The sequence below is a fragment of the Pseudophryne corroboree genome, chromosome 1 (assembly GCF_028390025.1).
Source record: "Pseudophryne corroboree isolate aPseCor3 chromosome 1, aPseCor3.hap2, whole genome shotgun sequence".
Lineage (NCBI taxonomy): Eukaryota > Metazoa > Chordata > Amphibia > Anura > Myobatrachidae > Pseudophryne > Pseudophryne corroboree.
In genome coordinates this window covers 934949585-935021673 of record NC_086444.1, presented here as the reverse complement: position 1 = coordinate 935021673, position 72089 = coordinate 934949585, and positions in this window count along the sequence as shown.

The following is a 72089-nucleotide window of genomic DNA, read 5'->3' as shown; positions in this document are numbered from 1 at the left end:
TAATGAGATGAAATCAATATATATATATATATAATATCACTAGTACTGCAGCCGGACAGGTATATATATTTATTATGTAATGACTGATGACGGACCTGCTGGACACTGTCAGCTCAGCAGCACCGCAGACTGCTACAGTAAGCTACTATAGTAGTATGTATAAAGAAGAAAGAAAAAAAAAAAACCACGGGTAGGTGGTATACAATTATGGATGGACGAGCGACTGTCGACACAGAGGTAGCTACAGCCGTGGACTACCGTACTGTGTCTGCTGCTAATATAGACTGGATGATAATGAGATGAAATCAATATATATATATATATATATATATATATAATATCACACTAGTACTGCAGCCGGACAGGTAGATATATTTATTATGTAATGACTGATGACGGACCTGCTGGACACTGTCAGCTCAGCAGCACCGCAGACTGCTACAGTAAGCTACTATAGTAGTATGTATAAAGAAGAAAGAAAAAAAAAAACCCCACGGGTAGGTGGTATACAATTATGGATGGACGAGCGACTGCCGACACAGAGGTAGCTACAGCCGTGGACTACCGTACTGTGTCTGCTGCTAATATAGACTGGATGATAATGAGATGAAATCAATATATATATATATATATAAAATATCACACTAGTACTGCAGCCGGACAGGTAGATATATTTATTATGTAATGACTGATGACGGACCTGCTGGACACTGTCAGCTCAGCAGCACCGCAGACTGCTACAGTAAGCTACTATAGTAGTATGTATAAAGAAGAAAGAAAAAAAAAAACCACGGGTAGGTGGTATACAATTATGGATGGACGAGCGACTGCCGACACAGAGGTAGCTACAGCCGTGGACTACCGTACTGTGTCTGCTGCTAATATAGACTGGATGATAATGAGATGAAATCAATATATATATATATATAATATCACACTAGTACTGCAGCCGGACAGGTAGATATATTTATTATGTAATGACTGATGACGGACCTGCTGGACACTGTCAGCTCAGCAGCACCGCAGACTGCTACAGTAAGCTACTATAGTAGTATGTATAAAGAAGAAGAAAAAAAAAAAAAAAAACACGGGTAGGTGGTATACAATTATGGATGGACGAGCGACTGCCGACACAGAGGTAGCTACAGCCGTGGACTACCGTACTGTGTCTGCTGCTAATATAGACTGGATGATAATGAGATGAAATCAATATATATATAATATCACTAGTACTGCAGCCGGACAGGTATATATATTTATTATGTAATGACTGATGACGGACCTGCTGGACACTGTCAGCTCAGCAGCACCGCAGACTGCTACAGTAAGCTACTATAGTAGTATGTATAAAGAAGAAGAAAGAAAAGAAAAAAAACGGGTAGGTGGTATACAATATTATATATATATATTATATACAATTATACATATATATATATATATATATATATATATTAAACTGGTGGTGATTATTAAACTGGTGGTCAGGTCACTGGTCACACTATCAGCAACTTGCAAGTAGTACTCCTAAGCAGACAATCACAATATATATTATACTGGTGGTCAGTGTGGTCACAATGGCAGTGTGGCACTCTGGCAGCAAAAGTGTGCACTGTACGTTATATGTACTCCTGAGTCCTGCTCTCAGACTCTAACTGCTCCCCACTGTCAGTGTCTCCCCCACAAGTCAGATATACATTATACAGTCACACTATCTATCACTTCAGCAAGTAGTAGTACTCCTCCTAATGCTCCCCAAAATTACTACTGTGTCTCTCTCTACTCTAGTCTCACTCTCTTCTCTATAAACGGAGAGGACGCCAGCCACGTCCTCTCCCTATGAATCTCAATGCACGTGTAAAAATGGCGGCGACGCGCGGCTCCTTATATAGAATCCGAGTCTCGCGATAGAATCCGAGCCTCGCGAGAATCCGACAGCGGGATGATGACGTTCGGGCGCGCTCGGGTTAACCGAGCAAGGCGGGAAGATCCGAGTCGCTCGGCCCCGTGTAAAAAAAAATGAAGTTCGGGCGGGTTCGGATTCCGAGGAACCGTACCCGCTCATCTCTAGTACACACTAGACAATATGCTCTATGAGCGATGTCGCCTAGTGTTTCCCCTCCCAGGCCGGGTCGGTCGGCGGCAGTGCGTACACACTGAGCAATATGCAAACAATATCGCTCAGTGACTTCACGCCGTGGCTGGGCCATACATGTAATCTTTGGATGACAGTCCAAATTGAGCTGCATGCATGGCCAGCAGCGAGGGTAATAAAGGACACGTGGGGCCGTGCATCATTCGTCGGTGACATACACACTTAGCGATAAAGTAAACTCTGTCGCTTAGGAAAGGTTAAAATTAGCGACGTTGTTTAATTTATCGTTTAATTAAAAGTGTGTACCCACCTTAAGATGGGACACTGCATTATCAACAAGAGAGATTTCTCTATTCCTGTTTACTTTTTTATACTTACTGACAGTTCATGATATTATTAAATACTCTTTGGTTCCCTTTTTTACATTTAGCCTATGTTTAAAAATAGCATCAGTCCCCCTATTATAGATCAGGTTGTAGCAGGGGCATCACAGGGGTCAGTAATACCTGGTGTGCTGACAAGCTCTCCCGCCTGCCCCCGCTGCCAAAAATGGACATGGTCTTATGAGATGGAGGCCTGGCCGACAGCCAAACCCATTTTAAGCACTCTGGGGGCATGCCCACCATTCCCGGAAATGCTGGGCTGCTCCCAGAGATTTCCCTGGCTGCAGTGTCAGCTCCTACACTGGTGCCAGAGCCGAGTGCTGCATGTAAGGTCATAATGCAGCACCCGGCTCCTGTCACTGCATTTTAGTGTCACCCCTCAGGGGGTGACACTCGGGTGTGGCCCACCTTCCCTATTGATACAAGATTTATGGTTCTATTTATTAATATGCGTTGATAACGCTGTATTTTTTATTGCTATCCAAAAATCACCTCTAGGGATAAAAAGCTTGTGAGATGCAGCAACTACAGTAAAAAAAAAGACAGAAAATAATCAAATATAGAAAATTCAGGACATTAGCAAATATACAGTACAGTAGTTCTACTATTGGGTGTAGTACGGTATGCCGGCGCTCGGGCTCCCGGCGACCAGCATACGACTGCCGGCATACCGACAGTGTGGCTACGCGCCACACTATTTTATTCTCCCTCTAGGGGGGTCGTAAACCCCCACGAGGGAGAATAGCTGTCGGTATGCCGGGTGTCGGGATTCCGGCGCCGGTATAATGTGCGCCGGGATCCCGACATTCGGCATACTGAAGACCACCCCTACTATCAGTGCTAGTAAAATAAGGTAAAAAAAAACATTACCTCCTGGAAAGATATTTTAACCAATAATTATTTATTTAACGCATTCATTAAATAATAGAATCCTTATACTCATCAAATAGTCCATTTCTACAACTTAAAATGAAAATATACTTCATGTGGCAGAAGCAAGCCCTCTCACAATTATCCACTGAAGATTGGTTTCTGTATATGCGTCACTATGGGAAAATACATTAGCATGCAGCTGACCTATACCTTGTCCACAAAATCCATACGATCTTTCTATTGAAATTTCTTTAAAAAGTGTTCAATCTTCTAAATATGTCAAAATTAAATTATTAACCATCAACACAATTTCTACACAACCCTCCACTATTCTCTGTGAATGACATAAAGATTTTTTAAGAAGGAGATTTCTGGTTGAGTGAAGTTCTATTCCGCTCTCCGTAAATTGCCATGTGAAATATAGTGCTGTGCGGCTATTACTGAAGGAATGTGAACCATGGAAATTCATATGAGAAAAAGTGTGATCAATGGGTGTTTTTCTCTGAGGATTCCCCTGTTTAAACCTCTCCATGCTAGGGGCTCTTGCAGCATAAGAAAGGCTGATTTCCACACATATTCGCAAGCAGTCTTGTAATTGAAATTTACAGCAGATGCACAGTGTTTAAGGTAGAAATGTAACATGTCACTTGTCACTATTGTTTGGTAGTAACTCTCCCAGACTTTATTGTCAAATTATTTAATACTGAATTCCAGGCATACAGTACATCATGTTTAAATGCTTATTTTTATTTTATAATCTAACATACAGCATTATGCCATTTTCTGTCCTCACATTTGCGCTGCTGAACAGTGGTTGAATTGAGTCAATACAATAATATTAAATACGTGATTAGTCATTTCTCATCGTGTAGAGAACTCTGAGCAGGGCCGAGACTAGGGGGGGGGGGGGGGGGGGGCTAAGGGGGAAAGCGCCCCGGGGGCAGGAATTGAGGGTGTGCCAAGGAGTTACAGAGGAACAGGGTTTTTTTTTTTTTACCAGCAGTGCTGTGCTGCTCCAGTGAGAAAGCAGACTGCTCCCGGGCAATGTCTCTGACCCACCTGTCTGCCCGCAGTTGGCTCCGACGCTGTGCGGATGAGCTCCAGTTCCTGGGATCTCTCCTATGCCGGCTATGGTCTTAAACTCTCTTCTTTGCCATGCAGTGCTGTGACTAGCGTGCACTGAACTGTGCAAGCTATAGAGGTGAGCTGTTGGTGCTGTGTTTTTAAGTAGGCTATGATCCCTGCTGCCTGACCAACACCAACCGATAAAAAGCTGCAGGCTACACACCATTGGGAAGACACGCTGTAGTGTAGTGATGTAGTTCAGCATGTAGGGGATGTTGTACGAGTGATGTAATGCAGTGGATATGGGAATGTTGTGCAGTGACATAGGGGGTAATTCCAAGTTGATCGCAGCAGGAATTTTGTTAGCAGTTGGGCAAAACCATGTGCACTGCAGGGGAGGCAGATATAACATGTGCAGAAAGAGTTAGATTTGGGTGAGTTATTTTATTTCTGTGCAGGGTAAATACTGGCTGCTTTATTTTTACACTGCAAATTAGATTGCAGATTGAACACACCACACGCAAATCTAACTCTCTCTGCACATGTTAAATCTGCCCCCCCCTGCAGTGCACATGGTTTTGCCCAACTGATAACAAAATTCCAGCTGCGATCAACTTGGAATTACCCCCCTAGTGCAATGTATGGGGACACACAGGGGGGCATGTAGTGGAACACGCTGGGGGGGGGGGGGGGGGCATGTGACACTTAGGGCATTTAGGCAACATATGGGAATATTGTCCGATAGTATCCCCTTTTTTTCAATTTTTTTGATAATATGATTATTTTAGTCTGACAGTGTTTGTTTGCATGTGTTTTTTTGTGTTTTTTTTGGGGGGGAGCGGCAAATTACCGCCTTGCCCCGGGTGACGAAAATCCTAGTTTCGGCCCTGCTCTGAGTAGTAGTATTGTGGCTCACTATGCACAGTATATTATTCTAGCATAACCAATGAACACACATTCTCCCTTATAATATATGTACTTGCTCTTAACACAAGAAAGTAGCCCACACAAATATCTCCAAGAAGAGTTTTCTTAAGTGTTCACTATTTTCTTCAAGTATAAATGGAAAAAAACAAAAACCATAGTTCTTTTGCTTGAATATATTTGTATTTACAATTTAACACTGCAGTGTGCTAGCGTTCTGAAGCAGCCCCCCTCACATGACAGGGTTAAGGAATGAGGCGGTAGTTTGAAACAGAGTGGAGTGATCTGAGGCAGTGAAGGGGCTCGTGGGAGACTGGCCTACTCTTATGGAAGTCTGGGAGAGCTACCCGAGATTTGGGAGTCTCCCAGACATTCTGGGAGAGTAGGTATCCCCTAAATTCCTCTTGGTGGCCCTCATGGAAGATAACATTTTGTATTAGAAAGTTAGTAGGTATGAGTATGCGGCCACAGTGGAACCTGTCATTAGCTATCTAAGTGTAGAAATACATAATCAATGTATTGTGATCTCAAAGAGTGTATTTGTTCATATGCTACTGTACGAGCATCATGCAATAATACAATGCAATGGGCATTTTATTATTATTAGTGCAAATGACAAAGCAGCCTATAAAGCCACAAGAAATGGCACTAAGACTTTTTAAATAACAATATATATGGGGAAAATAGTGGATTTACATTTGGCACTGTCAAGATTTTTGCCCACATCTGAAAGCAAATAAGTCCTTGTGCATCACAAAGAAACACTCAATTCATACAACAAGAAAAGCCAGTGTCAGACAACAAAAATGTGTCAGTAGAGGCACAGAGAGCGAATGATGTCCATCATAGAATACCCTAGATCTGCCAAGCCCACATGACATTGTATACCTGCTGTTCACTCTTGGGAGCAGCATCTGCAATGTACCTTGATGTGTGGAAAGGCAGTAACATCTGAAGAAATGCACTGAGAAACAGTTCAACTTTCTACTCATTTAGCACTATCTCTTTCATTACAAATTTAAATTTTTTTTCTCTCCTAAAATACAGCTGAGTTCAGCCTCATTTATGTTTTGTATTAATTACAGATGAGTTCATTAATTTGGCCAATTCAAAGCTTTCAGTTCCTTGAATGCTTGCTGCCTACTTTATTTGTTTTTCTTGATCTCATGAAGTGTACATAGATAGACACCAACCCTACGGAAAATTCCCACACAAGCTGGCAGCATTTGAAACCATTTGTGATTGGCTGCATGATGAGGGCAAGTCATGTCTATAATATTTTAGAACTAGCATGCAGTGGGTGTGTCTTTGCTTATTGGGATTATCTTTCTGTTTTGATTATTTGGACTATATCGGTTTAAAAAAGGATACTTTTTGTACTATAAATGTTATAAAGTTGTGAGTGAGGTTTCGGGGGATTTGCAATCTCTTACTTAGTTTAAATCTATTTATAAATTGTTTCTCATTTGTTTTTTTAACTTGTCATTGGTATAATGGAGAGGGGTTTGGGTAGCCCTGTATAATATGCTGGTGAAGAATTGATTATAACTTGAAGCCAAGTTCTTTGCAAATTATGTAAGAGATTTATTCAGACAGACAGCAACCATTCTGGCAGATGGGATGATTGGTACAGTAAATGGGTGTTGACAATTCATACAATATATACAGTTACAATCCCATCTATATATATTGACCATACCTTCAAGGGACATGTAAGTGATATATTCTATTTGCTTAACTAGACAAATTTAAAATAAATCAATGGCAACTTTGGAACTCTTATGACATAAAGTTGACTATTTTGGAGTTGTCACAAGACTTATGTCTCTGCTAGATAGTAGAAGACAGTTGCAGAAATCAACAACTCTTTAAATGTCACCTTGATCTTGGAGCAAATAATAATGAAAGTCAATTTTATCAATGGGACTATGGGATGGTATACATTTACAATGTCGACATCAGAAAGTCAACACAGTCTGAATGTTGATATTCAGAATGTTGACATTGACAGAATGTTGACTGACTTTTTTTAAAACAATTTTAGAGTTAAGGTTAGGCTGCAATTAGCGTTAGGCTGCAGTTAGTGATAGAGTTAGATTTAGGGTTACGGTTAGGCTGCAGTTGGCGTTAGAGTTAGATTTAGGTAAGGGTTAGGCTGCAGTTAGGGTTAGGCTGCAGTTAGTGTTTGAGTTAGATTTAGGGTTACGATTAGGCTGCAGTTGGTGTTAGAATTAGATTTAGGTAAGGGTTAGGCTGCAGTTAGGGTTAGGCTGCAGTTAGTGTTAGAGTTAGATTTAGGGTTACGGTTAGGCTGCAGTTGGTGTTAGTTAGATTTAGGGTAAGGATTAGGCTGCAGTTAGGGTTAGGCTGCAGTTAGAGTTAGGGTTAGGTTTAAACTGCAGTTAACATTAGGCTGCAGTTAGTGTTAGAGTTAGATTTAGGGTTAGGCTGCAGTTAGTGTTAGGCTGCAGCTAGTGTTAGAGTTAGATTTAGGGTTAGGGTTAGGCTGCAGTTAGCGTTAGGCTGCAGTTAGAGTTAGGGTTAGGTTTAAGCTGCAGTTAGCATTAGGCTGCAGTTAGTGTTAGAGTTAGATTTAGGATTAGGCTGCAGTTAGTGTTAGGCTGCAGTTAGCGTTAGATTTAGGGTTAGGGCTAGAATGCAGTAAGCATTAGGCTGCAGCTAGTGTTAGAGTTAGATTTAGGGTTAGGCTGCAGTTAGCATTAGGCTGCAGTTAGAGTTAGGGTTAGGTTTAAGCTGCAGTTAGTGTTAGAGTTAGATTTAGGGTTAGTCTGCAGCTAGTGTTAGGCTGCAGTTAGCGTTAGAGTTAGATTTAGGGTTAGGGCTAGGCTGCAGTTAGTGTTAGATTTAGGGTTAACCGTAGTAACCTCACCAATCGACCCCACATGGTCGATATGTCAGCTGTAAATGTTTACAATATTTACATTCTGGCAATGTCAACATTATGACATTGTGAATGTTGACACTTGATATGTCGACTTCCCATCCATGTTGACATCCAGAACATGTTGACATTCTAGTGTTGACATTCTGATTCTTGACATCACTAATGTTGACATTTATACCATACCCAGTGGAATGGCAATGTGCCCATCCATGGGTGCCAGTTTTGTTTTTTTATCTTGACTATGGCAGCCAAAGGTAGTCGGCACAAGACCCAGGCTTTTCTGGCTCTGTTTCAGGATTTGGAGATGGGTGCATGCTGCCCATTTTAATATTATTTTAATTTTATATTAAACAGTGCTATATGGATACAAAGGTCTTCATTAAAAAGGGACAATTCTGTATGAGTGATTTATTACATTGTATGTATTGGGCCTGGAAAGGCACTGTTCCACTAAAGTACATGAGTAACATTTTTCCCAATAAACTTAGGATGAATCCAAATGTCCAGCAACTGTGAGCAGGTGTAAAATACTTTTGTAAAGTGGAAATGGCCAGGAACTTTTCTGAATCGCATGGAACAGCCCTGAAAATGCTCCTCCTCCCCCCTGACAGGTATGATGTTGCCGACTGGTTCAGTGGACAGCAGTCTATGCTAGGACACCACAGGGACATTATATACAATGTGTAAGTGACATTATTGTAACACCTGCTTACCATTCTTTTGTAGTATTCTTCTGGGTATCAGCTGGGTTAAATAAAAAAGCCCTGTCGCTATCTGACCTTGGCGATACTTGCACCAGAGTCGGCAAAGCTTACTTGATGAGAGTGGACTAGGGGTTGGCTCAGGAAGCCCCTGACAACAGTGAATGAATGTAGAGATATGGCTACTAAGGTCTCAGACATTAACACCAAACATTGGGGGTAATTCAGAGTTGATCGCAGCAGCAAATTTGTTAGCAGTTGGGCAAAACCATGTGCACTGCAGGGGGGGCAGATATAACATGTGCAGAGAGAGTTAGATTTGGTGGGTTATTTTGTTTCTGTGCAGGGTAAATACCGGCTGCTTTATTTTTACACTGCAATTAAGATTTCAGTTTGAACACACCACACCCAAATCTAACTCTCTCTGCACATGTTATATCTACCACCCCTGCAGTGCTCATGGTTTCGCCCAACTGCTAACAAATTTGTTGCTGCGATCAACTCTGAATTAGGCCCCTTGTGTCTCTTAAATGAAAGAATCTTAAATTTATTACACATGAACACTTTGATACTTCACTACTAAAAGGAAATGTTACTGGTAGGATGTCCTGCATGAAACTCATATCACATAAAAATAATTGTCTCATGAGAAAACAGACACATAAAGACATATATGTATACCTTTAAGTTACTAACGCCCACACTGGATAGTAACATTAAAACTAAAATAGGCTTAACCTCTCAAAATGTTTTAAACTTCTACTCAGTAATCATGACCTAGTCTATTCTTAACAAACATCTATCTATCTATCTATCTATCTATCTATCTATCTATCTATCTATCTATCTATCTATCTATCTATCTATCTATCTATCTGAAACAGTTGATATTTAAGGGGTTGGGGCTTAAATGCCGGTGGTCGCAGGGACGTGCGGTGAGTTAAATGGCTCAGGAGGCACTGGCTAACCCCAGAGTCAGATTTACATGCAATATAAGAGCCAAAGGGTACATCTGGGCATTATGCACATTTACAGCAGTATAAACTCCTGGAAATCTGGTGAGTTGTGATTAGAGATGTGTGGAAAGGATACACAGGTGAGGCACTGCCTCACCTGCCATAGACTTTTTACTCCAGAGTTTGGGCTATAAAAATTATTAGAATAATGCAAAGAAGATATTTCAAAAAATTATCAGTATTTTTCATATACTTTATACAGTCAAAACTCTGGTTTAAACGTAAGTATGACAGGAAAGGCTCTGCCTCACCCCACCATGTGTCACTGGGTGGTCGAAATGTTGGTGGTCACAGCATCCCAATGTTTAGAATTGGGTAAGTATGCTCCCCTATTTGAGTTTTAGACGGCGCTGCAACTGCCACTGGAAAAGAGATACAGTATGCATCTCTTTTTTATATTTTTTGAGATAACTATGTTTATTAAATATCTAATTGTCTTATATGTAACTTATGGCTCAGGATACTGCCCAGGTCATCCTCAGATATCCTTCTGACTATTGTGTAATTTTACAGTAGTCTAAATTATAGTACGAGAGGACAAGTGAGGCTTAATATAATTCCATAAATAACCTGTCTGTAGGATGAAGCTATAATAGCTAAAATTTGCTGTATTACTTTTAGGCTGCTTGAAAGGTGTGGAGCAACGCTGTTTCTAGACAATTTGGCTCCCAGTGCGAGATTTAAAAATGCGCGGCCCCCCCCCCCATTGGCATAAAAAAGTGCCCCCCTCATAGATATAAAAAAACACAAAATTGCGCACGCACTCCCGACGAGGGGGGGGGGGGGGGTTGCCTCACTAAAATGGGCGTGGGTTACTAAGATCGGTGCATCCTCGCAGGAAAAGACTACCTTACAACCCAGTTTTTGATCCTCCACCAACAGACCTCGGCCACCACAGGAAAAAAAGAATTCCACCATATTAAGCCCCACAGTAATGCCCCCTGCATCATATTATGCCACACACCACAATGCCGTTGATACATTATGCCCTACATTAAAGCATCTAATTACTTTTAAATCACCTGCTGGTTGCCAAGGGTTTCACACGCTGGGTGTCATGCTCATTGCCAAGGGTTTCATAAACTGGGTGTCTTGCTCATTGCCAGGGGTTTCATGCTGTCGGATCCATGCTCGTTGCCAGGGGTTTTTATGCTCTGGGATGGGTGTGATGCTCGTTGCCAGGGGTAATACTTGTTGCCAGGGGTGTGTAATGCTAGTTGCCAGGATTAATGCTAGTTGCCAGGGGTGTGTAATGCTAGTTGCCAGGATTAATGCTAGTTGCCAGGGGTGTGTAATGCTACTTGCCAGGGATAATGCTCATTGTCAGGGGTGTGTAATGCTCGTTGCCAAGGATAATGCTAGTTGCCAGGTGTGTGTAATGCTAGTTGCCTGGGGTAATGCTAGTTGTCATCCTTGACTCTGAACTGTCCTTTGTTCCACACATTCAATCTGTCTCTAAATCATGTTACATGCACCTTAAAAACATATCCAAAATACGCCCTTATCTTACACAAGACATTGCAAAAACTCTAATCCATGCACTCATCATCTCCCGCATTGATTATTGTAATAGTCTCCTTACTGGTCTTCCCAAACATAGGCTATCACCACTTCAATCCATTTTAAATGCAGCTGCAAGGCTAATCTTCCTCGCCAGATGTTCTTCATCTGCTGATCCGCTCTGTCAGTCCCTCCATTGGTTACCGCTTTTCTACCGTGTCAAATATAAAATACTTTTACTTACATACAAGGCTATTAACCAAACTGAACCATCATACATCTCCTCACTCATCTCAAAATATCTCCCTACCAGACCTCTCCGCTCTGCACAAGATCTGCGTCTCTCATCCACATGTATTACCTGTTCCCACTCAAAATTACAGGACTTTACCCGGGCTTCACCCACTCTGTGGAATGCACTCCCATGCACAATAAGACTCTCCTTTAGTCTCCAAACCTTTAAACGTTCTCTGAAAACTCATCTCTTCAGACAAGCCTACCAAATTTCAGACCCACACACATAACCTTAACAGCTTCCCTATCAAGTTACATCCCCTCTGTACAGTCCACATAAACTCACATTTTGTCTTCCAACATTGCTGGGTGATCATATCATATACAACCCATTAAGAACCTAGCAACCAGGGGAACCATTATGTAACAGGTAGCATCTATCCTTGTGTATCAATGCCTATTTCCCTATAGATTGTAAGCTTGCGAGCAGGGCCTTCCTACCTCTGTCTGTCTGTCTGTCTGTCTTTGCCCAGTTTTGTTCTATAATTGTTGTTCTAATTCTAAAGCGCAACGGAATATGCTGCACTATATAAGAAACTGCTAATAAATAATAAATAAATAAATGCTACTTGCCAGGGGTGTTGTAATGCTAGTTGCCAGGGGTAATGCTAGTTGCCAGGTGTGTGTAATGCTAGTTGCCAGGGGTGTTGTAATGCTAGTTGTCATAGGTAATGCTACTTGCCAGGGGTGTTGTACTGCTAGTTACCAGGGGTAATGCTAGTTGCCAGGGGTGTTGTAATGCTATTTGTATGGGGTAATGCCTGTCTAGTCCCGTCAGCTTCAAATTCCCTCCTACCTGCCAGCATCCTCTGCTCCCCCTCTCCCCCTGACATACTCTGCTCTGGGGGCAGTTTCACGGAATGACACGTTTGCATCGGGACGTCAAAAAGCAACGCATTATTTCACAAAACTCCGCCTCCGGTGCGGAGTATATCAGGGAGGAGGGGGAGCAGACTGCAGGTCAGGAAAAAGTGCCGCGGCGGGCGCCTCGTGCAGTTGCATGGCGCTTCCACCTCTAGAAACGGCACTGGTGCGGAGATGCTGCATTTAATATGGGAATGAGTACAGACTTCTCCAGACTTCCCACTATGTGTCCCTCAGTTAAGGGACAGCTCCAGCCGTTCCCCCTATTTCTATCACTGATTGCAATTGTACACAGTTTTCCCTTCTCCTCCTCACAGTTCCAGTCTGCCTCTGCTCCAAGAGTTACCAGTGCTCTCTGCTCTTCTCCCTTCAGGTAAGATCTCTCTCCCTCTGCTTAAAGGGGGCAGAATTCTGCTCTGCTCCCCCTTATTTGCTGCTGCTCATCTCTCTTTTCCATCCAGCTCTGGATGCCTCCCATGAAATGGCTCCCTGCTGTCAGCTACTGGACTCCTCATGCGAGAGAGCACGACTTCATCTCTCTTAAGGGACAGATGTACTAAGCAGTGGTGGCTCTTACTTGCTTTATGTAGGGGGGCTGCCGCTACCTCCATGCCCACTGAGAGGAGACAGGGAGCCCAGGTCTCGGCACCTGCACTATGGATCTGGCAGGTGCTGGGCCCATCACATGCGTAGACAGTGTGGAGCCACTGCGCATGCACAACCTCCTGGCTTCTATGGACTGCATCAACTGTAGCCCATATAAGCCGGATCGGATTGGGCTGCACCAAAGGTAGGGAGTAGCCAGCTCTCTACTTTTCACAGCCTGTCTGGCAGTCCCAGAGGGAGGAAACACCTCGCAATGGGACTGCCTAATGTGTCTGTGACTGACAGGTAAGACTTCCAATAGAAAGTCACTGCCAGTCACAGTGAAGCCAGTGCAGTCACGAACTGCATCTGGCTTCACTGACACTGATCGGGGTGGCAGATCTTACTTGGGGGGGTTGCAGTCCTGCAGCCCATAGGTAAAATACACCACTGGTACTAAGTGATCTATTCATGAAGCACGGAAAAGAGTGGAGACGTGAGCCAGTGGAGAAGTTGCCCATAGTAACCAATCAGTGTTGAAGAAACATTTATAATTTGCAAACTATAAAATTATACAGAGCAGCTGATTGGTTGCCATGGACAACTTCTCTACTGTCTCACTTCTCCTTTCGTTTCACTGCTTCATGAAAAGACCCCTAAGCTTTAAAAAGTGATAGAGTGGAGAGTGATAAAGTGCCAGCCAAACAGTTCCTAACTGCCATGTCACAGAAAAATGGCAGTTAGGAGCTGGTTGGTTGCTAGTTCATGACTCTCCCCTTTATCACTTTTCGAGGCTTAGTACATCTGGCCTATTTTATCAGGGACCGGACTCCAACTCGAGTCCCTACTTTTCAGCCATTACCTCAATGTCACCCTGCTTGCCTCACAGCTATACATAGTGCCTTCTCAGTTGCCATAGCAACCTCCCTTCAGATCAACCGATGGCACTTACACAAACCCCCTCACGTGTTCAGTCTATAGGTACATCTAACCTCTGGCACTCTTGTCAGTCCCTTACATTCGCCTAATAGTAGCGCTGGCCATGTATGTATTGTCTCGGGCTCTTGCTGCATAATACACCTGGTCACTGGAGAAAATGTAGGTAAGTAAAGGTGGCCCTGTCTCAGATTTTCCCTCTGGTGTCAGAGGTCTCTAGCTGTGCTATTTCATTCCTCACATTTATCCTCTTTGGTTTAAGATTTGCTTGATACACCTGAATGGATGGATTCTGCACAGATCATTGCAATGTGAAAATGCACTGAACAAACAGGCGCAGAAAAATGTGTGCAGGGTGAACTAGATCATTATGCGAGGTACAGTAAGTGATATTACACTTCTGTCAAATATATGGTATATGGATGTTACTGTTTTAATCAGTTCATTAAAAAATGGACAGCAACTGTAATACAAATATTAATCTTTAATATAAGAGTGTTAAGCGGAAAGGGCTGAAATAATTACTTGCCGTAATATTTATGAGACTATGGTATTAAGGTATTATTGGAAAGAATTGCAATTTGGTAAATTATGTTACTGAGCTGACAATGATTGGAACTTAGAAGTAAGACTTGGATGAAATGAGACTCCGGGAAAAGAGCAGGAATTAATTCTTAGCTGAATGTAAAAGGATGATAATACTTATAAAGATCTGCAGCTGTTTGACCATAGTGCCTATTGCATTAGCTCACCCTTATTTTAGTCTATGAGCTAATGCAACCAGTAGATAATAAATGACAGCCTTTCTGGCAGTAGGAAGGAGGGGGCACACACAGATTACATCTGGGTCACCCAGGTACCAGCACTCACAACATTTGTAAGAACAGTGGGGGTAATTCCAAGTTGATCGCAGCAGGACATTTTTTAGCAATTGGGCAAAACCATGTGCACTGCAGGGGGGGCAGATATAACATTTGCAGAGAGAGTTAGATTTGGGTGGGTTATTTTGTTTCTGTGCACGGTAAATACTGGCTTTATTTTTACACTGCAATATAGATTTCAGATTGAACTCACCCCACCCAAATCTAACTCTCTCTGCACGTTATATCTGCTACCCCCTGCAGTGCACATGGGCCCTCATTCCGAGTTGTTCGCTCGGTATTTTTCATCGCATCGCAGTGAAAATCCGCTTAGTACGCATGCGCAATGTTCGCACTGCGACTGCGCCAAGTAACTTTACTATGAAGAAAGTAATTTTACTCACGGCTTTTTCTTCGCTCCGGCGATCGTAATGTGATTGACAGGAAATGGGTGTTACTGGGCGGAAACACGGCATTTCAGGGGCGTGTGGCTGAAAACGCTACCGTTTCCGGAAAAAACGCAGGAGTGGCCGGGGAAACGGTGGGAGTGCCTGGGCGAACGCTGGGTGTGTTTGTGACGTCAACCAGGAACGACAAGCACTGAAATGATCGCACAGGCAGAGTAAGTCTGGAGCTACTCTGAAACTGCTAAGTAGTTAGTAATCGCAATATTGCGAATACATCGGTCGCAATTTTAAGAAGCTAAGATTCACTCCCAGTAGGCGGCGGCTTAGCGTGTGTAACTCTGCTAAATTCGCCTTGCGACCGATCAACTCGGAATGAGGGCCATGGTTTTGCCCAATTGCTAACAAAGTTCCTGCTGCGATCAACTCAGAATTACCCCCAGTGAGATGTTCAGAAGGGTCTGTTTCTTCTCCATGATTCTCCTTATACTTAATGTAATTGTATCCTGACCAGCTGTATAGGAAATGCAAAGAGAGAACAAGCAGAGCTGCCATGTATACTTTTGCTTGCTAAATGCATCATAATTTGGTTGTAAATGTAGTTGTCCTTATTTTCACTCTGTGCACATTGGGACAATAGAATATATGATAGTATGCAGAAAGACAAAGCACAGCTCATTTGTACATACTTTGGGCCTTATTCAGAATTGTATGTAAATGCAATTTTTTGCACATATGTTTACTGATCGGCGCATGTGCTATGTCTGCGATCTCTCTCTCAGTGCCCCAAACCTGCAGCACGACTGACACACTGCAGGCATTTCAGGGGGTGGAGTTGGGTCAGTGACAAAGACATGCCGAGGTCAGGGACTGCATCTTCCGACGCAGATTTCCTGGCCCCGGCAGAGGAGGAGTTTTGTCAACCATTGTGAGTAAGCTTAGACCAGTGGTTCTCAACGTCGGTCCTCAAGTACCCCCAACAGCTCATGTTTTCCAGGTCACCTAGCTGGTGCACAGGTGTATTCATTACTCACTGACACATTTTAAAAGACCCAAAGGTGGAGCAAATTATTTCACTTGCAATCCTGTGAGGAGACCTGGAAAACATGAACTTTTGGGGGTACAGTACTTGAGGGCCGCAGTTGAGAACCACTGGCTTAGACTTACTGAGATCAGTGATGAATGCATGTATCTTAGGGTATCCGGTTGATAGATAGTGTCTAGTTAGACAGTCAACAGATAGACACCATATGTTAGCCAGACATTAGGTCGACAGGGTCAAAAGGTCGACAGTACAAAAGGTCGACATAAAAAAGATAGACAAGTGTTTTTTTTAAAATTTAACATGTTTTTGGACTATTTCATACGTTCTCTATCCATGTCGGCATAGAGGTGGTTATAAATCTTGTGGCGAGCCACCGAGCCCGAAGCGTGGCGAGTCCCGTGAGGGTATGCCTTTCTACAATTGGGGGTCCCAGGTGACAAAACTATCCACACAAACCACAAAAATGCAAAAAACATGGTGTCTACCGTTTTTATGTCGACCTTTTGACCCTGTCGACCTTTTGTACTTTCTACCTTTTTCATGTCGACCTTTTGACCCTGTCGACCTAATGTCTGTCCAACATATGGTGTCTATCTATTGACTGTCTAACTAGACACTATCTATCTGTCATACCACACCCGTATCTTAGGATACATGCTAATATTTGTTTATTGCTTTTACATTTTTTTTTGTCTACAGCAGTGATCCATGGTTTCCACCTTCAGATAACATTCATTTATTTGCTTGTATATTTTATCTTATAACCTTTACTATACTGTATGTATTGCTTATCCTGTGGTTTATCTCATCAGGCAGTATTGTCTATTATCATTGCTCTAGGATATAACCTAGTTCTGCTGTGTCCTGTACTAGATACAATTGCAGTAACTTAGTATAGTATTCCAGTGAAATAGGCAGTTTAAGAAGAACCTTGCTTTAATAACCTAAGAGGTCTCTCCACTATTTCTCAATCTATGGCTTACTGCTAGCCGCCAATCCCCTCATTATGACACTGTCCCTTCACATGTAGTCCTGTCCTCACTAACCTAGTTACACAATTGGAGGTCACTGCTTCCTACAAGGTCAGTGCACTCATTTTATAAAAATATTTTTTCCCCCCTTTGGTGAGCATTCTGATATATCCAAGACAGCTTCAATTCACAAAAACTTGACACATGGATGAACAGGAGGTAGATACTAATAACACAGAGGTTCTCTGATCCTACTCAAATGCACCATAAACATCTATAATAAAGTAGTGGACTTTTTAAAAATCTATAAATAAATAATAATAAAAAAAATCTAAGTTTTCCTACTGTATATAAAACGAATAGGATTAAATGAATACAATACTGTCCGGTCTGTAACTGTGTCTGTTCCCGGAGGGGGCACTAGTGGATTAGTGGTGGTACGGTGGAGGAAACGAGGCTGCAGTAAGTTCTTGTGCATGTGCGCAATGATGTTTATTTAGCACACAAAGGTATAAGCAGCAAATGGAGCAAATGGCAATACAGGTGACTTTTATCAAGGAATCTGTCAGATGTATAATAACAGTCACAGGTAAGGGGCTGGTCTGGAAACCAGTGTGGTTTGCAAACAGCGATGATCTGCCTGGAAGCTGATGGTGAACATCGATGGCCGGCTTAGAAGCCGATGGTAACAGGATCAATATGCAGTAGGTAAGTAATGCAACTGATGGCAGTATATACAGGCAATAAGTAACTCCGGTAATTGGTATGGAAACTGACAGCAATAGATTCACACAGTCAGTAGATATACATAAGTCCACAGAGCCAAGCAAGGCTATAGCAGGAGACAGTTGGTAATATACAAGCTGGTTGTTTTAAGTGCTGGATGCAATAGCACAGTGCTGAATGCAGAGAACACACAGGTGAGAATGGTGAGGCAGCACCTGGAGATAGGTCCTCATTCCGAGTTGTTCGCTCGTTATTTTTCATTGCATCGCAGCGATTTTCCGCAAACTGCGCATGCGCAATGTTCGCACTGCGTCTGCGCCAAGTAAATTTGCTAAGAAGTTTGGTATTTTACTCACGGCATTACAAGGTTTTTTTCTTCGTTCTGGTGATCGGAGTGTGATTGACAGGAAGTGGGTGTTTCTGGGCGGAAACTGGCCGTTTTCTGGGAGTGTGTGAAAAAACGCTGCCGTTTCTGGGAAAAATGCGGGAGTGGCTGGAGAAACGGGGGAGTGTCTGGGCGAACGCTGGGTGTGTTTGTGACGTCAAACCAGGAACGAAACTGACTGAACTGATCGCAGTGGCAGAGTAAGTCTCGAGCTACTCAGAAACTGTTTAGAAATTTCTATTCGCAATTTTGAGAATCTTTCATTCGCAATTCTGCTAAGCTAAGATTCACTCCCAGTAGGCGGCGGCTTAGCGTGTGCAATGCTGCTAAAAGCACCTTGCGAGCGAACAACTTGGAATGAGGGCCATAGTCTCTTACTGCATGTAGAAGTGGAAGCAGACTGTGGAAGGAGTTGTAGCAGAGCTGGATGGCTGGTGCCTGTAGTTCCACGGAGACACTGACGCTAGGAAATCACTGGAACCAGGCACCACTGTGCACTGGATGTGACGTGTTGTTCAAGGCTATGATACTGAGTCGATGTTCTGTATTTATACCCCCTGGTCAGCTGGCATTGGATGCTTGAATCATGTGTGCAGACACAGCACAGGATTGGGTGTTGCAGGTCAGCTGACCGCAAGTGTCATGGCGGCGCCCATGCTGTACAAATGGCAGGCACACAGCAGAGGAGTACACGCTGGATGGACTTCAGGGGTACACCGTGACAATGGGTACTACGCTCCGTGGACAGCTCATTCATGCAGCAGCAAACTGGGGCTGTGACCTCCGGAGGCCTGCATACCAGCGCGCTGGTAAGTGAGATACCACTGAACGCTGATTCCTGACAAATACTACATACCCTCCAACTGTACCTTTTTAATAGGTACAGTACCTTTTTTTTTTTTATGGTCTGTACCGATTTTTGGCTCTCCAAACTTCCATTGAAAGCATAGGAAAAGGGGCGTGGCCACGCCCCCTTACCCGCGGCCATGCCCCTTTTTCGGATTTGTACCGATTTTTCTGTGTAAAATGTTGGAGGGTATGATACTAATGATAAAAAGATGTCACTGCAAACATGGCTGGATTAAGGGCCTCATGAGTCTGGGGCTGAAAATGTTCAAGGGCCTGTTGTTAGAAGTATTGGGCCAGGCACTTTTCATGGGTGTGACTTAATCAAAGGAGGTGTGGCTTCGCTGCACTGCATGCTAAAGAGTGGAGTCCCGTGAGCCCTTCAGACGGGGGCAAATCCATGGTGTGAGCTATCAGTGTGCTCACTGCCCCCCACCCCTTAGGCAGAGGCAGCAGCCTCCCTGGCCCCACTGCAGCCAAACACGCAGATGCGTGTGCTGAACAGGAGAGATAGGCTGCTGATGGGTGGGGGGAGGGCAGTGGTGCAAGTATGCGGGTACGCTCGGGTAGGGAGTACCCTTAAGAATTTGGCAGCGGGTACGCAGTACCACCTGCCACACACTTTGCACCCCTGACCATTACCACAATTATAATGCACCAAAAAACATCCTGGAGGCATTACTATATATTGTTATCAAATTGGGGTCATTACTATATGTATTTATTATACTGGAGTCATTACCATATATTTCTAGCCTTGCTCCCAGAGTCCAAAGAAAAGGGTCTGTGTTACCACTAGTGTCATGTAGTCACTCCCACTGGTGACATGTGGCCACACCCCCTCACAACACATGACTACACCCATTTTCAGGCACTCAGTACCACTAAGAAAATATTTCTACTTGCACCACTGGGAGAGGGCGGGGGGGGGGGGGCTATTTTATGTGGCGGCCTGGAGCTACTGTATTCATTTGTTCATCTGTCCCTGACTGTAAAGCCTTAAATGTCCCCCCAAAATAATAATTTTGGTAGTAGTGATTCTTATCATTGGTTTTGCTAGCACATAGTAGAACTAAACTTAAAACACTTTCAAGTAATAAGGAAATGAACAATTCAATAACCACAAATCATGTCCAATTTTATTCTGCACAGTTATTCTAGAACGCTTAAGGCCCCACACACTAGGGCAAGGTATCGGATGCGCTCTATTGCATGCTATACCCCTTCAACTCTCCGTCAGCTGCCAGCAGCTCCTGGACTCACGATATTGCGAGTCGAGGTCACCTTCACTCACGATGTGCTAACGATAGAGCCCATGCGATCTAACATTAAAGCACATCATCATAAGTGACAGGACCAGATCTTACCTCCTGTTGGTAAGATCTGAAAACCCTTCTTACGACCCCTGGGAGCACGCCTCAGATCATAATCGTAAATGGATCACATATGATGTGACCCATTTACTCGCGTTACATCTGCCCGAAGTGTCGATATTGTGCCAAACGGCATGATATCGTCCCATTGTATGGGCACATTTACCCTCCGTCTTATTACAGCTCATGTTTGCCATCCAATTAACTATTTTGGATCCCATTTTCATCATGGCACCCTGAATATTGTTTTCTAAAGAACTCTATGTTCCAAATTCCAGGCAATTCACCTCTAAAAATATGAAATTTGTGTTGTCACCATGTGACTTCACATGACACCCCCATACAGGTTTAGTTCATATTTCATGTAACAAATTTTTGAATTCCTGTTTATAGATATATTCTTGTACATGGCCATATTTATGTTTATTGTATATACTGTCATTTAGTCATAGAAGACTACAGGAACATAGTTTACATTCTTACAAAAGTAACTATATTTTCTACACAGTTTAAGAGCCTGGCAGCAGCCCTCAAAGCCAAGATCACCTTGAAGCATGCACAGTCTCTAGCCTTGCTCCATTATTCAACCGCCCCGTCCTACAACACAGACTCCCATTTTTGTTCATTAGGCCACAGTCCAGCATATCACTGTGCCCATCCTATACTGCTGAATATTTGCTCTCTCAGTAATCAATTCTATTTTGCTCTGTGCGGCTGGTTTGTAAGTGACCCTCTCTCAATCCCGCTTTGGATGGTCTGCTAGATGAAAGGCAAATGCTGTTTCTAGCAATCTTTGTAAAAGCAAAAACAACACAGGCACAGAAATGTTACTACGCTATATTTATGTCTTTATCAAACACATTGATCTAACATTCATTGTCTGTGTTGGAAAACTATATGAACATTTAGATTGTGTTATTCCTTTTGAAGCAGCAATGTAAACATGCTAAAAGGTATATCCACCATAGAGCGTCGTCGTCCAAAGTGGATCTTTCACATGCACTCAGTTGCTGTTTGGCTGTAATGAATGGGTAAAGGTCTTCCAATGTCTCATGGGAACCATTGAGCTATGAAGATGCAGAATGCAATGCTTCTGAGCTGTATTGTTCCCATATATCAGGGGTCGGTGACCAAAAAGATATTGGCAGATGGAGCACCATAATCAGGGTAGTGGTTTAATGCACTCACTGCCTTTAGCTCAGCATTCCACCACCTCTCAGCTCTACATAATTAGCTTCATGCTGTCATTATAAAGTGAGCACTAAATTATTATCCAAACTCTTTTTTCAGTAAATTAAAATAAGATTTGAGGAGGAGAAAAAATATAGGGCTAATGTAATAGTCTGCAAGCTGCCGGAGGTGCGGAACTTTGTGCGAGTCTGCCCTTGATTTTAAAGTGACAATCATTTACAAGGGAAAACCAGTCTAGTTTTACCATGTAAATTATTGCCGCTTTAAAAATACAGGCAGACTCGCACAAAGGGGGTAATTCAGAGTTGATTGCAGCAAATTTGTAAGAAGTTAGGCAAAACCATGTGCACTGCAGGGGGGGGGGGGCAGATATAATATGTGCAGAGAGAGTTAGATTTGGGTGCTTTATTTTTACACTGCAATTTAGATTTCAATTTGAACACACCCCACCCAAATCTAACTCTCTCTGCACATGTTACATCTGCCTCCCTGCAGTGCACATGGTTTGCCCAACTGCTAACAAATGTGCTGCTGCGATCAACTCTGAATTATCCCTAGTCCCGCACCTCCGTCAGCTCACAGACTATTACATTTAGCCCGTAGAATTATCAGACTTGCAAATGTCTTAAAGGTAGAGTTAAAATATGCCATAGGATTAACAATGTGTCCCAAAGTACAAGGTAAAGGGGTGTATGCAATACCTGTCGGATCCATTCCGATGGAAAGTCAGTATTCAATGCCGGGCCAAACCCGACAGGTTTGGCCCAGTCCCAACAATGGCAATCCGACTTTTTTTAAAGTCAGATTGACATTGTCGGAAATGGGGCTAAAACCTGTCGGGTTTGGCCGTACTTCCGACAATGTCAATCTAACTTTTAAAAAAGTGCATTCCAACAGCTTTCTGACAAGTCAGGAATTCTCGACTTGTTGGAAAAAATGGCCCCCTATCGAATAGGTACACATATGCCCCCAAGTGGCAGGTACACATATGCCCCCCAGTGCCAAGTACACATATGCCCCCCAGTGCCAGGTTCACATATGCCCCCCAGTGCCAGGTTCACATATGCCCCCAATGCCAGGTACACATATACTCCCAGTGCCAGATGCACATATACCCCCAGTGCCAGTTACAAATATGCATCCAGTGCCAGATACACATATGCCCCCAGCAGTGCTGCTCACCGCCGCCGCTGAGAGGATCCGGTCTCTGGCATCAGGGAAAGCATCGGTTCCAATCAGGAGCAGACGCGATGTCTAACTCCTGCTACCCGGCGCACTCCTCAGTTTGGCACCTTACTCAGCCGCGTACCACACGTATGCGTGGGGCTGGCTCTGGCAGAGAGAGTTAGAGTTAGGTGGTGTGTTCAAACTGAAATCCAAATTGTAGTGTAAAAATAAAGCAGACAGTATTTACCCTGCACAGAAACAATATAACCAACCCAAATCTAATAAAGTGTAGCCCTGTATTTTATGTAGGCGAAGTGAATGGCTTACCATATGATCCATTTCCCATAATGTACCAGCGTTTGTTACTGAACATGTATGGGGGTGAAACAAGGTCGTGATGACACTGCAGCGATAGTCATTATTTAAGAACGTATATTTTATATGTGCTGCATTATAGCTTTCAGATAACTGTCGTTAATAATAACAAGATTTGCATATCACAAATGAGAACAAAAGATTCCCAATAACATATTAAAATAAAGCACTAATTGTTTTTTTCTCTCAAGAGGCCCTCTCTGGAACGCATCGTAGACAAAGCTTGTGTTTTGTTTTCATTTCCCCAGAGAGACTGTCTAAAGCTACTGTTTGTTCCTTCATCTGTACATTCATATATCTTCATATCACAAGCAAATGTATTACAATGTCAAAGCTGCTTTTGGTTACAAATTGAATAATTGGCCCCTCTTCTGCGGGGACCTCAGGTGCATCCTGTCTGCTAAAAGTTTCAAAAGTCTCTACGTTCCTTACAAAGCAGCAGATTGATTGAATAGTGAGTGAGAGAATAATGGAACCCTCAGGCAGATGCTTTGGACCTTACAGGACATGAAGTAGATGCCCAGTTGGAAAGTTATCTGTGTTTACCACCTTCTTCATCCCGTGTGAAGGTGAGATGATAGTCAAGATGCAATGATGTGTGAAGAAATAATTGTATTTTGGCCGGGAATTCTCTCTGGGACTGATTGTTAATAGGGATGATGGACGTGTGATTGACCGTGCCCACCAGGGGATACATTTAGAATAGAAGGAGCTGGAAAACTGCTTGCTAGGAATAAACATTCTTCTCTACCTTGGCATTTAACTCTTTAAAAATAATTGATCATTCAAAAGTATATTACATGCTATTAGCTGCTAAATACCATTCCAGGCTGCGCTGTGTCGTTTGTTTTTTTTCCACATTTTTTATTTTGAGATTTTACTTTAACATGAGGGTTAAGGGGCATATTCTTCATCAAATGCTTAATTCAGAGACTTACGCAAACTTGATGTTTCTGTACATCTCCAATGTTTTTAGATCTGCACAAGTGCAGAAGCTGCACTGCGCAATCTGGAGACCTGTGGCTGCAGAGTCCCTCACAGAAGCGGCAGACAGCATTACAGAAATGGAGGCATGGTGGCCCAGTTTTCTGGGTATGCTGCAGTCACTGGCTGCGTCCTTGGATGCAGCTTTACTGGCTTCATCAGCGCCATTTCTCTGTCATCCTTCGTAACCTGAGGGTTTTCTAGATGACCGATGGTCATGTAGATGATCTGATGCTGCGTGAACATCGCAGAAAGAAGAAAAAAAAAGAAAAAAATTGCAGTCCGCTGGTCAAAAACGAATTAAGTGATATAAATAATAATTAATAATAAATATTGTCCAGGCAAGCCAAAGATATATATAAAAAAATATTCTGAAGACATATATTTAATATTCACTTCACTTCATAAATAAATAAACAAACAAAAATGGATGTTAAATTCAGTCTTCAGTGAATGAACACTTCAATATTTACAGAGTTATGTTATCTCAAATGAGGGTAGTGTCCATGTAGGGAAATCATCCTATAGAAACTTATTCAGAGATCCCGGTCTGTAAAACTTTTGTATAGCAAAAGTTCCAGCACTGGAAATTCCAAATGGATCTGATAATTCCACACAATCCGGACTGAGGTAGAAATGTAATTGTGTACGAAGGGTGCAAATTGCTGTTGATGTAGTGTTTAAATACCGGCAACTCCACCCCTCGCCTGCCTGCTGTATCCACTAATTCACACAAAAGTGATCGCTATCCTAAGAGCCAGCAAGCTGTTTTGTGTGAGTTTGGGCTTCCGGAAAGTGCGGCTCTTGCCACACTGATTCGGCTGGGTGGATGTCTTCATCCAGACATCCACAATTGAATCACCCCCTTAAGGTAGTTAATTTATCCACCTGAGTGATATATGGACACACTTGCTGCCAGCTATTCAGTATGTACAGCAGCAGATAAAAGCAGTTAAGATGTATAAATATTCCCCACTAGATGTAGGTGCGGTCTCTAGTGAGTTACTTATTCTGGTGAATTCTGCTCTAAAGCTTGGGTGTGGCGGCCGTGTATAATCAGTAAAATGCAGGGATAGTGAATGGACGCTGCACATGCTGTTCACTATGGGGTCTATTCATGTAGCAGAGAAAAGCCCTGTTTTGCGGTAAACAGGGCTTTTCTCTGCTTACCGCAATTCACAGAGCCGGTTACCGTGGAGAAGTCTCTGACTTCTCCAGCGGTACCCCCGCTCTGTGCCTGAATCGCATCACCATACCTTTGTATGGTGAGTGCAATTCATGAAGGTGCGGAAAGCTCTGCTTTCCGCTTCTCCATGGAGTTCAGGTTCGCCATCTGAGGACGGCGTAACCTGAACTGTAGTGCGGAGACGTCAGGGAAGCTTCCCTGATCGCTGCTCTGCACCTCGCGCTGGCTCCGCCCCCCGACCTCCCAGCAACCACTGCGGCCGGCCGGGAGGTCAACACCCTGCGCGTGCGCAAAGAGACCCGCCGCTGGACTCCGCGCATCGCCGGGAGGGATTTCTGGAGAAGACCTCACCGCAGGAGCCCCAGACACCGTAGCGCATCGTCGGAAGGGTGAGTATACATGAATTGCTACTTATCACAGCTACACATCGCATCGAAGAGATGCGATGTATAGTGATAAGTAGCAATTATGTTTTCGTTTTCTACATGAATAGACCCCTATGTGTGTGATTTCAAATCACCGCCGCCTGTGAGATACAGTCTGGGTCCCATCAATAGCTCTCTGTCCACATTCAGAAAGGAACGTTGTAACTAATTTCTTTACCGTCTGGTAATTCTGTCAGAGGATACAGTTCTGTTGCATGTGTACTAGTATTTATTCCCTACATAATTCATTTAATTAATAATCATACTGATAAGCTTGCTCGGACTAAAGGGAGTATCCAATTAGTAATTTATCTTATTAGCCCCGATGCCTGTGCTTATTGGGGGGTTGGTTTCACCCTCCTCAGGCAAGCAAAGTCAAATACCCGATAAGTGACCATTTATTCAGTGAAACATGCTGCGCAAATACATAGGCCAGCAACTTTTCACAGACACTATGGGCGGTATTCAAATTATATATCACGCCCAATCTCCTTTCTAAAGTAATCCCCATTATCGCACATATTGCGCCCATAGTAATCAGGGTTAGCTGCGTAAAGGGTTGGGCGCCCTCGCTTCCCCTGGTGTAGCGAGCTGAAATGATTATACCACTTCCGTCAGCAGAAACAATGGGTGTTGAAGGGGGTTAAAATAATTGAATACGGCCCTATGTATTATTGCGCGAAAAATAGTTGTTGTTTTTTGTAAGAAATAATAGGATAGGGAGATTAAAAAATCTGTGAAAATAAAAAAATATGCGAAAACCCCCGTTTTTCGGGTCTGTGGCATTTTCACGGCTAATTGGATAACCCAATTAGTGTGCTTAAAATAAGAATCCTACAATATACAGTTTGTTAAAGATATTTAGTTTAACCACAATCATTATCTACATGACAAAGAAGAATCTTATAGTGTCATTATTTAAATTAAAAAAACCTATAGTTAATTACAGTTTTAATGATACAATGTTATTATTTCACTGAGTACAGTACAACATAATCTTAAAAAATAAAGCAAAATAAAAATAAGCATATCAATGTAGTCACTCATTTTAAAGACCCCAGCTGAAAATAAAGCTTAGTGGTTCTGCCCCTACATACAGGGGAGGATTGGGATGGAAAATCAACCTGGGAAATTTCTAGAAGCAGCATTAATGTGGGAGAGGTCTGTTGAAGGGGTAGGGTTTGTTGAGGGGGGGCAGGATACTCCCTCCTCATAGGGCCTGATGCTGAGTTGGATGCGGTCGTGGCCTTCCTTGCATCGTTTGGTGCAGTTGTGCCTGTGACTTTATGCCAATGCTGTTACAATGCCATTCCCTGGTGTACACCCATGTGTCTGAATGTTCAAGGACTGAGATGCCACTTTTAGGGGACAATTCAGACCCTGATGCTGATGTGCAAAAATCGATATGAAGCGATTTCTGCACATCTGCGCATGCGCGTATGTTGGCACGTGCATGTGCAAGGTCCTAAACTGCGTTCTCTTCAGAACGCAGTTTAAGACCTGGAGGCGGGCGGGAACGGTGTGTCGATGCTGCATTTTGTGGGCATCGACGCTCCATTTTAGGGACGCGATCCAAGCAACAGAAGCATGTCCGGACCGTTGGAGGGATGGGCAATGGCAGCTGCGTGATGTCACACGCAGCTGTTGCGACCTATTACATTGCAGGTAGCCATCTGCCTTCGCAGCTAGGCTGTGTAGCCGGAGGACTACTCTAAACATGCAAAAGCATCGCCGGTGTGCGATGCTCTCGCATGTCTGTGGGGGGAGGGGGTGGCTGGATCTGGCATGAGAGGCGGACTTGCCCTGTGCTGGGTGTCTCCCTGCATGTCAAAGAAACTGATCGTAGATGTGCGTTTTCTTGCACATCTACGATCAAGTTTGAATTAGGCCCTTAGGGGGTCATTCCGACCCGATCGCATGCTGCACTTCTTCGCAGCCGTGTGATCAGGTCGGAACTGCGCATGCAGCGGCCACATTGTGCTGGCGTGTCGACAGCGACACCGCGAACGAAGAAAGCGGTCGTAGTGGCGACCGCAAGAAGATTGACAGGAGGAAGGCGTTCCGGGGCGTCAACTGACCGTTTTCTGGGAGTGGTGCAGCGAACGCAGGCGTGTCCTGGCGTTTGGAGGGCGGATGTCTGACGTCAATTCCGGGACCTGCATCGCTGGAACGATCGCACAGGGTAAGTAACTATTACCCTGGTCTACTACTACAAAAAACTTTTTTTGCATGACAGGGCTGCACAAGAGTTCTCAGCCTTGCTATGCAAAAAAACCCTCCCCCAGAGGCAGCGTCTAGTTGATCGCGCGGACAGCAAAAAGTTGCTACGTGGGATCAACTCGGAATGACCCCCACAGTGTCTACATCTTTAGGTGCCACCATTAAAACTTGCACAATGATATACAAGATGCAGGAGTATGGCCTCTCATGTGAGCGATTCAGCATCTCTGTATGCAGCCATTTTCATTATTATGCCTGCGACACTCTGAAAGCATACTCACACTACACTACATCTGCATATGATTAGCCAACCCTCTTTAACCTCTCAGGAATTCCAAACACATTTCTAATACATTTCTTTGTGTGTGCATCTGAAAATTATATATAATATATAAACACACATTGGCCCCCACAGGAAAAAAACACATGCACATTGGCCTGCACAGAAAACAAACCAAAACTTGTTGTCACTGACAGGAAAATAACACACACACATTGCCTGTCACAGGAAAAAATAAAACACAATGGGGGTGATTCAGATCTGATCGTAGATGTGCTAAATTTAGCACATCTACAATCGGTTACGCAGACATATGTGGGGGACGCCCAGCATGTCAGGCCCGCCTTCCCGCACGGGTGCAAAAGCATCAAAGGGCGGCAATGCTTTTGCACCTTCCGAGTAGCTCCCTAGCTACTAGCTGTGCTGGAAGGCAGCTACCTGCTGCGTTACAGGTCGCAGCAGCTGCGTTGCAGCGAGCCAGTCTGAATTAGGCCCAATGTCTCAATGGCACCCCACAGGAAAAATATAAAACACATTGGCCCACAGGAAAAAACACACACATGAATTGCTCCAGCCACCCCAGGTTAAACTGACCTGTTTGTAGCAGAAGAGAAGAGAGAAAGAAGCTCCCAGTCCATCCCTCACACTAAGCCACAGATGGAACTGGCACCATCAGCAGCTGCAGCCTTACTGACTCACAGAGAGTACTGCATGCAGGATGGCGTGTGCCTGCTTGACTAAAGCCCCATACACATTACCCGATCCCTGCCGACGCTGACGCATGGCTGTAGTTAACGAAGACCTTCCTCGTCTGTACATGCTCAGACGAGGGAGGGGGTCGTTAACGATGCACAGGAGCGCGCATCGTAAACGACATTTAGCGTACACACTGGACGAGAATGTGAGCGAGATCTTTCATTTTCTCGTCTAGTGTGTATGGGCCTTTAGGAGGTCATGCCACCGCAGATCACAGCCCGGACATGAGACCTGACTGTTCTGGCACAGTGATTAGCATTGTTGTCAGCACTAGGGTCATGATATTGATCACAACCACACCAATATTTGTGTGAATTAAGTATGTTCTCCAGGTGACAAAACATCCAGATAGGTTAACTGGCTGCTGACAAAGATGAATCCTTGGGATAAATTTACTAAGAATTGTGTATGACCAATCAGCATCACTAGGATACATGAGAGTTTTTCAAGATCAAACACCCAAATTTACTAAGAATCTTGTTTGACAGAATTGTGTTTTCCGATGGTGTATGCAATCATGTTTAGTTGTGTTTAATAATGTGAGTGTAGCCTAAAATTAGGTTAAGTTAATAAATAGGTAAATATAAATATGAAATCATTAATTAATGTGATTAATTTATGTATAAGAATTTTCTATAAAAGAAAAGAGGATATGTGTATGTATATATATATATATATATATATATATGAATAAAATGTTTATGTGTATGAAATTATATATATATATATATATATATATATATACTTAATTGTGGACATAATAGAAAGGGGGGTTGTGTTGTTCCAAGTCAAGGGATGTGTGTTTGTGTACATTGGGAAAGATGGAGGGGGAGTGTGTTTAGGGGTGTTGGTGCTGTTGCCGTTGTTCTTAGAGGGGTTCTCGTGCCGGTAATTAGGGCCGTGTGCAGAAGAGAGGGACCCGCGCGCTGGTAGTGTAGGAGCAGTATAGAGTGGAGAGAACCCGCGAGCCGGTAAGTTAGTGCCGGGTGCAGAGAGGGAGTCCGCAAGCGGGTAGCTAGAATAATATAAAAGGCGCTCCCGCTGGTCGACATTCAGACTGCTGTTCCCCTGGTCAGTGTGAGCACTTGGTCCTCCAGAGCGCTGCCACAAAGAGCTGTATGCTGTGAACATACGGCGGCGCTATTGGAGACCGAGTAGCTGCACCAGCACCAGGCTTACCCGTTCCCGAAGGGGGGTGGAGGGGGAGGTAGAAGCACCACTAGCAGACGGCGTGAGGCGGCCAGAGAAGCTCCGGGTGTCCGGGTGTGCGGCGCCGCGGAGGAGGCAGCATAGAGGGGCTGAAGTGGCACGGAGAGACGGCCAGAGAGGCACCGGCTGAGCCGCTGTAGCATCAGGGAGCGGAAGCAGTAGCCAGAAGAGGACGCGGCTCCATGGTAAAAGAAGGGAGCCAGTCAGATGCCTAGGGAAGATCGCTGCCCTAGAAGCGGGGAGGCACAGTCAGAGGCGCCGCCTGCACCAGATACAGAGCAGTCCAGAAAAAGCCAATTAGAGAGCATCAGGGAGGAGTCGGGGGAGTACTCATCTACAGCAGCTGCTATAAGGAGGTGTAAGTGATCAAATTTATATACTGCACCTTGCACCACAGGCAGAACTGACACTTGGGAATTATAATGAGAAATTATACAGCAAAGCCATTAGAGAGGGAGAGAAGAAATAATTTGCCTCCCATTTATATTATTCAAAGACTAACTAATATTCTGGGACAGCCCCATCGGTAGATACTGGGGCCAGGCTACACAGAGTATTATAATATAATAGCTACAGAGAGTTATTCCTATAAGGAACTAAGCATATGTACTGACGTAAAGTGGTTTGGCAAGAGACTTTAACTAATACAAGGGAAGAAAATAGTGACAATCTATAGCGGTATTCAGTCTACTCTGCAAATTTGGATTCCCTCATAGCCAAGTCAGTAGAATGTACTGTAACTTCCCTATGGTTTACTTTAACTGTCTATACATAAGCATCTGATGAGAAAAGGGGAAGGACTGGTACCCTAATCTATTAGGTACCATTACCGTGATGGAGATCATAATATATATATTTATATGCACAAGGGAGATGAAACTGCCTATGTAGTTGAGTAAGACTAAGGATATTAGAGTAAAAGGGAAACAAGAACACTGAAACCACTAGGATTTATAGGTAGTAATAAACAAAGGAAAAGAGAGAGACTATAAAGGATATTCCAGATATATTTGAATTCTATATATCTAAAGACTGTAAGTTACTGAACTAATTTATCTGGATGCCAAGAACCTGATGCCATTTGTTTCTAAAGCCAGCGCAGTGAGACATAAGACACAAAGGAGATATATTGTTTCTTTTATTTATACACTCTGCTAAGTTGGCCATCTGCAGTGTATTGGAAACAAAGTAAGGAAAGTTAACCTTAAAGTAGTCAACTATAAAGACTTTACTACTACCTAGAAGACTTTGTTACTATCCAAGGTTAAGAGCTGGTAGTGAGCTAAATTTAAAGACTGGTACAGCATAAACTCTAGAATACTAGTATTACAAAGTGAAAAGGTATTTATGGGCCCCAACTTGCGCATATTCCAATTTTTACAGAGTACCCGGGTCACTCATTTAGTGAGGTTAGAACCAAATATTTTTTGTGTATTGCATGCAATTGAATTGTATAGGAGTGTGGGGTAGCTAGGAAATAATATATATGGTGTATGCATAATCTTGGTATATGTGCATGATGTGTAATATGTTATTAAAATTATAATACTTACCATCTGCTGTCACTGGACATTGATTGAAGAGCTGGAAAGAAGAACAGGTTGATAAAGCTAAATATTTATCTTATATAATACCCTTTATGAGGTCTAAGAACACTGTACGCTATCTACGTATGAAGTACCGTAAGGGTACGCACGTTGCGTAACAATCACTTAGCCGTAGTCGAGACGCTCAAGCGTCACGTTCGCTCACGGCCAAGAGATCACTGGCAGGCACGCTATTGGCTGCTGACTAACGTAATGATTCGCTATAGCGTAGCGGACGCTCGGGACCACGAGGAGATCACCAGCGGCGCTGACGCTCACAATGTTAAACCTTTGTATCTAAACCATATACAATGCAGTATGCTGTAAAACCTTAGTGTAGAGATAGGGTGTAGATGCAACCTAGTGTAACCTTATTAACTTAAAAGCTGTTTGAGCATCACCGACGCTCTGAGAATACTAGACACTATAAGAAATACACAGATACCTGGGCTTAGGGTCCAACGCCTAATATATATATTATGAATGATATACTTGCAAGAGAATTAATACAAATACAAATCATACACTACAATATAACATAGACTACCTAACCAGATAACTACACAGGAAATATAATACAATTACTATTTAAAGGAAAATAAGAGAGAAAGAGGAGGAGAGAGAGAGAGAGAGAAATTGGCCCACAATAACAAGATCAATATAGTTGCGGAGAAACACTTACGCACAAGGGGAAACGATCGCATGCGCCTCGATATCCAGCTCCCGATTATCAGCAATGAGAACCGTTGAAGAGAGTGAACTGGATATGGTCGGCCTGCCTATTTATGCCCCACACACAATGCAATTCAATGGTCCCTACAATCTCATTGTTCATTGGACACAGGAATTCGGCTTCGCATTATAACAAAAGGTCATAGGTTGATTCATACAGGTGGGCTGTGACTGCTTCCAACTGTTCAGGTGGGTGGGACACTGAGTTTCCCGCCGCATGACTAAATAAGAACAAATAATAGTAAATGGACATAAACTTCTTATGTCCATAACTATTCGCACGAGCGATTAATCCGCTCCAAACCAACACCGGAATATTGCTATTTAAATACTCTTCCGATGGATACCAAACACCACTGTATGACCCCTGTTAGACCCTTCGTACAATACAAAGAGGGATCTCTCTGTTCAGGAACATGCTATGTTAACTAAACTTTCAGAATCTATCAAAGGGACCATGATCTACAAAATACATTATATAGTGAAAATATGTAACGATTGAGTCGCACGCTACGATCACATAAACTCTACCGTAAATACGCATACCGTGCGCCTGCGGGTGCCCGCGACTGTGAGTATGCGCACGTACGGGAGAGCGCACGCATGCGCAGCACGGACCTGTGTGAGGTGCAAATATGGTAGTGTGCATAGAGATATTTTTCTGACTTTGACAGTCCACCCTTTGGCAGTCAATAATAACTGCCACCTTCTAAAACATTTCAAAAGAGAAAAATATATGTCAGGGGTTAATACATTTACATGGTTGGGTAGGGGAGGAGAGGAGAAGGTAGGAAAAGGGTATGACCTAGTGAGATAGCAGAAGCATGTGTGTATGAATCCGTGCTTGGGGGTCATGTATCATCGTGCCGTACGTGTTTTAAATCATGCTTCGAGGTATTGCGAAGTATACATTTGAATTCCTTCTTATCCCGTGGTACGGGTCTGTGGATGGGCTGTCAAACTTTACCGAGCTCTTTTCGGCTTTGGTTGTAACAAAATGGGGGAGCACATTTTAGTTGATGATACATGAATGGGGGAGATATGTGATTGCTGATATCTGTGCCTGTATTCCCTATCGACTATGTGTGTCATTACCTGAGGGTTGTAGAAATGAAGAAAAGACATAATTACGGTAAATGCGGTGGTATTCTATGTCAGGTAAATGTACATTCGTCGATTGAGGTCTTGTTTGGTGTCTGTTGAATGCAGTCTTCTTTGTGCTTTTGCCCATAAGGTGCGAGCAAAAGCTGTCAATGTCCATAGATTTACAAAAGTGTTGGGCTAGCGTAATTTTAAAATTTCTAGGGAAACTGGGGATCCATGGCATAGTTCATCAAAAATCTGTGTATCAGGTTGTCAAAACTTCTTCTTTAATCCCTCTGTTGTCTGTATATCGGCTCATCAAATTCCTCGTCCAAGTGGGTCTTTTTACCTTGGAGGAAACGGAAAAACAGGTGAAAGAAACGGACCGTAGAAATCGCATTTTCATCACATCATTGTTTCTACATTTGGGTCATAAATCAAGTCCATTGGAATTACAGTTTCCTCACTCCTTAAACTCATTACCCTAGTACGACGATTGCACCTCATTAAAGCCTGACCGCATCTAAATATCAAACCAATCGTTATGATAACACCTAAGATACATAGGAGAAACTTCCCAACATCCATTATGACTCCTTGAGCCCAGTCTCCTAAACCAGAGAACCAATTTCGCGGGTTCAACCATGACACCCAACCAGTCACCTCATTACCTACAGCAGCAAGAGTGAGATTGTGTCTCCTGCGAAATTCCCACTTCAGTTGGAGAATATCGTCCATCTTTTGGTCTATGACCTCGACCGGGTCCTCGGTGCTATTCGTAATATATGTGCAACATTTCACGCCGTATTGTGTTGCCAGTGTGACACAATATCCGCCTGTCACTGCTGTGAGGTAATTAAGAACCATTCTATGCTGTACCAGTTCTGTTTTATAAGCTTGAAGTTCCCTTCCAGTATACCTAAACGTGTCATCATACATTTCAGTGATATTATCTAACAAATTGGCGAGCGCAGATATGTATTTATAATTCAACACTCCTCTAGCGGTGCGAGTGATATCTAACGCGATTAGAAACTGAATCCCGGTGGATTCATGGATCATGTCAGAGGCCGGATGCTCTGTTCTTTCTATCAGGTGTCGTTTAACTACGTGCTCGTAATGGGTGTGAGTATAAGGAGTTTGGGCAACACGGTGTATGTCTTTCATTTTGTCATGTGATACAGTCATTACTTCAGGCAGTACTTTTCCAATATAACACAATCCTTCAGAGTTTGGGGCAAGCCACTTATACGCCTTTCTCCCGCATATGAAATATGCATCATCGGGGAGAACATATGGGACGGAGTAGGACATAACCATATTACACACCTTCCATGTGAAATCTCCTAACCCTAATTCTTCCATCTGCTTAGTACACGTATCAGGTTGTATGATATGTGCACAGTATCCTGGTGATACCTCTCCAACTCTCGTAATCCTATTTCCTAAGGTATACCTATACCGGAAAGATTTTCCTCTACTGGCTATGTGGCGTATAAGCTCTGTATCTGTAGGCATTCTATCTGCTCTATGCGAAAAGGTCATGGTTTGATTACTCCATGACACTTCCCAATTTCCCGGCTTTCGGGGATTGGAGATGTTAAAACATAATAGGGACCTATCCACATGGTATTGGTGGAGCTTCAAACTAGGAGGGCTGGAGATATTAAACCTCCTGTCCACCGGTCTCCCACCACTTAACTCAAGTACCTCCCCTAACGTTAAAGGAAATGGTACTAGCCCTGATTTGCTATGACCTTGAGGTACTTGAGAGCATACCCAACAATCTGTTTTATTTAACACACTACCCACTAAGGAGTGATAGTCACTCAATGGATGCCGGTCCATATGGATATTAAAACTGGATTGGCATTTCTTTATGCACCCATCCGCAATGACATTGTTACAGAGCCGACAGATACAGTTTTCTTCAGCTAACAATCCTTCACAATTCCTTCTATGGTCAATGCTATCGGATCGTTTTCTGATACTCGCCTTTGCTTGTTGATTATGTTGTTCTTGGAAAACTACGCCTCCATCTCTGTCATCAGAACCCATTCCAGAACCTCTCTCGACCTCCATGGTACTCTCGCCGGAATAGACTGCTCTGGTCAACATCATGGTCAACAGGAAAATCCGGATCACAGTCTCTTGGGGCAAGTCCATCTTGTGGGAGGAAACGGAAAAGAATGAGAAGGGGGAAAAAATAATTTGAGGGAGAGGGGATGGGAAGTTGGAGAAAACAATAAAAGGGAACAGGGGATCGACAACTGCTTTTGGTCTTGTGATTTTCAATGCTCAGGTGCCGCCTCAATCCTCCTGGAACAGACACTCCAGTGATACAACCTCTACCGTCTGTTCCTTATCACGGGACCTCTCTGGATCAGCAACCTTCTTGCAGTGGGACGAATGAACCCAAGTCTCTCTCTCAGCAACCTTCAATGCTGTAGTGCTAGTCAATAAGACCTGGTATGGTCCTTCCCATCTGTCAATAAGGCAACCTGAGCGTAGAAAATTCCGTATCATTACATAATCCCCAGGTTCAATGTCATGACAATTACTATCTGGTAAATCAGGAATCACTAACTTCAGATTATCATTTTGATTCCTTAACTGTTTACTCATGTTAATCAAGTATTTTACAGTCACTTCATTGTTACACTTCAAATCATCCTGAGGGTTAATCATAACATGCGGTTGTCGACCAAACAAGATTTCAAAGGGAGACAGATTAAGAGGGGACCTGGGAGTGGTTCTGATGCTGTACAGTACAATGGGTAAAGCTTCTGGCCATGTCAATCCTGTCTCTGCCATCACTTTACTCAGTTTATTTTTAATAGTGCTGTTCACTCTTTCCACTTTCGCACTCGCCTGTGGACGGTATGGAGTGTGCAGCTTGCTATCAATTCCCATCAATTTACACATTCCTTGAAAGACATCACCTGTAAAATGGGTACCCCTATCACTTTCGATAATTCTAGGGATACCATATCTACATACAAATTCCTGCACAATTTTCTTAGCAGTAAACATAGCGGTATTTGTGGCCGCCGGAAATGCTTCGACCCAATTTGAGAAAACATCTATACAAACAAGTACATATTTCAAATTTCGACAAGGGGGTAATTGAATAAAGTCAATCTGTATTACCTGGAAAGGGCCGCCGGCAGGTGGGATATGAGATGGTTCTGTAGGTATTGCCTTTCCGATGTTCTTTCTCAGACAGGTAAGGCATGACATTGCCCTTTTACTCGCATGAGAAGAAAATCCTGGGGCACACCAATATGCTCTTACCAACTTGCACATCCCTTCCTTGCCCAGATGAGTCAGCCCGTGAGCTGTCTCAGCTAAGCATGGAAGGTATGCTTTGGGGGCCACTGGTTTACCGTGTCCATCCGTCCAGAGTCCTGAGGACTCCTGACCATATCCCTTTGCCTTCCAGACTGCCTTTTCCTGTGTGGAACACAAATTTTGCATCTCACACAACTTCTGTGTGTTGATGGTATTAAATACCATCAGTTGTGTGGTGTCTGTCTGTCTGGGGGTAGCAGCTGCTAATTTAGCAGCTTCGTCTGCTCGGCTGTTACCAAGTGATACTGGGTCTTGGCTATATGTGTGTGCTTTACATTTGATAACAGCCACTCTGTCGGGTTCCTGTATCGCTGTTAGAAGCCTTTTTATATGAGCTGCATGCGCTACCGGTGTACCAGCTGCCGTCATGAAATTTCTGAGGCGCCATAGGGCTCCGAAATCATGGACTACCCCGAATGCGTATCTAGAGTTGGTGTAGATATTGGCTGATTTGCCCTTAGCCAATTCACATGCTCTGGTTAGGGCGACCAGTTCAGCAACCTGGGCTGAGTGAGGTGGGCCTAGCGGTTCCGCTTCTATGGTGCCTTGGTCATCTACGACTGCGTATCCAGTACACAAGTCTCCCGAGTCTGACTGTCTATGACAACTACCATCCGTGTAGAACGTAAGTTCTACATCTTCCAGTGGGTTGTCACTGATGTCAGGCCTTGCGGTAAAATTTTGGGTCAAATATTCCATACAATCATGAGTGTCTTCCTTTGTGTTAAATTCTCCTTCCCCACCACTCTCATCCTCCACCCTTTGTGCCTGTCCAGGCACACCTGGGAGATATGTTGCAGGATTTAATGCACTGCATCTCCTTATGGTGATGTTTACGGGGGCCATTAGTGCCAATTCCCATCTTGTAAACCGCGCTGATGAGACGTGTCTGGTTTGTGCAGAATTTAACAAGGCTGACACTGCATGTGGTGTATGAATTGTGAGGTTGTGACCTAGCACGACGTCTACGCTTTTCGTTACTAGCAATGCTATCGCAGCAACGCTTCGCAAGCATGTGGGGAGGGATCGCGCTACCGTATCTAGCTGAGCACTGTAATATGCTACCGGCCTGCTGGCATCACCGTGCTTTTGGGTTAGTACGCCTGCCGCGCAACCAGCACTTTCTGTTCCGTATAGTTCAAAGGGTTTCCCATAGTCAGGCATACCTAATGCTGGTGCCTGCGTTAGGCACTGTTTAAGTCTCTCAAATGCTGTCTCAGACTCGTCTGTATGCGAAATCCGATCAGGTTTGTTTGAGGAGACCATCTCCTGCAAGGGTAACGCTAGGATGGAAAACCCTGGGATCCAGTTACGGCAATACCCACACATTCCTAAAAATGTTCTGATCTGTTGCTGGGTTTGTGGCAGAGTCATGTCTCTAATTGCTTGAATTCTATGTTTTAACCAGGGATGCCTCCCTAGCCACCATGTACGTCACTTACACGCATGTACCTCACGAGAACTCGACTTTTCTTGTGGTTCAACCTCAAAAATTGTAAAAACAAACACTCACTCACCACATATACACTTTTGTTTCTATTTCTATTTCTGCGCAGAAATTTTCTTTAGACCAGATGTGTTGTGAATTTGGAGAAGGATCTGTTAATCTAAATTTCGAATTTTAAAATAGATTTGCGCGATTTATCGCCTTGCGTTATTTACCGCGTTGCGCTATTTATCGCGTTGAAAAAAAATTTAACACTTGTGATTTGAGTTACGTGGGCGTACCTGTACGCTCCGTTGCGTAATATACGCTGCGTGCGTCGGCCCTTGGGTTGCGTACACAAGTCTCAGTCCTTTGTTAGAGACACGTGTACGCAAAGCAAAGACCCACCGTAACACAATTTATACGTTTATCAATGTAGATGATCCTTTATCATCTACCACGCACCACACTGACTTCGCCTTGTCTCTCAGGCACAGCTGTGTGTTTGTCTATACTTTAACTATATTACCTTTACTCTTAAACTATGAAATAGCGGCAAATCTCTCTTAGCACGTTTATCAACTATAAAACTGGCAAACAGGAGAGTGATATACGAAAATACACAAATGAAAAAAAGAAATGCAGATATATATGTGTGCGTGTGTACGCAAGGCAGAAAAATAAACAGTTTTAAAAGAGACTAGCGTGTTGTTCTTACCTCCGGTTCCCGGATTCCTTCAGCACCCTTTACTAAGAGAAGCAGACGCTTATCCAAACAGCACTACGAGGAATATGATCTCCCGCCCTTTGCTGCTGGATAATGTCTGCTGAAATTACCTAGTGCAGATATGTGAAGGACAGGACGAGCCCGCAATTGATAAAGCTAAATATTTATCTTATATAATACCCTTTATGAGGTCTAAGAACACTGTACGCTATCTACGTATGAAGTACCGTAAGGGTACGCACGTTGCGTAACAATCGCTTAGCCGTAGTCGAGACGCTCAAGCGTCACGTTCGCTCACGGCCAAGAGATCACTGGCAGGCACGCTATTGGCTGCTGACTAACGTAATGATTCGCTATAGCGTAGCGGACGCTCGGGACCACGAGGAGATCACCAGCGGCGCTGACGCTCACAATGTTAAACCTTTATATCTAAACCATATACAATGCAGTATGCTGTAAAACCTTAGTGTAGAGATAGGGTGTAGATGCAACCTAGTGTAACCTTATTAACTTAAAAGCTGTTTGAGCATCACCGACGCTCTGAGAATACTAGACACTATAAGAAATACACAGATACCTGGGCTTAGGGTCCAACGCCTAATATATATATTATGAATGATATACTTGCAAGAGAATTAATACAAATACAAATCATACACTACAATATAACATAGACTACCTAACCAGATAACTACACAGGAAATATAATACAATTACTATTTAAAGGAAAATAAGAGAGAAAGAGGAGGAGAGAGAGAGAGAGATAAATTGGCCCACAATAACAAGATCAATATAGTTGCGGAGAAACACTTACGCACAAGGGGAAACGATCGCATGCGCCTCGATATCCAGCTCCCGATTATCAGCAATGAGAACCGTTGAAGAGAGTGAACTGGATATGGTCGGCCTGCCTATTTATGCCCCACACACAATGCAATTCAATGGTCCCTACAATCTCATTGTTCATTGGACACAGGAATTCGGCTTCGCATTATAACAAAAGGTCATAGGTTGATTCATACAGGTGGGCTGTGACTGCTTCCAACTGTTCAGGTGGGTGGGACACTGAGTTTCCCGCCGCATGACTAAATAAGAACAAATAATAGTAAATGGACATAAACTTCTTATGTCCATAACTATTCGCACGAGCGATTAATCCGCTCCAAACCAACACCGGAATATTGCTATTTAAATACTCTTCCGATGGGTACCAAACACCACTGTATGACCCCTGTTAGACCCTTCGTACAATACAAAGAGGGATCTCTCTGTTCAGGAACATGCTATGTTAACTAAACTTTCAGAATCTATCAAAGGGACCATGATCTACAAAATACATTATATAGTGAAAATATGTAACGATTGAGTCGCACGCTACGATCACATAAACTCTACCGTAAATACGCATACCGTGCGCCTGCGGGTGCCCGCGACTGTGAGTATGCGCACGTACGGGAGAGCGCACGCATGCGCAGCACGGACCTGTGTGAGGTGCAAATATGGTAGTGTGCATAGAGATATTTTTCTGACTTTGACAAGGTACATGAGTAATTTGTGATTAACTGATGTCTATCTATCTATCTATCTATCTATCTATCTATATCTATAGATAACTTAACCACCACATTTTACATACTGTAAGAAATCAGGCATCCCAGGCAGCCTGTTGTTAAAGCAATAGCTTGGGTGGAGGCACATTATTAGATTGGGTAACCTTATCAGATATAAGGGAGGGTTACATGAGTGTTCAGTTTGTGCTCGAAGTGTATAGTCCTGTCTATGATCAGCGTGTTCTGCAGAAGCCTGCACAGATTAGTATGGTCTGGGCAGTGTAAAAGTAAAGAAAGAATTAAAAAATGTGTGGGGCCCCCGCACCGAAGCATAACCAGCCCCTGGATCTTTGAGCTAGCCCTTATTAAAAAAAGACATGTAACAAAATAAGAAGCGGGTTTCCCGTATTTAATGAACCAGCATTGGGCTCTTGTAGCCAACCCAGGCTCTAAAAATACAGAGGAAAACATGAGTAGGGGTCCCTCATATTTTTAGAACCAGCACCGGGATCTAATAGCAGAGGGTTAATGCCACAGCCAGGGGACTCACTTGACGGGATCCCCCGGCCAAAGCATTAAACCATACCTCCCAACTGTCTCGATTTTCACGGGACAGTCCCTTTTTTTGGGACTGTCCCGCTGTCCCACCCGCAGGTGACAGTGTCCTGGAGTGGGGGGCAGTTGGGAGGCTCCTGTCAGTCACCACTGCTCTGCACAGCATGCACACAGAGTCTGTTCACAGAATACAGAGGGACTGGAGGCATGCCAGCAGCTCATAGAGTGCTGGCCATGCCCCCACTGTGAGGTAACTGTGAGGTGCGGCAGGTGGTTGCGGCATTCCCGCGAAGCCATGCTCCTTTTACCGAACCCACATTCCTTTTTCTGGCGGGTGCAGTTTCGACTCACAGAGAAGTCCCGCTCCACATGAGCTAAAAGTTGGGAGGTATGAATAAACCACCTAATAAGTCACCTCAGGATGAGGATTCCTGGGAAAGTGGGAACCACCCAATAAAATGTTCCCTCATATCTGGTGTATCCCAGGCCTGAGCTAAAGCCTGGGTGAAAAAATCACCTAGGTGAAAAAAATTAAATGTATTTGCTCCCCTTGCATGGCAACATGGTTTGTTCCAGATACTTACAGATTTTGCTTTACTTACCTGCATCAGGACCTGTGTGTACAGTATGTACATATAGTGCGGCTATGTCCAGCTGGTTTGCGTTATGCACTTTTTAATTTTTTAACTCCTGGGATGCCTATAGGAGAAGAGGGCCAACCTGTGCCAAAAGGTAGGTGAGTATATGAATTTTTTTCATTTTAGTCATGCAGCTGGGATTCTACTGGACAAGGGGACTGACCGGCACCAGGGACAAGGTGTGTATAGTGAGTGTGTGTAGTAAACTTTTATTTTCAACAAGTTGTGTAAATTGTGTTTAATATTTATTTTACGGGGGACTATAGGTACTAGCGGCTCTTAATGCCCTGCATGCTGGTACCAGCATGCAGGGGAGGCTTGCTGGGACCTGCAGTCCTCCTGTAAAAGAAATATTATTCAATGAATGCTATTAACTCTGCACCAACATCCTAGGGCTGTGAAGAGTAGCCCCGAGCTTCAGCTCAGGCCTGGGGTACACTAGAGAGGGGGGGGGGGCACCTTCATTGGTGGTGGGGGGGTCCCCACTTCCCCAGGAATCCCTGACCTGGGATGACTAGTTAGGGTGGTTAATGACTACTTAATGTTTTGGCTGGGCTACCTCGTCAAGTGTGTCCGCTGGCTGTGGCTTTACCACCCTGTTAGTGGAGCCCGGTATAGGTTCTAAATGCTGCACAGGGGGACGTCTATTTGAAAAGTGTATTTTGTCCTGAATTTGCTCTGTGTTTATAAACACGATTCTTTGTAAATTTCAGTGTTGCATTCTTTTCTATTGAAAGTATTTGCGAGTTGGTTCGATGGTTTATTGATTTCTATTTGCAGATTCTGACTTGTTTTGCAGTTCAGATCTTGGGGTAAATTTACTAATGCTTCTAAAAGAGAGAATTGGTGATGTTGCCCATAGCAACCAATTGCTGTCTATCATTTATCTATTGCCCTTTAGAAAATCATAGACAGCATCTGATTGGTTGCTATGGGCAACGTCACCAGTTCTCTGTTTTAGAAGCTTTAGTAAATGTACCACCTTGACTTTATTCCTGTGTTTGCCTTTAGTAAATCTCTGAGATAAAAAAAAAGGCTAAACTCGCCCAATGATGAGATCTGAGGTAAACACGATTCTTAGCAAATTTCCCCCCAAGTGTGTATTTGTGAGGCCAGATAATCTAGATTGTAAACTGCAATAGGACATGGACTGATGTGATCGACAAATATACTTGTACAGTACAGCACTGTGTTATATAGTACAGTAGCTCTGTATATATAAACAGTTATAAATAATAGGTTCTATTTGTTATGGTGAGTGGTAGACTTTTTATTTATGCACTTACGTATTAATGGTGAGTTTATTTCTTTGTAAGTATAAGGACCATGGGGGTAATTCCAAGTTGATCGCAGCAGGATTTTTTTTAGCAGTTGGGCAAAACCATGTGCACTGCAGGGGAGGCAGATGTAACATGTGCAGAGATAGATAGATTTGGGTGGGGTGTGTTCAATCTGCAATCTAATTTGCAGTGTAAAAATAAAGCAGCCAGTATTTACCCTGCACAGAAATAAAATAACCCACCCAAATCTAACTCTATCTGCACATGTTATATCTGCCTCCCCTGCAGTGCACATGGTTTTGCCCAACTGCTAAAAAAAATCCTACTGCGATCAACTTGGAATTACCCCCAAAATACATTATTTTACTAGGAAATTATTTAAAATGCCAAATTTCGTATATAACTAAATTATATTTGGTATCAAATTAACAAAGACTTTGATTGAAAAAAATTGTATCTCACGTATAGTTATTATCACATCATGGAATATTGATACTGAAGGACTATTAATTTTGATGTATTCATTGTCTAGATTAGATGTATCTCTTGCCAATAATATATGTTTATGAGGTATGGGAGCAGAATAGAATTAATGTAAAGAGCATGTCTCAATATTGTGTATTATGAGGATCATAAATACTACTTGTTCAATGGTAGTCATTTCCACTGCTGAGGTAATGTATCACAGTCTTGGTTTATCTATTATGTATGTTTATCTTGATACACCAAACATAAAAAGTTAATCACAGCATTAAAGCTTTTGAGCTGTTTTATACTGGACACATAACTCACTGACTTACATACCGACCATCAATGGACAGAAGTGTAGTTTATTATTATTTTTCACCTCAGGAACAAATGTCATATTGCTGGTAAAGTACACATTTACAGACACTAGGGGGTACTTCGCAAACATTTACAGATATTACTCAGTTCTTGGTAAATGTTAAGCATACTAAAGGTTTCTCCTTGTGTGATGCAAACAAACAAGAGCTCAATGTGAGAAACAGGGCAGTTTCATTTCATCTCTAAATAGTGTGTTTGCTGCACACATACACATCACTGATATCCTGTAGGTGGCACAGAGGGAATGTAGGTATTATATCGACAATCACAATGTCAACAGTCAAAAGGTCGACACCATAATGTCAACATGGTTAAAATATCAATGCCTTCAAAATGTCAACAGTCAAAATGTTAACACATGAAATGTTGACATTGTAAACAATGTTAACACATAAACTGTCGACAGTCAAAATATCTACAATAGAAATTATAGGGTTAAAGGTTAGGCTGAAAATTGTGTCAACATTTATGTGCCTGTCAACATTTTTGTCAGTGTCAAGATTTTTAAATGTTGGCAACATTTTGGGGGGAATTCAGATTTTTGAAAAGTCGGTTGGGTGTCTGTTTTTCCCTGTCTATTAGATAGGAAAAAACAGACACCTAACTGACTTTTCAGACAACTGTATACCCCCCTACGTCTGTCTACATTTTTGTCTGTCGACATTGTAGTGTCTAGATAATGAATGTCAATAAAACATAGCAAACTCGCACAGAGTACAGTAAGAAGATAATTTAGGTATCATTTTTTGTGATAACCTTTATCTTGCATGTTTCATTGTTATTCTTGTGTGCGGTATATCTAGTACTGCGCAGAAAAGAAAAGATGTTTATTTTGCCCTATTTCCCTGGGGGTGTCTCATGTTGCACGCTGTTTGAAGAGCAAAAAGAACACAACAGTGGTCTGAATGATCCTTTACATAAAGGAGGTATGTGATAAGAAAAAGTGTTACAGTACATTCTGTCTTTCAGCTTATTTGTAGAAGCCGCCGACTCCGACCATACTGTGTATCAATGTCTAAAATAGGACAAACATTTTGCAATTGGATATATACATTTCAGAATGTTCTCCATTACTCTATTACAGATGTGTTTTTACCGCTGCCTTTTTGCCTCATTATCAGAGTTGCAGTGACAGCGAATATATTTTAAAAAAAGGAGGTCAGCTAGATCTGCGAGCAGGTCAGCTAGAAACATTGAGAATATCAGTAAGTCAACTGAGGAGATCAGCTAGGACTACTGGGAATAGGGAGCCCAGAACTTCTGACAGCTGGTATTCTGGTAAATACTTGTTATCAACCCCATTTTGTGCAACTGTCTTGTTTCTAAAAAAAAAAGCCACTTTAAAATACTGTGAAATTATGTTAAAACACTTAAAATAATAAACTAATTCACAAGGAAGTATCTCAACACAGCTGTTATTTGCAATAAAACAACATGGGTGAGATTTATGGTAAGATGTATATACTGTATATTCTATGGGCATGGATTGCACGGTAAGCCCTAATTAGGTCAACCACTACTTTTCGACATGATAAATGTCGACATGAAGAGGTCAACGCAGAAAGGCCAACATGACAAATGGTCGACACAAAAGAAGGTCGAAACATTTTTGTTTCTCCAGTTTTTGGGTGTCACTTTCGTCATAAGAGAACAGGACACCCCAATTAGTGTACCACATAACCTCGCAAGGTTCACTTCGCTCTCCATGCTCCAGGCAAGGTGCCTTGCTCCGCTACCACTGCGTTCGGCACAGGTTACTAATCGTACAAGTCGTAGTCCATGTGGATGGTAAAGTATGAAAAAGTTGAAAAAAATTAAAGAACCCCCCCCCCAAAAAAAAAAAAAAGCTGTGTCGACCATAGGTATGTCAAGGGTCAGACTGGCCCACAGGGGTACAGGCAAGGGTGCAGGGAGTGCAGCTGCTATGGGGCCCAAAGCTGAGAGGGGCCACCTTCCCTGTCATACTTACATGTGTTTTAGACATTTTTCACCATTGCGTGGTACAAAGGGGCCCTTGCAAACTTTTGCCTTGTCGGCTACAATATATTTAGGTATGTTCCTGGACCTGCTCATTATAATGTGGTATAAAATGAACTGAAGGGTATTATAATGTTCCATAATATGAATTGGGACACTGTATTGTGACACACTATGTAATGGAGGCATTATAGTGTGGCATAATATAAAGGGGAGGCACTGCAATGTAGCAGAGTATGAACTAGGGACATTGTATGGCATAACGTGAATTGAGGGTACGGTATGGCTTAATGTGTACTGACAACCCAACAATGTGACATAACAGTACTTAAGGCACTACTATGATTCAGAAAATTAACTAGAGCACTACTATGGGGCATAACATTAACAACTGCTGAGGAGAGGTCTCTCACTGGAATCTTTAGATGGGGCCCCGTCAATATGTTGCTATGGGGCTTACAAAGTTCTGCATACAACGCTGGGTACAGGGAACCCCCCCCCCGGTGGGCCCCATTGCCTGCCCCCCACCCCTCCTCTGGATTTCTCCAGATTGTACCCTTGAATTATACATTATGCATAGGGATGCAGTTAAAATACCGTCATTTGGGATCCTGGTGATCAGGAGACCGATGTCGGAATCCAGACAGCCGGTTAAATACCGGCAGACGGAATCCCGAACACCGCAGGTTATTTCCTCTTGGTTGGTGGGTCCACACCACCAACCGATTGGGAATATAACCTGTGGTGAACGAAGCGAGCCACCAGACCCGAAGCATGGCGAGCACAGCAAGCCCACGAGGGGACTCGCTGCCTCACTGCTGAGATTCCGACAGACAGGATTCCGCTGTATACTGACAGCTGGCATCCCGTCTGCAGGCAAAACATATGTATTAAATTTCCTATGCATATGTTATATTATACTGCATAGAACTACAGTGTATTTTCTACAGTGCATTGCTGTTATTAATCTAGTATACTAGTATGCATGCACTAACAGTATTATCTATATATATTATTTATCAAGAGACCCAGACCATGTACTAATGGTTAACCATGCCTATAAGAATGGGACCCTACCACTGCATTTCCCTAGCGTGCCCTTCCTCAGGCCCGGCGACAGGTTAAGTCAAATTGGACAGTTATACTGGGACCTGAGGCAGAGGGGCTCAAAAAACGGGTGCTGGAGTGCCTGTAAACATTCTATATTCATTGGCAGCTCCGCCAGCCCACCAATTAAATGTAAAAAACAACAACAATTAACTGCGCAATGTCAATATCCCCCCGCCCCCTCTCACTTGTTCTGGTCCGGTGACCCCACCTCGCTGCCGACATCGCAAGGAATGATGCTGCGCCGTACTTTCTGCTGCAGCTGCCGTCGAGGAGCAGAGTGTCCTTAGCCCAGTAAAATCACCTCCCGCTGGGCACAACTTCACTGCAGCAGTGCCACCCGCAGCCCCACTGCTGTCCCCTGATTGTGAGTTCCTCCTGTGTTCTGTGTGTGTGTGTTTATGTATGTATGTATATATATATATATATATATATATATGTGTCTGTGTATGTATATATATATATATATATATATACCATATATATATATATATATATATATATCCTGGCATTTCTATAATGGGTGCAGTGTGCGCGTTGCAGACGGACCCCTGAGTCCAGAGGGGGACCCCACCGCACACCTTGCACCCATTTTTAAAATACTCACCCATCAGCGCTGTTAAAACACAGTGAAAATGGCTCAGTGGCCATTTTCATGGAGTTCTGTGCATGCGCAGTAGAGAAATCTCAGTGAAAATGGCCGCTGTGCTATTTTCCCAGAGATCTGCCCATGCGCAGTAGAGTCTGAGCCCTCTAGTGCTCAGACTCCACAGCGCTTCGGGCAGAGAGGAGGGGACACGAACGGAGGAGGCTGAACACTGGCCTCCTCCTCTCTTAAAGCACCCCTGTATATGTGTGTGTGTGTGTGTGTGTGTGTGTGTGTGTGTTGAGAGGAATTGATTAGGGGGACCCTGAGAAATACATATACCGGGCCCCCAAATTTTTGTTGTTGCCTGCCCTGCCCTTCATGCCCCATCTGACACTGTGTGTGTTGACCATTGTCACCTGTCTACCTTTGTACCTGTCGACCGTAAGTACTGTCAACCTTTTACATGTCGACCTAATGACCATGTCAACCTTTTGAACATGCATGTTGACCATTAGTTGTCGACCTATTGACGGTCGACCTGTCATCTGGATACCATAGTCTATACCATTAGTTTAAACACAATTGGTATGCTAAAGTGAAAAGTTGGGTGCAGCACAGTTATTCAAAATGTACATAAAACGATGTAATGTATTATGTAACTGTATGTATTAATAAGTGTATTTGCAGATCGTGTCTGATTTTCTTCTCAGGAAAACATTAGTTTATTTACTTTCTCATTATTCATGATAGAGGCAAGAAGCACCATTTCACGGTCTGGGTTTTCCAATCGGAAAATATAAACTTGAATCATTCCATCTTAACTTTAACCAAATAGTAAATCATACTCAGAGGTGGATTTAGAGCTCATCAGGCCCTAAGCAAGACACCGATTGGGGCCTCCCTTATTAAACAATCCTCACCAGTCAGTCAGTGTATGTTAAATCCCTCCAAAAAGGCGTACCACATAGTAGTACCTCCAATTAAATTATGCCAGGGCACAGTAGTGCCCCTTACTCACATTACACCATATAGTAGTGTCCCTTATTCACTGTGCCCCACACAGTAGCACCCTTTGGTCATGGTCCCAAGTACTTGCTGCAGGGGATACAGTCATTAGGTCGACCACACTTAGGTCGACACTGATTAGGTCGACCACTATTGGTCAACATGCATTAGGTTGACATGGTCACTAGGTCGACATGGTCATTCGGTTGACATGTACTAGGTCGACATGGAAAAAGGTCGACATGCATTTTTAACATTTTTTAATATATTTTTTTCTCATACGTCCTAGAGGATGCTGGGGATGACTTCAAGACCATGGGGTATAGACGGTATCCGCAGGAGACATGGGGACTCTAAAGACTTTTCATTGGGTGTGAACTGGCTCCTCCCTCTATGCCCCTCCTCCAGACCTCAGTTTTACAAATGTGCCCAGGTCGACTGGATGCACTCTGAGGAGCTCTACTGAGTTTCTCTGAAAAGACTTATGTTAGGTTTTTTATTTTCATGGAGATCTGCTGGCATCAGACTCCCTGCTTCGTGGGACTGAGGGGGCGGAAGTAGGAACCAACTTCCTAAAGAGTTTCATGGCTCTGCTTCTGGCTGACATGACACCATTAGCTCCTGAAGGGAACTGAACGCTAGCCGTGCCTAGATGCTCACTCCCACAGCATGCCATCACCCCCCTCGCAGAGCCAGAACTCAGAAGACAGGTGAGTGTTAGAAGACAGATCTTCAATCAAGAAAGTGACGTCTAAAGGTACCGCGCGGCTGGCGGGAGCGCAGCACGCCATGTTGCCCACACATGCACAGGCACTACAGGGTGCAGGGCGCGGGGGTGGGGGGGGGCCTGGGCAGCATGAAACCTATGGAAACTGGCATAAATAAGGGGCATAAGTTGCTGAGGCACAGTCCTACCCCCACCAGTATAAAAAATTACCTCATAAAAGCTGAGGAGAAACACACCATTGAAGAGTGGAGCTTCCTCCTCAGTCAGCCAGCACACTGCTCAGCGCCATTTTCTCTCCCTCCTCAGACTGCAGAGACAAGGCTGGTCCTCCTCCACTACTGAACAAGTATCAGGGTGCAAAACAGGGGGGGGCACAGTGAATTTGATGCTATATAATTGTGTGATTATCGTTATAAAAGCGCTGAATGTTAGTGGGCATTTTGTGCTCACAGACATTGTGTTACTGGCGCAGGGTTGTGAACTGGCAAATCCCATCTGTGTCCCTCTGACAGATTTTACTGTGGGTCTATCCCCCTATAAGTCCCGGAGTGTCTGGTGTGTTTCTGCAGGTGTGTGACATGTCTGTGGCAGGGAACTCTGTGGAGACATGTTAGGGACACAGAGGTGTAATATGACACCAAGAGCCTGACTGGGTGAAAGGTCATATGATAGTGTGAGTCATATCAGTAAGAGGTTGGACTAAATCTCATACAGAAAATGAAAATAATCTGTTGAAGATGTGATTTTTAATAGTTCTGCCTTTCATCCACAGGGACCTTTCTGGGTCACATACAAATTTGCACAAGTAGTACAAACTGATACCGACACGGACTCTGATTCCTGTGTCGACACTAGTGATTCCAGGGGAATAGGTCCTAAGTTAGCAGAAAAGCATTCAAAACATGTTTTAGCTATAAAGGAGGTGTTAGAAGTTACGAAGCCCCCTCTTTTACCACAAGGAGAGGGTTTACTTTAGTAAAGAAGTAATGTAATTTTCCCTCCACCTGAGGTCTGATTTAACCTGAAAAGAAATTTCAGATTCCCAAAAGGAATTCAGGCAGCTTACCTTTTTCCAAAAAAGGTGGGAGTCACCCCGCATTTTAGACAGAGCCCTGTCATAAAAGAGAAAAGGTGTTTCTCCCTGCTCCTGGAATGGCTTCACTTAAGGAGCCGACAGACCGCAAGTGAGTAAGGTGATTTATTGATGTGGCCAATGGGACACTACTCAGGCCTACCATTGTCTGTGAGTGGGTGAGTAGTGCTATTGAAAAGTGGTCAGAAAACTTGTCATTAGACATTGACACAATAGATGGAGACGAGATACTCCTAAAGTTAGGTCATATCAAAGACGCTGCTGCATACGTACTAGAATCCATGAAATATATTGGTTTCTTGGGATCAAGAACCGCTACCATGGCAGTATCGGCTCGGAGGGCATAGTGGATTCGCCAGTGGAATGCTGATGTAGATTCCAAAATAAAATATGGAGGCTCTCCCGTATAAAGGTGAGGCCTTGTTTGGTGATGGGATGGATGCGTTAGTCTCGGCAGCTACCGCAGGTAAGTCGACATTCTTGCCTTATGCTGCTACTAGAGATGAGCGGGTTCGGTTCCTCGGAATCCGAACCCCCCCGAACTTCAGCCTTTTTTGCACGGGTCCGAGCAGACTCGGATCCTCCCGCCTTGCTCGGTTAACCCGAGCGCGCCCGAACGTCATCATCCCGCTGTCGGATTCTCGCGAGACTCGGATTCTATATAAGGAGCCGCGCATAGCCGCCATTTTCACACGTGCATTGAGATTGATAGGGAGAGGACGTGGTTGGCGCCCTCTCCGTTTAGAGAGACGAGTGACATTTGATTTACTACTAATTTTGGGGAGCAGTTGTTAGGAGTACTCAGTACAGTGCAGAGTTTTGCTGATAGTGACACTGACCACCAGTTTTATTATAATCCGTTCTCTGCCTGAAAAAAATGATACATACCATATCTGTGCTCAGCCTCAGTGTGCTGCATGATATATCATCTATGTATATCTGACTGTGCTGAGTGCTCACTGCTCACACAGCTTAATTGTGGGGGAGACTGGGGAGCAGTTATAGCAGGAGTACAGTGCACACTTTTGCTGCCAGTGACCACCAGTATATTGTCTGCCTGAAAAAGTTAAACACTCCTGTGGTGTTCTTTTTATTTTATTCTATAAACGCATTCTGCTGACAGTGTCCAGCAGGTCCGTCATTCATTATATTATATAAATATTTACCTACAGTAATGTTATATTTTTTTTTTCATCTCTATCATCTTTATCATCTCTATATTAGTAGACGCAGTACGGTAGTCCACGGCTGTGGCTATCTCTGTGTCGTTAGTGCTCGTCCATAATTGTATACCTACCTACCTGTGGTGGGGTTTTTATTTTCTATCTTCTTCATACTAGTAGTTTAGGAGTCTGCTGACAGTGTCCACCAGGTCCGTCATTATATTATATACCTACAGTAGTAATATATTTAGTATATTATCTATACTAGCAGACGCAGTACGGTAGGCCACGGCTGTACCTACCTCTGTGTCGTCAGTGCTCGTCCATAATTGTATACCTACCTACCTGTGGTGGGTTTTTTTTTTCTATCTTCTTCATACTAGTAGTTTAGGAGTCTGCTGACAGTGTCCACCAGGTCCGTCATTATATTATATACCTACAGTAGTAATATATTTATTATATTATCTATACTAGCAGACGCAGTACGGTAGTCCACGGCTGTGGCTATCTCTGTGTCGTCAGTGCTCGTCCATAATTGTATACCTACCTACCTGTGGTGGTTTTTTTTTTCTATCTTCTTCATACTAGTAGTTTAGGAGTCTGCTGACAGTGTCCACCAGGTCCGTCATTATATTATATACCTACAGTAGTAATATATTTAGTATATTATCTATACTAGCAGACGCAGTACGGTAGGCCACGGCTGTGGCTATCTCTGTGTCGTCAGTGCTCATCCATAATTGTATACCTACCTACCTGTGGTGGTTTTTTTTTCTATCTTCTTCATACTAGTAGTTTAGGAGTCTGCTGACAGTGTCCACCAGGTCCGTCATTATATTATATACCTACAGTAGTAATATATTTATTATATTATCTATACTAGCAGACGCAGTACGGTAGTCCACGGCTGTGGCTATCTCTGTGTCGTCAGTGCTCGTCCATAATTGTATACCTACCTACCTGTGGTGGTTTTTTTTTTCTATCTTCTTCATACTAGTAGTTTAGGAGTCTGCTGACAGTGTCCACCAGGTCCGTCATTATATTATATACCTACAGTAGTAATATATTTATTATATTATCTATACTAGCAGACGCAGTACGGTAGGCCACGGCTGTGGCTATCTCTGTGTCGTCAGTGCTCGTCCATAATTGTATACCTACCTACCTGTGGTGGGGTTTTTTTTTCTATCTTCTTCATACTAGTAGTTTAGGAGTCTGCTGACAGTGTCCACCAGGTCCGTCATTATATTATATACCTACAGTAGTAATATATTTATTATATTATCTATACTAGTAGACGCAGTACGGTAGGCCACGGCTGTAGCTACCTCTGTGTCGTCAGTCACTCGTCATCCATAAGTATACTAGTATCCATCCATCTCCATTGTTTACCTGAGGTGCCTTTTAGTTGTGCCTATTAAAATATGGAGAACAAAAATGTTGAGGTTCCAAAAATAGGGAAAGATCAAGATCCACTTCCACCTCGTGCTGAAGCTGCTGCCACTAGTCATGGCCGAGACGATGAAATTCCATCAACGTCGTCTGCCAAGGCCGATGCCCAATGTTATAGTACAGAGCATGTAAAATCCAAAACACAAAATATCAGTAAAAAAAGGACTCAAAAATCTAAATTAAAATCGTCGGAGGAGAAGCGTAAACTTGCCAATATGCCATTTACCACACGGAGTGGCAAGGAACGGCTGAGGCCCTGGCCTATGTTCATGGCTAGTGGTTCAGCTTCACATGAGGATGGAAGCACTCAGCCTCTCGCTAGAAAAATGAAAAGACTTAAGCTGGCAAAAGCACAGCAAAGAACTGTGCGTTCTTCGAAATCACAAATCCACAAGGAGAGTCCAATTGTGTCGGTTGCGATGCCTGACCTTCCCAACACTGGACGTGAAGAGCATGCGCCTTCCACCATTTGCACGCCCCCTGCAAGTGCTGGAAGGAGCACCCGCAGTCCAGTTCCTGATAGTCAGATTGAAGATGTCAGTGTTGAAGTACACCAGGATGAGGAGGATATGGGTGTTGCTGGCGCTGGGGAGGAAATTGACAAGGAGGATTCTGATGGTGAGGTGGTTTGTTTAAGTCAGGCACCCGGGGAGACACCTGTTGTCCGTGGGAGGAATATGGCCATTGACATGCCTGGTGAAAATACCAAAAAAATCAGCTCTTCGGTGTGGAAGTATTTCAACAGAAATGCGGACAACAGGTGTCAAGCCGTGTGTTGCCTTTGTCAAGCTGTAATAAGTAGGGGTAAGGACGTTAACCACCTCGGAACATCCTCCCTTATACGTCACCTGCAGCGCATTCATCATGTCAGTGACAAGTTCAAAAACTTTGGGCGACAGCGGAAGCAGTCCACTGACCAGTAAATCCCTTCCTCTTGTAACCAAGCTCACGCAAACCACCCCACCAACTCCCTCAGTGTCAATTTCCTCCTTCCCCAGGAATGCCAATAGTCCTGCAGGCCATGTCACTGGCAATTCTGACGAGTCCTCTCCTGCCTGGGATTCCTCCGATGCATCCTTGAGTGTAACGCCTACTGCTGCTGGCGCTGCTGTTGTTGCTGCTGGGAGTCGATGGTCATCCCAGAGGGGAAGTCGTAAGACCACTTTTACTACTTCCGCCAAGCAATTGACTGTCCAACAGTCCTTTGCGAGGAAGATGAAATATCACAGCAGTCATCCTGCTGCAAAGCGGATAACTGAGGCCTTGGCATCCTGGGCGGTGAGAAACGTGGTTCCGGTATCCATCGTTACTTCAGAGCCAACTATAGACTTGATTGAGGTACTGTGTCCCCGGTACCAAATACCATCTAGGTTCCATTTCTCTAGGCAGGCGATACCGAAAATGTACACAGACCTCAGAAAAAGACTCACCAGTGTCCTAAAAAATGCAGTTGTACCCAATGTCCACTTAACCACGGACATGTGGACAAGTGGAGCAGGGCAGACTCAGGACTATATGACTGTGACAGCCCACTGGGTAGATGTATTGACTCCCGCCGCAAGAACAGCAGCGGCGGCACCAGTAGCAGCATCTCGCAAACGCCAACTCTTTCCTAGGCAGGCTACGCTTTGTATCACCGCTTTCCAGAATACGCACACAGCTGAAAACCTCTTACGGCAACTGAGGAAGATCATCGCAGAATGGCTTACCCCAATTGGACTCTCCTGTGGATTTGTGACATCGGACAACGCCAGCAATATTGTGCGTGCATTATATCTGGGCAAATTCCAGCACGTCCCATGTTTTGCACATACCTTGAATTTGGTGGTGCAGAATTATTTAAAAAACGACAGGGGCGTGCAAGAGATGCTGTCGGTGGCCAGAAGAATTGCGGGACACTTTCGGCGTACAGGCACCACGTACAGAAGACTGGAGCAACACCAAAAACGCCTGAACCTGCCCTGCCATCATCTGAAGCAAGAAGTGGTAACGAGGTGGAATTCAACCCTCTATATGCTTCAGAGGATGGAGGAGCAGCAAAAGGCCATTCAAGCCTATACATCTGACCACGATATAGGAGGTGGAATGCACCTGTCTCAAGCGCAGTGGAGAATGATTTCAACGTTGTGCAAGGTTCTGCAACATTTTGAACTTGCCACACGTGAAGTCAGTTCAGACACTGCCAGCCTGAGTCAGGTCATTCCCCTCATCAGGCTTTTGCAGAAGAAGCTGGAGGCATTGAAGGAGGAGCTAAAACAGAGCGATTCCGCTAGGCATGTGGTACTCGTGGATGGAGCCCTTCATTCGCTTAACCAGGATTCACGGGTGGTCAATCTGTTGAAATCAGAGCACTACATTTTGGCCACCGTGCTCGATCCTAGATTTAAAACCTACCTTGGATCTCTCTTTCCGGCAGACACAAGTCTGCAGGGGTTCAAAGAACTGCTGGTGAGAAAATTGTCAAGTCAAGCGGAACGCGACCTGTCAACATCTCCTCCTTCACATTCTCCCGCAACTGGGGGTGCGAGGAAAAGGCTCAGAATTCCGAGCCCACCCGCTGGCGGTGATGCAGGGCAGTCTGGAGCGACTGCTGATGCTGACATCTGGTCCGGACTGAAGGACCTGCCAACGATTACTGACATGTCGTCTACTGTCACTGCATATGATTCTCTCACCATTGAAAGAATGGTGGAGGATTATATGAGTGACCGCATCCAAGTAGGCACGTCAGACAGTCCGTATGTATACTGGCAGGAAAAAGAGGCAATTTGGAGGCCCTTGCACAAACTGGCTTTATTCTACCTAAGTTGCCCTCCCACAAGTGTGTACTCCGAAAGAGTGTTTAGTGCCGCCGCTCACCTTGTCAGCAATCGGCGTACGAGGTTACTTCCAGAAAATGTGGAGAAGATGATGTTCATTAAAATGAATTATAATCAATTCCTCCGTGGAGACATTCACCAGCAGCAATTGCCTCCAGAAAGTACACAGGGAGCTGTGATGGTGGATTCCAGTGGGGACGAATTGATAATCTGTGAGGAGGGGGATGTACACGGTGATGAATCGGAGGATGATGATGAGGTGGACATCTTGCCTCTGTAGAGCCAGTTTGTGCAAGGAGAGATTAATTGCTTCTTTTTTGGTGGGGGTCCAAACCAACCCGTCATTTCAGTCACAGTCGTGTGGCAGACCCTGTCACTGAAATGATGGGTTGGTTAAAGTGTGCATGTCCTGTTTATACAACATAAGGGTGGGTGGGAGGGCCCAAGGACAATTCCATCTTGCACCTCTTTTTTCTTTCATTTTTCTTTGCATCATGTGCTGTTTGAGGACTATTTTTTGAAGTGCCATCCTGTCTGACACTGCAGTGCCACTCCTAGATGGGCCAGGTGTTTGTGTCGGCCACTTGGGTCGCTGAGCTTAGTCACACAGCTACCTCATTGCGCCTCTTTTTTTCTTTGCGTCATGTGCTGTTTGGGGAGTGTTTTTTGGAAGGGCCATCCTGCGTGACACTGCAGTGCCACTCCTAGATGGGCCAGGTGTTTGTGTCGGCCACTTGGCTGAGCTTAGTCACACAGCTACCTCATTGCGCCTCTTTTTTTCTTTGCGTCATGTGCTGTTTGGGGAGTGTTTTTTGGAAGGGCCATCCTGCGTGACACTGCAGTGCCACTCCTAGATGGGCCAGGTGTTTGTGTCGGCCACTTGGGTCGCTGAGCTTAGTCACACAGCTACCTCATTGCGTCTCTTTTTTTCTTTGCGTCATGTGCTGTTTGGGGAGTGTTTTTTGGAAGGGCCATCCTGCGTGACACTGCAGTGCCACTCCTAGATGGGCCAGGTGTTTGTGTCGGCCACTTGGGTCGCTGAGCTTAGTCATCCAGCGACCTCGGTGCAAATTTTAGGACTAAAAATAATATTGTGAGGTGTGAGGTGTTCAGAATAGACTGAAAATGAGTGTAAATTATGGTTATTGAGGTTAATAATACTATGGGATCAAAATGACCCCCAAATTCAATGATTTAAGCTGTTTTTTTAGGGTTTTTTGAAAAAAACACCCGAATCCAAAACACACCCGAATCCGACAAAAAAAAATTCGGTGAGGTTTTGCCAAAACGCGTTTGAACCCAAAACACGGCCGCGGAACCGAACCCAAAACCAAAACACAAAACCCGAAAAATTTCCGGTGCACATCTCTAGCTGCTACACCGGCGAAAAAGACACATCACTCTCACATACAGTCCTTTCAGCCCAACAAATACAAAAAGGCCAAAGGTCTCCCCTTTGTTTGCAGGTAGGGGAAGGGGAAATTGAAAGAAATCTGCAGCGTCTCCCTGATCGCAGGACCAGAAGTCCACCCTGCTTCTGCCAAATCTGCAGCATAACGCTGGGGCTCCCTTGCGGGAGTACGCTCGGGAGGGAGCACGTCTGAAACTTTTCAGCCAAATCTGGATTCAATCTGGCCTGGACCAATGGGTCTTACAAATAGTGTCCCATGGGTACAAACTAGAGTTTCAAGACGTCCCCCCATGCCAATTTTTCAAATTGACCTTGCCAGCTTCTCTTCCGGGAAGAGAGGCAGTAACAACAGCAATTCAAAAATTATGTCAGGATCAGGTCATTGTCCTGGTACCCTTGGCACAGTAAGGAGAAGGTTTTTTTTATTCAAGCCTCTTCGTAGTTCCGAAGCCGGACGGCTCGGTCAGACCGATTTTAAACCTGAAAATCTGAATCTCTACCTGAAAAGGTTCAAGTTCAAGATGGAATCCCTGAGGGTAGTGATTTCCAGTCTGGAAGAGGGGGACTTCATGGTGTCAGTAGACATAAAAGATACTTACTTGCATGTTTCCATTTATCCTCCTCACCAAGCTTATCTGAGATTCGCAGTACAGGATTGCCATTACCAGTTTCAGACGTTGCTGTTTGGACTCTCCACGGCACCGAGGGTATTCACCAAGGTGATGGCGGAGATGATGGTCCTCCTTCATTAAAAAGGAGACAATATAATTCTTTATCTGGACGATCTCCTGATAAAAGCGAGATCCAGGGAACAGTTGGTGCAGAACATCGCACTCTCCCTGTCAATACTCCAACAACACGGTTGGATCATGAATTTTCCAAAGTCGCAGTTGGAACCGACAACAAGATTGTCCTTTTTAGGGATGATTCTGGACACAGAAGTACGGAGAGTATTTCTTCCAGTGGAAAAGGCACTGGAAATCCAGAAAATGGTCAAACAAATATTGAAACTAACAAACGTGTTGATCCATCAATGCATTCGGTTGTTGGGGAAAATGGTAGTGGCCTACGAGGCCATACAGTTTGGCCTATTTCATGCCAGAGTATTCCAGTGGGACCTGTTGGACAAGTGGTCCGGATGCCACCTACACATACACCGGAAAATAATCCTGTCCCCCAAAGCCAGAATTTCGCTCCTGTGGTGGCTACACAGTTCTCACCTACTAGAGGGATGCAGGTTTGGGATTCACGACTGGGTCCTAATAACCACGGATGCAAGTCTCCGAGGCTGGAGAGCTGTCACACAGGGGGAAAGCTTCCAAGGAAAATGGTCAAGTCAGGAAGCCTGCCTTCACATAAACGTTCTGGAATTGAGAGCCATTTACAACGGCCTTCTACAAGCGGTACATCTTCTTCAAGATCCCGTGCAGATCCAGTCGGACAATGTAACAGCAGTCGCATACATAAACAGGCAAGGCGGAACGAAAAGCAGAGCGGCAATGGCAGAGGTGACAAAGATTCTCCTCTGGGCAGAAAGACATGTTAGAGCTCTATCAGCAATTTTCATTCCGGGAGTGGACAACTGGGAAGCAGACTTCCTCAGCAGACATGATCTCCATCCAGGAGAGTGGGGCCTCCACCAAGAAGTCTTTGCAGAGGTGACGAGTCTTTGGGGAGTTCCTCAAGTAGACATGATGGCATCTCGTCTAAACAAGAAGCTTCAGAGATATTGTTCCAGGTCGAGAGACCCTTAAGCAGTAGCAGTGGATACACTGGTGACCCAGTGGGTGTTTCGGTCGGTATATGTTTTCCCTCCACTTCCACTGATTCCAAAAGTTCTCAATATAATAATAAGAACAAGAGTTTGAGCATTGCCCCCGACTGGCCAAGGAGGGCTTGGTATCCAGATCTTCAGGAGTTGCTCATAGAAGATCCTCGGCCTCTTCCTCCTCGAGAGAACCTACTACAGCAGGGGCCGTGTGTGTATCAAGACTTACCGCGGCTATGTTTGACGGCATGGCTGTTGAGCGTCGGATCCTAGCCCGAAAGGGTATTCCCATGGAAGTCATCCCCACTCTTATTCAGGCCAGGAAAGGAGTAACGTCTAAACATTACCACCGTATTTGGAGAAAATATGTGTCTTGGTGTGAATCCAAGAAGGCTCCTATGGAAGAGTTTGAGTTGGGACGTTTTCTCGGGTTGGTTTGAGCCTCTACAAGAAATAGAGTTGAAGTTTCTCACTTGGAAAGTGGTGATGCTTTTGGCGTTGGCATCTGCAAGGCGGGTGTCTGAATTGGGGGCCTTGTCCCACAAGAGCCCTTACCTGATCTTCCATGAAGATAGGGCAGAGTTGAGAACTCATCAACATTTTCTTCCAAAGGGGGTTTCCTCTTTCCACATAAACCAACCTATTGTGGTGCCAGTTGCTACTGACACGTTCGCTGAGTCAAAGTCTCTAGATGTGGTTAGAGCTTTGAAGATTTATGTCGCTAGAACAGCTCGAATACGGAAAACAGAGGTTTGTTTGTCCTGTATGCTCCCAACAAGATTGGGTGTCCTGCTTCCAAGCAGACTATTGCGCGCTGGATCGGAGGTACGATTCAGCAAGCTCATTCTACGGCTGGATTGCCATTACTGATGTCGGTGAAGGCCCATTCTACTAGGAAGGTGGGCTCCTCCTGGGTGGCTGCCCGGGGGCGTCTCGGCATTACAAATTTGCCGAGCAGCTACTTAGTCAGGGTCAAACACATTTGCAAACTTCTACAAGTTTGACACCTTGGCCGATGAGGACCTAAAGTTCGGTCAATCGGTGCTGCAGGATCATCCGCACTCTCCCGCCCGTACTGGAGCTTTGGTATAGACCCCATGGTCTTGATGTCGTCCCCAGCATCCTCTAGGGTGTATGAGAAAATAGGATTTTGATAACCTACCGGTAATTCCTTTTCTCCTAGTCCGTAGAGGATGCTGGGCGCCCGTCCCAGTGCGTACTTTACCTGCAGTTTAGTTATTACAGTTACACAAGTTGTGTTATCTTGGTTTCAGCATGTTGCTGCAATTAGTTCATGCCTGTTGGTGTGTGTTATGTTGAATGCCATGTGTGCGGCATGGTTGGGGGTGTGATTTGGTAGATATCTCACCACTAGTTAAGTAATTCCTTTCCTTGAAATGTCAGTCTCCCTGGGCAGTTCCTACAACTGAGGTCTGGAGGAGGGGCATAGAGGGAGGAGCCAGTTCGCACCCAATGAAAAGTCTTTAGAGTGCCCATGTCTCCTGCGGATCCCGTCTATACCCCATGGTCTTGATGGTGTCCCCAGCATCCTCTACGGACTAGGAGAAAAGGATTTACCGGTAGGTTATCAAAATCCTATTTTTTAGCTTTTTCATACTTTACGATCCACGTGGACTATGATTGGGATTAGTAACCGAAGCCGCAAGGGGACACGGTGCACTAATTGGGGTTCCCCGTCACTTTACGAAGAAAACAACACCAAAAACAGTAAAAAAAAACTCATGTCGACCTATTTCCATGTCGACCTAATGACCATGTCGACCTAGTGGCCATGACAACCTAATGCATGTCGACCAGTAGTAGTCGACCTAATGACTGTCAACCAAAGGGTGGTCGACCTAATGAACCATACCCTTCTGCAGTGATCCAGCTCTATGCTGACAAGGAAGAAGTGAATGGCTCCTGGCTGACTTGCAGATCGGCATTGCCACAGATTGACATAGAATCGCATCATTAGGCCCCACCCCCTCCTCCGAGACCACAGTTCCACTCTATTTATCTCCTCATTCTGCCCACTTCACTAGGAAGTGGGCAGAATATGGGAGGGGTGCCCACTCTTCCGTGGGTGCAGGGGACTATCCAAAAAAATGGGTGTAGGCGAGTATGGTGTGTGGAAGAGTAGGTAAGCATGGTGTGCGTGTGAAAAATAGAAAATAAAGGTTACAAAATAGCTGAAAAAAGGAGATTTATGGTAAGACTTACCATTGTTAAATCTCTTTCTGCGAGGTACACTGATTTCCACAGGGAATAACATCGGGGTGTAGAGTTGGATCTTGATCCGAGGCACCAACAGGCTAAAGCTTCGACTGTTCCCAGGATGCACTGCACTGCCTCTTCTATAGCCCGCATCCAGGCACTGGAGCTCAGTTTTGTTAACCAGTCCAATGCAGCATCAGGTAAGAGAGACGGTAGATCTTAGTCACATAGACCCACATTCTCATGACAGTAGAAGGGACTAGCGGCTAATGCCATATAAAACCAAAGTAGTTAAGTGCGTTAGGGTGGGCGCCCTGTGGAGCCCAGTGTACCTCACATAAAGATTTAACAACGGTAAGTCTTACCATAAATCTCCTTTTCTGCAGCGGGGTACACTGGTATTCAACAGGGAATAACATCGGGGATGTCCTAAAGCAGTTCCTCATGGGAGGGGATGCACTGTAGTGGGCACAAGAACCCCGGCGTCCAAAGGAAGCATCCTGGGAGGCTGAAGTATCGAAGGCATAGAACCTGATGAACGTGTTCACTGAGGACCACGTAGCCGCCTTGCACAGTTGTTCAGCGGACGCGCCACGTCGGTCCGCCCAAGAAGGTCCAACAGACCGAGTAGAATGGGCCTTGATAGCAGCAGTAGCTGGGAGTCCAGCCTGCGCATAAGCTTGTGCAATAACCATTTTAATCCATCTGGCTAAGGTCTGCTTATTCGCAGGCCAGCCACGTTTGTGAAAACAAAAAGTACAAAAAGAGAATCTGACCTCCTGATAGAGGCAGTCCTTTCTACATATATATGGAGAGCCCGTACCAGACCGCTCTTTGGAGGACAAACCAGGAGAGATAAAGGCCAGAACCACAATCTCTTGATTAAGGTGAAAAGATGTCACCACCTAGGTAGATAACCAGTGCGAGTTCTAAGAACTGCCCGGTCACGGTGAAAAATCAGAAAGGGTGGACGACAGGACAAAGCGCCTAAGTCTGACACCCTCCTAGCAGAGGCAATAACCAACAGAAAAATGACCTTAAGCGCAAGGCATTTAAGGTCCACAGACTCGAGAGGTTCAAATTGAGACTCTTTAAGGGCATTAAGAACAACAGACAGATCCCATGGAGCCAGAGGAGGGACATAGGGAGGCTGAATCCATAGTACGCCCTGAGTGAATGTATGAACGTCAGGAATAGAAACAATTTTTCGCTGAAACCACACCGACAAGGCAGAAATGTGAACCTTGAGGGAGGCCAGGCGAAGTGCTAAATCCAGGCCTTGTTGCAAAAAAGCCAGAAGTCTGGAAGTACTAAACTTGTATGCATCATAATTATTAGCAGCACACCAGGTGAAGAATTCCAGACCCTATAAAAAATCCGTGCAGAAGCCGATTTGCGGGCCTTTAATATAGTTTGAATATCCGCCTCAGAAAATCCTTTGGCCCTTAGGTGTGAAGCTTCAAGAGCCACGCTGTCAAACCAGTCTTGTCATGTCCTGGTAAACACAAGGGCCCTGAACGAGGAGGTCTGGGCGTTGAGGAAGTAGAAGAGGACGCTGGATCGAGAGACCCTGCAGGTCTGAGAACCAATACCGTCTGGGCCACGCTGGATCGACTAGAAGCAGTATTCCTCCTTCTTGCTTGAATTTCCATAGTACCCTGGGCAGGAGTGACACTGGAGGGAACACGTATGGCAGCCGAAAGTTCCATGGAATTGTGCGTTTATGAACGCTGTTTGAGGATCCCTTGTCCTTGCTCTGAAGACCGGAACCTTGTGATTGTGTCGATACGCCATCAGGCCTACATCTGGTAGACCCCACTTGTCGACAAGGAGTTGGAAGACTTCCGGATGAAGATTCCACTCCCCGGCGAGTACGTCCTGACGACTGAGGAAGTCCACTTCCCAGTTGAGGACCCCCGGTATGAACACTGCCGATAATGCTGGCAGATGGCGTTCCGCCCATAGAAGAATTTTTGACACTTCCATCATTGCCATGCGGCTTCGAGTGCCGCCGTGATGATTTATGTACGCCACCGTGGTGGCGTTGTCTGATTGTACTTGAACAGGCCTGTTCTGTACAAAAGGCAGGGCCAGTGTCAACGCATTGAACACTACCCGCAATTCCAGAATGTTTATCGGGATGAGAGATTCCTCCCTGGTCCACTGACCCTGGAGAAAGTGTTGATCGAACACCGCACCCCAATCCCGCAGACTGGCATCCGTCGTTAAGAGGACCCAATTGGAGATCCAGAAAGGACGACCCCTGCTCAATTGTTGGTACTGTAGCCATCAACTCAGTGACAGACGAACCTCCGGAGTCAAGGAGATCATTTGAGACCTGATCCGGTGAGGCAGGCCATCCCACTTGGAAAGGATTAACCTCTGCAGAGGGCGGGAATGAAATTGAGCGTACTCTACCATGTCGAAAAGCCGACACCATGAGACCTAGTACTTGCATTGCCGAGTGTATCGACACTCTTTGGCGAGAGAGGAAGTATCTGATTCTGTCCTGAAGTTTCAGGACCTTCTCTGGAGACAAGAACAAACATTGGTTGTGTGTGTCCAGTAATGCCCCGAAGTGTACAATGCTCTGAGCAGGGACCAGTGAGGATTTCTTCCAATTGATGAGCCACCCGTGGGCTTGCAGGAATTGGACCGTCCGTTCCAGATGATGGAGGAGAACCTCTGATGAGTTCACCAGGATCAACAAGTCATCCAGTTACGACAGGATCCTGATACCCTGACGGCAGAGAAGGGCCGTCGCGACTGCCATGACCTTGGTGAAGATCCGAGGAGCCGTGGTCAGTCCGAAAGGCAAGGCTTGGAACTGATAATGTGATCGGAGGGATATCCAGCGCTCGTGTATATGACTATTTTGATTGTCCTTAGGCTGCAACCTGTTAATGAAGTACCTCAAACTTCAGTAGATAAATATAGGGGAATTCAGGTATACAAGTGCGCCAAAAAAAACAACAATTCACATAAGATGCTTAATATAATAATATTCGGACTAATACTCATATAATTGTCAATTTATGTTTTTTATTTAAAATGATGTTATATACGCATCTGCTGCATGCATATAGAAGGTTATGCAACTCAAGAAAAAAATGATTTTAAATAGAAAAGAAGGGGGGGGTGGAAAAAAAAAAAGGAAATAACGTCCGTGTACCTAGGGACACAGTAACAGGTCTGTTACTGTGAGAATTGTGGTAAAAAACACACTGTGGTGAACACACTCAGATAGGTGGCGTCCCACCTCTGTAGTGTCTAATGTCCTGCTGTAATAACCAGAGCCTCTGGGGGGTGTCCGTTATGATTTCCAGTAGTTCGTCAAATAAAGTCCCAAATTAACTACGGGGTACCCCTGGAGGGCCGCTGGCAGCACGGGATCTGATCGTGGCTACTAGTCAGGTAATTAGGGCTCCGGACATACCGTCCTCCCCTGTGCTCTGATAAACCGCGGCGTCGCTCTTGTGAGCACACCGTGGTTCTCCGGGCAGCTGGGAAGCGGTCACCGTCTTGGAGAGGGATTTTAGGATTCCCTGACGAAGGCCACAACTGGCCGATACGCGTTGGAAACATACCACCACAGACTAATACATTAATCCTTTATTAACTTTAACAGAGTCTTTAAGGTAGAAGTAAGAAAAACGAGGACGAGTGCAAAAGAACAGCCCCTGTACCGAGAGAACATCGCGGTCACATGACCGGAATGACCCGGAAGCAAACGGAGGACACCAGGAACAACATCGACGAGGAAGAGTGGAGCAGGCTGCCGGCAAGAGGAGAACAGACGGAGCTACGAGGATAAGGTAAGGGACTCTGTAGGAGAGGAGAAGGCACAGCAGACAGCCCATTAGGGCTAGAAGCAGCTGTCTTCCTCCCTCTCCAAGATGGTGACCGCTTCCCAGCTGCCCGGAGAACCAAGGTGTGCTCACAAGAGTGACGCCGCGGTTTATCAGAGCACAGGGGAGGACGGTATGTCCGGAGCCCTAATTACCTGACTAGTAGCCACGATCAGATCCCGTGCTGCCAGCGGCCCTCCAGGGGTACCCCGTAGTTAATTTGGGACTTTATTTGACGAACTACTGGAAATCATAACGGACACCCCCCAGAGGCTCTGGTTATTACAGCAGGACATTAGACACTACAGAGGTGGGACGCCACCTATCTGAGTGTGTTCACCACAGTGTGTTTTTTACCACAATTCTCAAGGTAACAGACCTGTTACTGTGTCCGTAGGTACACGGACGTTATTTCCTCTCCCCCCCCCACCCCCCCTTCTTTTCTATTTAAAATAATTTTTTTCTTGAGTTGCATAACCTTCTATATGCATGCAGCAGATGCGTATATAACATCATTTTAAATAAAAAACATAAATTGACAATTATATGAGTATTAGTCCGAATATTATTATATTAAGCATCTTATGTGAATTGTTGTTTTTTTTGGCGCACTTGTATACCTGCATTCCTCTTGGAACTGATAATGAAGGTTGCCAATAGCAAACTGAAGATATTGCTGATGCGACATGGTAATAGATATGTGTAGGTAAGCATCCTGTATATCCAGGGATACCATATAGTCCTTGGGTTCCATAGCCAGTACAATATAGCGCAGAGTTTTCATATGGAATTTGGACACCCTCACAAAATAGTTCAAAGATTTGAGGTTGATTATAGGTCGGGAGGATCCATTCGGCTTCGGAACTTGAAACAGCGTCGAATAGTATACCCTGTCTGTCTGAGACAGAGGCACTGGCACTATCACTCCTGTATCCAGGAGGGATAAGACAACAAAATGTAGAGTTTATGCTTTTAATGGATCTGAAGGGATAACTGTTGTGCAAAACTGGCGAGGGGGACGTCTTTTGAAAGAGATTACGTACCCGTGAGAGACCACCTCCTGCACCCATGCGTCCGAAGTGGTCTTTAACCATACCTGGGTGAACTGCAGAAGTCTGCCTCCCACCCTGGGGTCCCCCAGAGGGAGGCCCGCCCCGTCATGAAGCAGGCTTGTCCATTTTGGAAGCAGGCTAACGGGCGGCCCAAGAACGTTTAGGTTTGGGCTTAGAGGACTTGGAAGTGCGAGCCTGTCTCGGGTATGCCTGACCCTTTGCTTTACCTGGAGGTCGAAAGGAACGAAAAGTATTACTCTTAACCTTTGGAACTGAAGGATTAGTACTTGGGAGAAACGCAGTCTTGGCCGACGCCAAGTCGGTCACAATTTTGTTCAGATCATCTCCAGATATTGTCTGGCAGTGCCAGAAAAATTCAGAGGTAGGTCTTCCTCAATTGCTTGAACCCATGCTTCAATGCCTTTGCAGCCCAAAAGGCTGCCATAGTGGGTCTATGTACAGCACCTGTAAAAGTGTAAATAGACTTCAAGCAACCCTCCACACGCTTATCCGTTGGCTCTTTCAAAGAGGTGATGGTGGTGACAGGCAGAGTAGATGACACCACAAGACGGGCTACAATGAGTCCACTACTGGCGGGGTTTCCCACTTGTTACTCAACTCCATAGAGATAGGATTTCGAGCTAGCAACTTTTTAGACAGGGAAAATGTATTTTCCTGGCGAAGACCAGGATTCCTGACGTATGTCAATTAAATGGTCAGAATGTGGTAAGACAAATTTAGTAACCTTCTGACGTTTGAACTTATCAGGTTTCTTAGACGTATCAGGAGGGCCAATCTCATCATCAATCTGAAGAATCAGCTTGATAGCCTCCACTAGGTCAGGAACATCAACCTGTGTTGTAGAATCTTCATCAGAAGCAGCAGTATCAGCACCTGATTGATCAGTATATTCCCCATCCAAATCGGAAGAATCATCCAAAATATTAGTGGATTGTGAGGAAGAAATGGCCAGCTTAGATGACCCTTTGGTCCCAGTAGGGCGATGGTTAGGTTTTTGTTTAAGCAAGACTGATTTAATTGCTGTAACTGGGTTGACAGAGTATCCGCCCATGATGGATTAACTACAGGGGCAATATGTGGCTGTAATGGCACAGGAGGTACCACAGGGGGTGTAAGTCTTGTTACAAGCGTAGTCAGTATATTTGAAAATGCAGCCCAAGGTGGATCAGCCACAGGTGCTGCGGGCTGACTAGGGGGTGCATGACACCCTGTACCTGGACCCTCAGCAGAAATCATTTCCTCAGGTAAATCCGTGGCGCCAGCACTGTATGATGCAGGAGTGTCTGCATATTTCCTGCCCTGTGCAGCAGACATTATTGCTAATGTAGCCTTAAGGGGGGTACTCACGGAGCGATCGCTGCTTAAAATCTAAGCAATCTGACTAGATTGCTTAGATTTTAAGCATGATCGCTCCGTGTGTACCCCCTACAGCAATAGCGATGCCAATCTAGTGGGTCGCTCACTTCACCCGCTGGGTGAAGTGAGCGCCCCCCCCCCCCGTCTCCCCCCCGCACGCTCAGCACACATCGTGCTGTGCTGAGCGGCGGGAGAGATGTGTGTGCTGAGCGGTTCGCTCAGCACACATCTCTCTCACATCGGCCAGTGAGTACTGGCCTTTAGGGCGTATCAGTACAATATAGCCAGACAAACACAATACCTGACAAAACCTCCCTAAGATATGTGACTGCAATTGCAGAGCACAAACAGAGGATTCAAGTGGTATGGGGTGACTGAAACACACAATGAAAAATACAAAACATATCCTGTGGAACACTATATAGTATATGAGACCCTGACACACTTAGCCCCCCAGGGCACAGAATATAATGATAGCAATATGTGTGATACACAGAATAGAATCCACACAGCAGCTATAGGCACACACAGTCACAGGTACAATGCAGAAATTATTACATATAAACAATAAGACTGCAGTGGACTAGTAATACTACATAGAGATATGTATGTATACAGATATAACAATGCACAGTAAACACTGGATGTATATCACAGAATACTTGTACTAAATATTCATATAGAAGTGCACTTGTTCTTAACTAACGATGTCTAAACAACATGTAGAATACTTAAGTGTCCTGTAAATGCACAGCGCTGATGAGAAAGGCGGCTTTACAGAGGAGACAGTGCCCAGCAGTCCCAGGATCAGCGCAGCTCTATGAAATGGCGCCCAAACGCTGACAGGGAATGAGGGAGAGAGAGAGATGCAGCTCCAGGGCAGGAACACCTGCTGTAGATGGCGCCTGGAGCTGGGGAAGGGGCTATAGGTCAGCGCCTTATCCCCTGTGCTGGATTTCACCACAGGGTACTATGGAGCCTATAATAAACTGATTTTAGTAAATCCGACCTGTGCTCCCTGCCCTGGTGGATATAGTGGGGTCCCTGCACGACCACAGTGTCCACGCCAGCGGCGTGGTCCATCTCGTGGGACCACGACCGGATCGTGATTTCAGTGGGTCCCACCTGGGGACCCTCTTATCTCCTCCCTGAAGTGCGGCCACACGATCCAGGAGAGCAGCAGCGGTGATGTGTGCCTGATGACTGGAGCGCCTCCGCTGCAAGTACCCGGCAACCAGGGCGCGGGAGTATGCAGCGCCGCTGGGGGAGATGATGGAGCCGCAGCACAGAATGTTAGCATGACATACACAGCATCTAGTGCCGTGCTGCAGCCCTTGAAGTCTTCTTTTCTTCTTAAAAAGCTCCACCTGTTAGCTGCCCCACCTGTTAGCTGCCTGCACTGCAACTTACAAACTGAGCTCCAGTGCCTGGAGGCGCAGCTATATTGGAGGCGGTGCAGTGAATCCTGGGAACAGTCAAAGCTTTAGCCTGTTGGTGACTCGCATCAAGATCCAACTCTACACCCCGATGTTATTCCCTGTGGAATACCAGGGTACCCCGCTGCAGAAATATTAAAGTAAAATAAAACATTTGTAAAAATCTTTAAATATTACACAGAGGAAGTCAGAGGTGCACATGGACAGGGAGTAATCAGATGAACATATGGAGAGGCAGTGGTCAGAGGCACTCAAGGGGAGGCACTGGTAAGAGGCACTCAGGGGGAGGGAAGTCAGAGTCACTCATGGAGAGGTGGGTCATTGTCACACATGGGAAATGCACAAATGGGGAGCCGAGTCATTGTCACATATGGGGAGGCAGATGCACACATGGAGAAGTGGGTCATTGTCACACATGGGGAGTTGAGTCATTGTCACACATGGGGAGTTAGAGGTACACATGTGGAGCCAGAGGCACACATGGGGAGGTGGGTCATTGGCACAGATGGGGAGATGGAGGCACACATCGGGAGTCAGAGACACACATTGGGAAGTGGGTCATCATCACATATGGGGAGCCAGAGGCACACATGGGGAGGTGGGTCATTGGCACACATGGGGAGATGGAGGCACACATGGGGAGTCAGAGACACACATTGGGAGGTGGGATATCATCACATATGGGGAGCCAGAGACACACATGGGGTGGTGGGTCATTGGCACACATGGGTAGTCAGAGGCACACAGTGGGAGGTGAGTCATCATCACATATGGAGAGTTAGAAGCACACATGGGGAGGTGGGTCACTCTCACACGGGGAGTAAGATGCACACATGGAGGGGTAAAAACAGTAGGGGAGGAGTGAGCAGAGGCACTATATTTATAGAAAAAGATGTGGTCTGCAGACTAAAGCCTCTCTCCTTTGAGAGAAGGGCCCGGGAAAGCAGGTGTCACTGAACAGTGGCTCACTGTCCAGCAGCGATGATAATCCTTACCTGTCACATGAAGACGTCTGTGTGTGAATATGCAGGTTGCAGGAGGTATCGGGAAAGGATGCAGCTCTAGAAACCATTGACCATCGCGTTGCTCCGCTCCCATGGTATGTACTGGAGTTACCAGGAGTAGTAGAGCTGGTAAGCCTGTTATTGGCTGTTTCTTTAAGAGTATTCTATGTCCTGCGCTGCGTCTACCTGTCCCAGCGGCCCCCCTCTAGCACTACAGTCAAACTGAAAATAAACTACAGCTCCCAGCAGCCCTTGCTGTAGTTTATTTTGTTTCTTCACTACTGCGGAGTCGCTGCCGGCGCCAGTAAAAGTGGCCCCTGGCTGTCCAGATTAAGCCCTATTGGCGGGCCCCTGGGACCCGCCAGGCCCTATGTTACAGCTTTGGTCGCATACCGTAGGTCTAAATTTGCTACTGCTCATACTTGCCTACTTAAACATCATAACTATTCCCTTCTGCTGCAAAAGTTAATAATAAAATAAGTGAACATAAATGTTTTAAAAGGCCATAGTCATATATACATGAAGAGAAAGTACAATCATTAATACAAAAAATTGTGACAAATGAATTCCTACCATGAATGCAATCAGATGGTGAATAAAATCTAACCAACTACATCCATATGTCCAACTTTGTTTTAGACAAAGCTACACCCACATCCTAATATGCCTATCTCTCCTAAGACAGTCCTATTTGTAGCCATGGATATTCTTTAACTTAGAATGTTGTTTCAGAATTCAGATGTCAGATCCAGCTTGATTGACAGAATAGACTAGGGGCTCTGTAACAGTTTAACCGTATTTAGCAAATATAGAGAACAGGCCAATCAAAAACCATAGGGTCTATTCATGAAGCAGTGAAAAGAGTGGAGAAGTGAGCCTTGTAGAGAAGTTGCCCATGGCAACCGATCAGCGGCTCTGTACAATTATATAGTATGAAAATTATAAATGTTACTTCACTGCTGATTGGTTTCCATGGGCAACTTCTCCACTGGCTCACTACTCTACACTTTTCACTGCCTCATGAATAGACCCTCCTGTCACAGGTATATTTTTCTTTAAAAAAAAAATGGTGGCCCTTGTTTATTTTCCACTTATATTTCTTTAACTCCCACAAGAAATAAAGCTTAAAACTACTCTCTTATGTTAGGCTTTGTTCCGGTGGTCAGTTCTACAGATTGTAAAACCTTTTGTCTTAGGTCCATCTGTATGGATTGGACTTTAATGAAGCATTTGGGATGTATGGTAAACGCACGTCTGAGCTCTAATGTTAGCTCCATAGTACACCTCAGGGAGATGAGTTTAGCTACTAGAGAAGCATCGTGGCCCCTTAGTATAACACATCGCATTTATAACTTCACTTGAAAAGGCATTATTTTATTTCTCTTTTCTGTCATTTTCTCCATAAAACAAGTCTAATTACAGGCTGCAGAGAAGTCATTTGTTCTTCTTTAGCAACTTCTCCATTCTGTCAGTAATTTGAAGAGAGCACTTTCCTCTCCACTGCTCCGAGTATCACAAAACCCCTCTCTCTTGTCTTTATCTTAAAATTCAGCTGTTGATTTTCTCTGTCATAATTTATCATTTTGACTTATGTGTCTCTCTCCCTCCCCCTCCTCCTTAAAAACAAAACAGTTTTGTGTATAAATCCCAGTGGCATAGCACAGAAGAAATATAGCCACCTGTAACAATTTGACAGCATTTCAGTAACAATTATCCAGCCGGATAAAAT